Genomic DNA, 72,089 nt, shown 5'->3' on the forward strand with positions numbered 1-72,089 from the left:
TTCAGGTAATGCATTTCAGATTGAAAAAACTCACTGGGTGAAATTCTTTTTCCTAACCTCCCCTCTGTTTCTTTTGACAACTAACTTTAATCAGTGTCCTCGGGTTACTGACCCACATGCCAGTGGAAACAGTTTTTCCCGGTTCAACCTATCAAATCCTCTCATGATCTTGAAAACCTCTATTAAATCCCCCTTGATCTTCTCTGCTTCAGGGAGAATAATCCTAGTTTTGCTAACATCTCCTCATAACTAAGGTCCTTCATTCCTGGTGCCATCCTGGTAAACCTCCTTTGCACCCTCTCCAATGCTCTTAACATCTTTCCTAAAGTGCAGTGCCCAGAACTGAATGCAGTACTCCAACTGAGGCCTAACCAGCATTTTATAAATATTTAACATAACCTCCTGACTTTTGAATTCTATGCCCCTATTTATAAAACCTAGTATCCCGTATGCTTTTTTAACAGCTTTATCTACCTGTCCTGCCACCTTCAGAGATTTGGTTATGTGGATCCCCAGGTCTCTCTGTTCATTTGCCCCCTTTAAGGTTGTACCATCTAGCTTATACTGTCTCTCCTCATTCTTCCTATCAAAGTGCAACACTTTGCATTTCTCCACATTAAACCTCATCTGCCATGTTTCTGCCCATTTTACCAATCTGTCTAAGTCCTCTTGGAATCTGATACTATCCTACTCACCCCAACCAACCTCTGTGACCTCCTAACCCCCTACCAACCCGCCCGTTCCCTCCGCTCAGCCAGCTAGTCTTCTGTTGACTGTCCTTTATTAAACCATATTTTTCTAAGTGAGAATTTATATTGTCCCGGATTATTGTCTTCAGAAGTTTCCCTACTACTGATGTTAGGCTGATTGGCCTGTAGTTCTCAGGTTTATCCTTCTGCCCCTTTTTGTACAGAGGAGTAACATTTGCAACCTACCAGTCCTCTGGCACCACTCCAGTGTCCAAAGAGGATTGAAAGATGGTGGCCAGAGCCTCTGCTATTTCCACCCTTGCTTCCCTCAGTAACCTAGGATGCATCCCGTCCAGACCAGGTAACTTATCTATGTTGAGCACCGACAGCCTTTTTAGTACCTCCTCTCTGTTGATTTTTATCATATCCAATTTCTGTTCACATGCCTGTAATATTGTGGCATTGGTTGCATCGTCTTCTTTTGTGAAGACAGTTGCAAAGTACTTATTTAGTACATCAGCCATGCCCTCTGCCTCAACAAGAAGATTTCCACTTGTTCGTAATACATCAGAAAAAAATGAATTCACAATCATAGTATCATAGAAGGAGGCCATTCGGCCCATTGTGTCTGTGCTGGGGGGCACAGCTGTCTCTCTCTGATATAACTGTTGACAGATGTCGCATAACTATCAAATAACATATTTGGGTCCCCCGATCACTTAGAGGGTAAAAAGACCCTCTGGTTCAACATGAAGCCACAAAGACTAGGTCAAAGTTGAATGTTGGTTTGTGATGAGTTGCAATTGCTAAATAATCAAGTCAATTTTTACATTATATATATATATACAAATAAGCTGTACTACATAACACATAATTCCTGCAATCATGATAATTCCCTTTAAATTATAATACAATAAAATACTTGCATTTGATATAGCTTCTCAACACGTCGCTGAGGCATCTCAAAGAGCTTCACAGGATATTTCTGTGTAGTGACTATGCATTAGTAGATGAACGTGGCAGCCAATTTCCACACAGTGTTGACCCACAAATAGCCATGAAGAGAATGACCAACTTTATTTGGGGATTTCCTGGCCTGAGCAGAATTTAGTCTTATTATAGAAATTAATTTCCTAATTGTTCACATCTCTCCTGCATGCAATATGATCCACCTTAAGAGGTTCTGCTTCTTACGGCCCAGTTAGTGAACCTTTCCGTGTCACTGCATACCAGCTTCTAAGATGGCAATTACACATTAACATGGCCACGTGATACCAGTGCCATGGCAATGCATTTCACTCATTCCTCTCTCAAGACTAAAGTTCAAACAAGGGTTGATGACTTGGCTGTGGAAACTGGACTTTCCCAGAATAAAGCAGCAGATTAAACAGATTAAATAGATTTTGAACAGATTAAAAAGAACCCCCCCTATAAAAAGGATATCCACCCTAACAAAAAGCAACATAAATGAACCACCATTGGAACTGCAACTTATTTCATTACAGTAGTAAAAGGGGGCAAATGTGTGTAATACAATTTAGCATCTTATATTCCTCTCTAAGGTAAAACATCTTTGAGCCTCAGCTAACAATTCTTTAGGAATCTCAATCCAAATGAATTAAATAATATTAATAATAATTATTGATAATCGTACCTTCCATTTTGGGAGGCTATCTCATATGCTTCACAGGATTTTAAAGTAAAGTGTAGTGACTGCGCATTTAACAGGCAAGCGCGGCAGCCAATTTGCACACAGCAATGTCCCGCAAACATTCATGAAATGAATGATCAATTTTTTTCAGGGGTTTCTTGGCTAGGACACTGGAAGAAACTCCTTGTACCTTAAATTGCTTGACTCCAGCAGATAGAGGTTGATCTACTAGTTTTTTGAATCACTGTGCTTTTATTTTGCACACTGATCATTTATAGCAAGTAATGGAAAATTTTCAGCTTACTGTTAACAAACTTACTGGCTGAATATAGGTGGTCACTGGGTGGATTCAGAAACATTCCAGGAAAGTCACACTCCCTTGTAATGCACAGACTTTACGTCACAGACAGGTTTTACAGGGCTCAAACAAGACACTCTTTGTGGACAGAATGTGATCTGTACCAAAACTATCAGTATGAAACATCCTAACAATAAGTCGCAAATCATCACAAAAACAGTAATAGCTAAAAACATTTTATGCAAATATTACTATTTTAAAAAATACATGGGTCAAAAATGTTTGTATTCCTAATGGCACTCTATGAATTAAATAAGGAACAACATTAATTAATAATAATAAATGTGTTTTGATATTTTCCACCCCAACCTATTAATAATGGTAACATCTAAATCTACCTGGATTTACACTTAGTGTGGCCACAGTCTTTAAATCAGGAATAATCTTTCAGGCTACAGGATATTGATCTTTGTAGCTCAGATGCAAAAGCAGGTTTACATTTTTTCCGGTTTTGTCTCTTTCACTGTGGTTTGATTATGCATGTGTCACTGTCTCACACCTATAGAGTCCGAGTGGTCAAGCATCACAATGCTGTCACCTATTGTAAACACATTGTTTGGTTCTCGAGAAACATCATTCTTATCCAAAAAGCACACGGCTATAGTTTCTGTCAGGGTCACTGGCTGATTTTAATTTCTCCTTCCCAAACCCAAAGCACCAAGGGCTCTACTATCCCCAACTGATCAGCCAGGTCAGCACAGATGAGGAATCAATCATAAGATGCCCCTACACTGTATGACTGTGTACTAAACCATGTGGTGCATTTACATACTGAGTGAATGTCCCTTCATGCCCTTGCACCTCCTACCTGTCCAACCTGCTTACCCCACATTCCACCACCCACTGCCTCCTGTTTGTCCCTCGTGCCCTCCGTTCCACCATTGGTGGCCGTGTGTTCAGCCACTATATCCTAAAACTCTGGAACTCTCTCCCTCAGTCCCTCTGCCTTGACCCCTCCCTCTCCATGTTCAAATACCGTCTAAGACCTCCCTTTTTGATCGTGCTTACATTCACCTCCCCCTCCCTCTAGCTTGGGGTCACACTCCGCCACTGTAAAGCGCTCCAGGACACTATCCAGCAAAAAGGGCACCATATAAATGCAAGTTGTTGTTGAATATGTGAGCACCCAAAATAGCTATGTAGTAATATTGTACCATTAATTATCAGCACCTTTTGTAACCACAGAGCAATGTACACAGCAAGCTATGGAGACCAGCAATGAACTCTCATTTCTATCCCATTGTATAAAGTGCGACTGAAAATAAAATCTCACCCAGTCAACAACTCTAATATATCCAACCACTCATCTTTAAAATCCTGCAAGGAACAGCAAACACACAGATTGTTGCATTAGAAACAAAGTAAGAGAATCATTTATTAAATAATATAACAATTTCATACTCCAAAAACACACACCCAAAATGAAACATATACCTGACTCTTCTCAACTAATCTGACTGGAAAGACAGTTAAAGGCCAAATGGGTATTAAAGTGGCCGCACTACTATAGCCGACTTTGATACTCAAATTTGCTTTGTTTCACCCTATAGTCAGTCAGTTTATCGTCAAGTAGCATATTCAGCCTTATTGATTTTAAACAAGTACCATTGTTTGCAAACTAAGTTTACTTCAAGAAACGTGTCAAATGAAAACAGCGCTTTCTGAGCCATTTGACTATAAGTGTGTTATATATTCAGTAGGAGACCATGTGCAGCAAGTTAAATTCCTCAGGTATAAAGGTGCACCCAAAGCAGCATTTTCAAGCTGGGCTCTTGAAGCAAAGTATGCTTTGGCTTTCACTCTTGTTGAAAACAGATCTAATGAGCACTGTCCACTGCCTAAAGATCGTCATTCTTGGAAAGGCATCCAGATGTGGCAATAGGAAGTCCAGGACTGCTGACGTGCAGTCCATTCAAATCACCAGTTTATGTAGTGAAATCCTTTTCTACTTCAAAACACACTGTTTTACAGTCCTTACAGTGAGCAGTATTTCATGAGTCAACATCGGTGAAGTACAAATAGCATAAGTTTTAGCAACCGTTAAGATTCCTTTAAAACTTAATAAGTTTATTTGTATTTTTTTAAGAGAAATTGATGTAAATCTTATTAAATGTAATATACCGTGTTTAAGGTCATCTTCTGGGACATCTCCACACACCCATATGGTTACAGGGTCTGATAGCAACCCTGACCTGCCAATAGCTCCACCGGTCTTGTGTGCAGGGGCCTGGGATTTCTCAGGCATGTGCATTTGAGACTCAGTTAAACAGTGGGAAATGGCAGCCAATGTAGTATCCAATGCATGGTTCCTGATGCCATCTAGCTCACACTATTCCAGGTAGGAAAATGTGAGGCTTTGTTTACATTCTGGAACTCATAATTTAAAGCCACTTCTAGCGCCCAGGCAAACTCCAGATCCCTGATTCCATGCAAACTCTGAACTAACATAATTGTGTTTTGGGGGTAGTGGGGTGGTGGGAGAATGGGGTCTATTAAAATCTAGGTATGGTGTCAACCATATTTCACAGGCCCCAAGGAGCTCAGTCTGGGCAGCAAACTCTTCGGTTTACAGGGCTTCTGGAGGGTTGCAGGTATCTCGGAGAAAGTCCTGTGAGGAACAAAGGACAAATGGAACGTAAGATGATGAGAAGTGGCTGTGTTCCTAGAACTCTTAGGGAAACTCTAGCCATTTTATCACAAGGTAAAATAATACAGCAAGATGTCACTCGCATCAATGCTCCACCAGAATAAATCAAAATGTGAACGAGAATCCATGATTCCGTGTTTTCATACACATATTTTAAAAGCACTTGTGGCTGAGGAAAACATTTTTCATCCTGTCCTCTCAGTTCAGATACATGGGCCGTAAGGCTTTAAGGTGTAAATCAATGATCAAATCTGGATAATGACCAATTATTGACTGTCCTCCTGGATTGGTTGTGGCTGGGGGTTGGGGGGGGATGGAATCAGGATCTCCTTTGGAACTGAACTGGCTCCAAGGTTCTGAGCTCGGCAATGCAATGTCAGAATCGAGTCAACAACAACAACAACAACAAGATTGCATTTATAGAGAGGACCTTCCACGTCGGGAGGACGTCCCAAGGCGCTGTACAGTTGGGTCGGGACCTGAGCAGAGGGGAAATGGTCAGGGTGAGGGGAGGGAAGGGAGGGAGCGAGGAGGGGGTAGAGAGTCGAGAGGGGAGCTGAAGGCACGGTCGAAGAGAAAGGTCTTGAGACCGGCCTTGAAGGAGGAAAGGGAGGAGGCGGCGAAGGTACTGGGGCATAGAGTTCCAGAGTCTGGGGCTGAGAGGCTGAAGGCCCGACCACCGATGGTAGGGCGGTTGGGGCGGGGGATGTGGAGCAGACTGGAGCCAGAGGAACGGAGGGTACGGGCGGGTAGGTAGGGGGATAGTAGGTCGGAGAGGTAGGAGGGAGCAAGGCCGTGAATGGCCTTGTAGGTGAGGATGAGGATCTTGAATTCGATCCTCTGGGGGATGGGGAGCCAGTGGAGGCGAGCGAGGGTGGGAGTGATGTGGTCGCGAAGCCTGGTGCGGGACAGTACACGAGCTGCAGAGTTCTGAATGACCTGCAGTGTGGAGGGAGGTGCCGGGAAGGCCGGCGAGGAGAGAGTTCCCGTAGTCCAGCCTTGAGGTGATAAAGGCGTGGACCAGAGTTTCAGCAGCGTGAGGGGTGAGGTAGTGCCGTAGTCTGGCGATATTCCGGAGGTGATGGAAGGCGGTGCCAGTTGTGGTGCGGATATGAGGGAGAAAGGACAGCTCAGGGTCGAACAGAACCCGAGGTTCCTGATGGCTTTGAGAGGTGGAGAGTGCAGCCTTGGATGCTGATGCTGTCAGTGCCTGAGGTGCGGAGGCGCTGACGTGAGCCAATCAGGAGGGCCTCAGTTTTACGCACGTTGAGCTGAAGAAAGTTGTCTCTCGTCCAGGACTCGATGTCGGACAGGCAGCTGTCAGGACATCGGTGGTCGTGGAGTTGAGAGTAGAGGAGGAAAGGTAGAGTTGCGTGTCATCCGCATACATGTGGAAGTTAACTTAAATTAAATTAAATTGGTCATTTTCAATCTACGACTGTTTGTGGGACATTGCTGTGCGCAATTGGCTGCCGCGTTCGCCCACAAATATACAGTCAATTCACTTTACAGTGTGTTCTGTGAAGCGCTTTGGGATGTCCTCCCGACGTGAAAAGCACTATATCAAATGCAAGGATTATTATTATTATTATTATTAACCCCATGTCTGCGGATGATGTCACCATGGGGGAGCATATAGAGGGTGAAGAGAAGGGGACCGAGGATAGAGCCCTGAGGGGCACCGCACGAGACAGTGCGGGGGCTGGAGGAAAAGCCGTTCGTGGAAACAAAATGAAGACGGTGGGAGAGGTACGACCTAAACCACTCAAGGACAGGGCCTTGAAGGTTGAGGTGGGAGGACAAGTGGTGGAGGAGGATAGCATGGTCGACCGTATCGAATGCTGCCGAGTGGGACAGGTTGACGATGTCTGTGATATGTGGGGCAAGGAGGTGGAGCTGGGAGATAAGGAGTGGAGTGGGGATGGGGTCAAGGGAGCAGGTGGTGGGTTTCAGGGATAGGATGAGTTTGGTGACAGAGGGTGGGGAAACGGGTACGAAAGTGTGTAGGGGAGGATGGGTAGGAGTCGGAGTGTGGGAGGGAGGGGGTGGGGGGTGGGTGGATGTTGGAGGGGAAGTGACCGCGGAGCGAATTCCCTTGATTTTGGATTCAAGGAAATCCAGCATCTCCTCGCAGTGAAGGTTGGAGGAGATGACCTGTGCGGGGTGGCGGGGGGGACGGAGGAGTCGGGATGTGGTAGAAAACAGTAGCCTGGGGTTGTTCTTCGCCTCCAGGATTATCCTGGAGTAGAAGGACGACTTGGCCGAGGCTAGAGTGGAGCGGGAGATTTTGAGGAGGTCCAGCCAGATTTGTCGGTGGACCGTTAGGCCAGATTTGACTCAGGTGCGTTCAGCGGCCCGCACCTGGCTCTTCAGTGAGTGGAGGTGGGTGGTGAACCAAGGGGAGGAGCAAGAGTAGGAGACAGTGCGGGAGGTGATGGGGGCAAGAGTGTCGAGTGTGGAGGAGAGCGTTTTGTGGAGGAGGGTGAGAGGAGAAGAGGGGTCAGTGAGGGTTGAAGGCCAGAGGGAGAGGAGTTCAGAGGACTCCAAGGCAGCGGTTAGGGATTTTGGGGGTAACTTCTTCCAGGGGCGGTAGAAGATGGTGGTGGGTCTGGTGGAGGTGGGGAGGGGGGTGGAGGTGGTGAAGGAGATGAAGTGGTGGTCGGAGACGGCCTTGTCGGTGATAGTGACATCCGAGACACTGAGGCCCCGGGTGATCACCAAGTCGAGTGGGTGGCCGTGACTGTGAGTGGGGGAGTTGATGTGGAGGGAAAGGTTGAGCGAGGAGAGCAGGGAAGAGATGTCTGAAGAAATGGAGCAGGAGGGGGTGAAGTGCAGGTTGAAGTCGCCCAGGATGATGAGGCGATCAGAGCAGAGGCAGAGAGATGTAAGAAGTGTCGAAATATCAGAGATGAAGGTGGGAGAGGTTTTAGGGGGCCGGTAGAGGAGGAGGATTTTGAGTGAGAGGAAGGAGGGGTGGGAGAGGGTGAGGTGCTCGAAAGAGGGGAAAGAGCCAGAGGAGTAGGGGGATAGGGCAAGTGGTGTCCTTGAGATAAGGGCTACACCAACGCCATGACGGTTGGGGCGAGGGATGTGGTGGAGGGTGTAGCCGGGTGGTGTAGCCTCCGTGAGGGGGAAGGTGTCGCCTGGGGTGAGCCAGGTTTCCGTTAAGGCCATGATGTCAACGCTCTCATCAAGGATGAGATCGTTGATGACCAGGGCCTTGTTACAGAGGGAGCGGACGTTTTGTAGTCCGATGTGGAGGGAGCGGTTGACAGAAGGGTGTGTGGGGGGGGAGGGGGTTCCAGGTTGTGAGGCAGGGGTGGGGGAAATGGGGATGAGGGAGGAGAGGTTGGCTCCCCGGGTCTGTGTCCGGGGTGGCTGGCGAGTGTGGTGGGGAATGGGGCAGTCGGTGTGGCTGCTGCTGGACAGCCAACGCCGAGTGCCACGGTGAGCCCGGCGGAGGATTCCCAGGCTGGAACAGAGGGAGGTTGTGGGACGGTCAAGTGGGGATAGAAGGCGAGAGGGATGGAGAGAGAGGAGGACAGAGCGGGAGAGATGCAGAAGGGGAGGGTTTGGGCGTAGAGAGGAGGGAGGAGGGAGGGAGGGGGTGGGGGGGCTCGGGTCAAAGCGGCAGCCATAGTGCGCACGGGGGGACCGGGAGCGAGCGGTCAGGTGGATGGCATTATCCCATAGGCTGGGGCAGCCAACCCAACAGGACCATGGTGGGCCCTGATGTGAACCCTGGTGGGGAGGGGCGCAGAGGGTTGTTTTTTTTCGAAAGGGAAGATCAACTGCAAACTCTTCCCACTCAGCTCCTGTTAACCTTACAAGCCAAAGCCCCAAAGGTGGTCCTAGCTGGACAAGCAGCATGGAAACTTGCCAGACAGTGCTTTCAATAGCAAGCTATGCGATTTTAGCTGGTTAGACTCCAGCACACACTGTGAGGTGTCCCAAGCCTTGACTCTTGCCAACCTGCAGCTGTTTTTTGCTGGACTTAGGTAAACAAGGTGCATCCCTCCAGGGAGAGAGTGTGTATTCCATAGGGGTTTCAGGATGCACGTGCACCATCACAGATGTGAAATAAAATTAGTAAATTTAAAAATGTAACTTTGGGGGTGAAAATTGCTTTTTTACCAATTGATTTTCACTCAAAACTGAAAATTGGGTTAAAAACTATTTTAATTGTGCAAACCATGACTAATGAAGGGGCATCTCATATTTATAAATGATATTCCAAATTAGCATTCCATGATAATCAAATCAGAACAAAGCTGTTAGATTTGTTTTTAAGCATAAGGGAAAATTGGATCAGTATCTAGTCTGACCAAGCTAGACTGAAATTGTTACTGGTCTGGTAGCTTTCTCTTCAGCCGAGACATGCTCCATACACCCTGTTAATATCAGACGAGGCTGTGAGCACCTGTCTCTAGGTACCTCATCTTCTCTAACAATGGTAAAATATATCTGATCAGGAGTTCAGAACGCCACACACACGCAATATAATTTACAGTTTTATAGAGCCTTTATCTTTGAAAGGATGTCTCAAAGGGCTTTCACCGTATTCAGTACTACACACCCACACACACATAAGCATTCCTCTTTTATTCAGAACTGGCCTACTTCACGTGTCCCACTTCACCCGCTCCACCACTGGTGGTCAGACTTTCAGAATATCTTCCCCCACTCTCTGGAACACCAACCCGGAGTCCGTTCACCTTGCCCCTTCACTCCTTCAAGGTGACTCAAGACTTTCCTCTTTGACTGGCTGGTCTCCACACCTCCCTCCCCGCCCTCTGGCCTCCAGCTTCTGCTCAGGTGCAAACCTGGGACTATTGGGATATCTTCCCGATGTGAAATGTGCTATATGAATGGAGTCACCCACAAATATACAGTCAATTCACTTTACAGTGTATTCTGTGAAGCGCTTTGAGACGTCTAGAAGGCTTGAAAAGTGCTAGATCAAGTGTATGGATTATTATTATTATATTATAAGTGTGTCTTGTATTAAATGCTTCATAAGTTAGAATTTTACATTTACCCAAGCACTGCAATTGCATTCCCAGAGTGTAAAATGGCATTATCCAATTAGTGGTACTCACTCAAGCACAACCAGTCACTGAAGTCTCCACATTTCTACTTGGTGTTTCATCTTGAGGCCCGCTGTTCAAAGTCTCCACTTCCTCTCGCTTATTCCTTTCTTTGCGTTTCCTGTGAGACCGACTAAGAAGAAGAAAGAGAATCAATCAAGCAATCAATCAGTCGCCCGTAAAAAGTATATTTTCTGAGTGGCAAGTTATTTTATATCAGATATTCCAGATTACAGTACAAACATCTCTAACGATAATCATACCCCCCTGATTTACAAGACTTTTCATCGCTTTTTGAAAATAGCTAGGTTATGATTGCTAATGAGAAGATACGAAAGTACGGATGATACTTAACTGTACACAAATAAATATGATTACTATCAGGATGATGAATATCGCCAGTGCCAAAATCAGGCCGATGATAATGTGATTACGGTCTTCTTTCTGAAATAAGATATCCACCAGCTCACATCTGGAACCAACGAAACCAGATTTGCACCTGGCACAAATAAAAATAAAAATAAATGTGTTATTAAAGATATTGTTAAAGTTGAGGTCAGCTGTACTATGTTGCACACTAAAGATTTGTTTTTATAATCTAGCAATCTGAGCAAAATTTGTATTTGTTATATTTTTCACTTCATGTAGACTTGTTCAAACTTAAAGGACAAGAAGCAATTATATCTAAGAAAATACTATACAATAAAACAGGGCAATCTGTAAGAAATTTTCACTGGTGAGGATTTAAAGGGGTAATTTTATCCCACAGCCAGAAACATTAAAAACAGATTTCTACAGTTTCATGTATTCATGTTTCATGTATTTGTTTCAAACCTTAGGTTAATTGAAATAATACGAACGCAGGGATCTAATAAATAATAATAATAATCCTTGCATTTGATATAGCGCCTTTACGTCTTCTCAACGTCTCAAAGAGCTTCACAGAATAGACTGTAAAGCGACTTGATTGTATATTTGTGGGCAAAACGCGGCAGCCAATTGCACACAGCAGCGTCCCACAAACAGTCGTGGATTGAAGTGACCAATTTATTATTATTGTTTTGTTTTTGAGGGATTATTATTAGGCGTGTGGAGTAAGTAAACTTGCCCAAGGTTTCGCCCTGCCTGGAATTGAACCCAGGTGTCTCGCTTGCAAGACGAGTGCTCTAACCACTGAGCTACAGGACTCCAGTAATACTACAAAGTCTTTGATTATTAAATAATATTCTGTATAATTTGCTGAAAATTCTGTATAAACTGCCTAAACAGTGACCTCTTGGTGACTGCTGATGAAATCAAAATTACCTTTATTAATTTACTGGTGGGAAATTTTGAAATTACTGCTGGGGAATTCCTCGGGGCTAATGGGGATTTTCCCCAACATTTTATATGTTAAAAAATGCCCTGCAGCACAGGAAAACATCAATCTTTTGCTGGTACCTGCTCCTCCAATGGAACTAGATACCCTAAACCGAATTTCTTTCTCCATATTCCTTTAAGACTCACTATTTGTTGTTAACCCATCAGTAAAGCTTTCAGGAACTTTTCTTAGATTAAATAGACAAAATTCACCTTTCTATTAAAATAAATCTGGTCCCAGATATGACATAAGATATCATTTTTGAATGAAATGGTGTCAGTGTGTCTTGGTTATAACATTCAAACCAATTATTGCATTTGGTATAATATCTAGAAATGAGTAGACTTGGGCCATTATCAACAAGTCAATGTACAGTGTTATCATTTTGACATCAATCTTCTTTTGGAATAATTTTATGAACTGGAACTATGGTTCTATGGTAAGAAGACGTTCAAAATTGTGTACTGGGGATAATTTAAACAAGCCTTTGAACCAGTAAAGGACAGTAATTAATGTATCAAAATGTAAGGATAATATTATTAACCCAACATTCCTCTTCAGATGCTGTTTGACCAAAGGAGGATTTTGTGTTTTATTTCAGATTTCCAGCACCCAGAGTTCTTCTTTTCACCTAGAACCATAGAAATTTACAGCACCGAAAGAGGCCATTGGCCCATCATGACTGTGCGGGCTCCACTCCTTGAAATATTTTACCAACCAACATATACTTGCTCTTCTATTTTTCCTTCCAAAATGTATAACCTCATGTTTGTCAGCCTTAAGTTTTGTTTGCCATTTCTCTGCCCAATCAACTAATTGGTCTGTGCCCCAAAATTCCTTACACTCTTTTTCACTGTTAGCTACACTCCCAATTTTTGTGTCATCTGCAAACTTAGATATCGATTCCTGATCATTTGTATGAATGCAGAAAAGCAGTGGTCCTAACACAACCCACTGGGGAACAACACTATTTGCATCACTCCATGGCAAATAATAACCCCACCCTCTGTTTTCTATACTTTACTAACTTTTGATCCAACCTCTGCAAATTCTGTCTGAATTTGGGACCAGAACAAATGTTTATGTGATTGCTGAAAGAATTCAGCTTCAACATCCTTGGAGCCAGTCTAATCTATCAGCAACTAAGATTATGTTGAGACCTTGTACTGAGAATGATATACAAGAATGAAATGCACTGCAAACATGTTTCACGTGAGTAAGCAAAGGGAAAGATCCAAGACATTCGATATATAATTAAACGCTGCTTTTGGCCAGAGACCAAGGAAGAGTCAACTGAGACCATAACAACTGAAGACCTCACACTGACCTCTGGTCTAAGATGTTGTTGGTGACTTGTTGCAAGATAAAAACTTCGTTCAAACTTGTATTTTGAAAATAATACAATCTTTAAAGAACATCTTTGCAGCACTAAAAGATTAGATGAATGACTATGAATTCATGCAAAGCCCATAAACTACAATGTGAACTTTCCCTGATGTGAATGATATCAGGGAGATCCTATTGCCCACAGTGGAAGAAGGGCTCGTGAACAGGCAATGGTAATAATAATAGTAATATTAATAATCCTTGCATTTGAGATAACACCTTATCATGTAATTGAGATGTCTCGAAACACTTCACAGAATATTTTTGTACAGTAGAACTGTATTTTGTGGAAGAAATGCAGCAGCCAACTGCGTACAACAGTGTCTCACATACAGTCATAAATTGAACGACCTAATTTTTTTGGCGGGGTTTAGGAGGAATTAAAACCCCCGGAAAGTGATCCACTAACCTATTCACAACCAGATTCCTATTAACTGCTAGGTAAACAGAGGTGTGTGGAGTAAGGAAACTTACCTAAGATTTTGCCACGCCTGGGAATCCAACTCAAGTCCTCCCTGTTTGCGAAGCAAGCGCACTAACCACTACCCTACAGGACTCCGTACTAATACAATGTGTTCTTAGAGACTGATTCAGGAAGAAAGTGTTGGACATTTCCAAACTTCTCTATCATCCATTTCTATTCAATTAGAGGCCATTTGTAACATTATTTCAAGGTCACAGTTGAAGTTATGTGGAAATTGGTCATTAAGATGTTGTTTTAGATCATTGATTTATTGATTTATTGTGCCCAAACCTTCCATCACAATTCGTCATTTTTTAAACCAATCTTCACTGATACATACAATACCACTTTTTTGTGAAAGTCGAGCAGTAAAACACTATAAAGAAAAACAATACAGCTTTAGTAGGGAAAACCTAGCCTTCTTTGCCAAAGTCCTGAAACGCAATGTTGCAAGCCACCTTCAGTCACACCTCTACCTCCACTCCCTCCTCGAGCCCCTACAGTCTGGTTTTCACCCTGCCCAGCACTTGTCAAAGTCACAAAGGACATTCTCTCTATCTGTGACCAGGGCTTCCTCTACCTCCTCGACCTCCTGGATCTTTCTGCCACGTTCAACACAGTCGACCACGCCATCCTCCTCTATCGGCTCTCCTCCCTCATCCACCTTAGTGGGACCGCACTCACATGGTTCGAGTCCTACTTAACCAACCGCCTCCATTTTATCTCAGCAAATGGTTTCTCCTCCCACCCCCACCCAGTCACCAGCGGGGTACCTCAGGGCTCCATCCTTAGCCCTCTTCTTTTCCTTATCTACCCCCTACCTACCTGCCCGTACCCTCCGTTCCTCTGGCTCTGGTCTGCTCCACGTCCCCCGCCCCAACCGCCCTACCATCGGTGGTCGGGCCTTCAGCCTCTCAGCCCCCAAGCTCTGGAACTCCATCCCCCAGTGCCTTCGCCTTGCTTCCTCCCTTTCCTCCTTCAAGGCCGGTCTCAAAACCTTTCTCTTTGACCGTGCCTTCAGCTCCCCTCTCGACTCTCTTCCCCCTCCTCGCTCCCTCCCTTCCCTCCCCTCACCCTGACCATTTCCCCCTCCTTGCTCCCTCCCTTCCCTCACCCTGACCATTTCCCCCCTCCTCGCTCCCTCCCTTCCCTCCCCTCACCCTGACCATTTCCCCCCTGCTCGGGTCATGACCCAACTGTGCAGCGCCTTGGGACGTCCTCCTGACGTGAAGGGCGCTTTATAAATGGAATCTTGTTGTTGTTGTTGTTGTTATCTACACGCTCCCTCTGGGAGATGTCATCCACAGACACGGGGTCAACTTCCACATGTTTGTGGATGACACACAAATCTACTTTGTTTCCTCCAGTACCAACTCCAGGTCCGCCACACTCCATTTACTCCCTGACACCTCCCTATCTCTCCAACCTCCTCACTCCACAATCCACCGCCCAGCGCCTATGCTCAACTGGCACTGGCCTCTTGCTCATCCCTCGCACCCCCCACCCCACCATCAGAGGTCGTGCTTTCAGCCACTATGCCCAAAACTCTGGAACACTCTTCCTTAATCCCTCCGCCTTGCCCATCTCTCCCCTCTTTCAAGTATCGTCTGAAAACTTCCCTCTTCGATCGTGCTTATGGCCACCTCCCCCTCCCCCTTTCCCCCAGCTCGGAGTTAGGCTCTGCCACTGTTAAGCACTCTAGGACGCTACCTTGTGGAGGGCGCTATATAAGTGCAAGTTGTTTTTCGTTTTGAAAAGATCCTGCCTGACTAACGTCATAAACTTTGGAGGAAGTGACTTCCAAAATTAATATTCTGAATCCAAATGACAATATAATTAGACCTCACAAAATGTAACACACAATGAAATTCCTTTATAAGCAACTGGGGCCTATCATGAGAAATGTGTAAAGAATGTGAACACATAGGTATTGTGAGCCACGTGTAAACCATGTGTAAACAAAAACATGTGCGCAGAATTATTGCTGACTTTGATTGGGCAATTAACCACCAATCCAAAGCATCACAGGTAATTCTGTTTGCACAACTCATTTGATACACACAGGTTTACAGCTCATATAACAGATATCATATGGCAGTCCCTTTAATCGGTTACTGATTCATATACTCAGCTTACCCATACAAAGTAAAATGAGGATATGAATCAGTAACCGATTAAAATGCCCAAAAGCGAGAGTAGTTGTAAGGAGAGCTAGATATAATAGAGGAGAATGATGAAAAAATGTATTCAGCTGAATGTCTTGGGGATCAGTGCAAGAACTCCCTCCTATTCCTTGTGTACATTAACATCCTGAAATCACAGACTCAATTGTAAGACTCAAGGTCACCAACCTAAGGGGGACTGTGGAATCAATGGGGGCAGACAAGATCTTACAATGAACAGCTAACTGAATTCAGAACACCAAAGTCACACTCAAGATTCACTGGTCAGGCACCAATGGGAGTTTTATATGCAATTTATGGCTATAGCACTTTGGGACACCCTCCTGACTTGAAAGACACTATTACTCTCCAACAAAGTATTCCAGTGCAGTTCTATTAACTCCCTCCTCATCCTCTCAATATCTCTGCGCAATCACAGCCTGACGAGGAAGGGTGAAATGACGCTAGGCACTCCAGTATACTTACACACATGAAGGTTGCTGCTCACTCACAAAGAAACGACAGCTTCCTTCAACACAGTAGTTTGTGTATTTTTCTTCACATTTGGTGAAGTGTTCTGACTGGGTCGCTTCTGCAATAAAAAGACCAAAACTTTAAATTTTGGAAGATTGGATTTAGAATGAAAAGGTCAAAGTGAAATAAAGGGGTATTTCACATAATTATAGATTGCCAGTGTAGTCTGAAAAAATAACTGAGCACAGCAATAAATATCAGCCTTTTTATATATACCTTGTATTACTAGCAATATAAGGCAATTACAAAAACAACTTTATTTATAAAGCACCCCTCATAGGATGTAGCGTCTCAAAGGCTGGACTCTACACTAACACCCCAGAGCAGTATCAAGGGTGAGTCTGCTGCATTCTGGAGAAGGCGGGTGGAAGTAAGCAGGTATCTGTTGGTATGGGTGAAGAGATAGATTTAAGAGGATTTTAAAGGCACAGAGAATGAGGTGGAGTAATTTAAGGAGGGAGTTCGAGATGATGGAGGCAGTGTGGCTAAAGATTTGCCTGCTAATGACATGGAGGGAATGAGGAACGGGCAACATGCACAGGTTCAGAGTGGTGAGGGCAAACAGGAATGTGAGGTTGGAGAAGCTCTCAGAGTAGGGAGAGATGAGGCAGTGTGAAGATTTGTAGGTGAGAGTGAGGATTGTGAAATTATCAACTAGGAGACATGAGATGGTGGAGTCTGGTGAGCATGAGATTTTTTGGGGTATGGGAAACTTAAGTGGGATTAGGATGAGCCATCTCAAAACACTGTATTGAAAAATCGAGTGGGAGCCCAAGGTGATAGGGAAATTGAAGGGGGNAAAAAGAGGGGTAGGTTGCCAAAGCCAATCAAAGATATACGATTTTAAAGAATGAGACAGAGAGAGCTTGCACTGTAAGTTTTTGGTTAACACTATAGTCAATTTATATTTTGTTTAATGACTCATTATCAGCACTGCTTCCATATCCACAATGGGGCCTGTCCCAATTAATACAAATATTGGACTCAGCATCATTTTCATCTGCCCCATTTATTTCCCACAGAACATTTTGTTAAATACTTTCACAAATAACAAGCTTAAAGGCGATTTATATTGAATAGAAAGAAAGCAGGCAGTGAATTTTTTCAACCTCAGAGTACTGCTGACATTTAGGAATTGTTTGAGGTCAATTCCTAGGATTTATATCATCACTAGAACTGTTACATATAGCCATGCTCTGACTTAGCAATTATGCTTTATTGTGTTTGTTTCAAAGAACTGAGGCTGAGGTTGATTGATTCTAAAAACTAAAGGGATTGAGGGATATGGGGATAGGGCAGGTAAATGGAATTAGGTTAGAAGATCAGCCATGATCTTATTAAATGGCAGGGCAGGCTCGAGGAACCGAATGGCCTACTTCTGCTCCTACTTCTTGTAGTCTTATGCAACATTGCTATCAATGGATTATTTTGCTTCTATCCAGTCTGGCACTCATTAAAGGCATAGCAATGTAATGAGAACACCGAATGAGATCACTGCTTCCTGTTGATGAACAGGCATCAGGAAAACACTGATAATACATCAAGTCACTACATAAAGAACTAGAGGAATAATGACATCGTTGAATTTGATATAGTGCCTCATCATGTCATCAACACATGTCAAACTGCTTCATGGAAATTGCTGTAAAGTATATTTGTAGGCAAACACAGCAACCAATTTGCACACAGCAATGTCCATGTCCCACAGACGCCATGGAACAAATTACCTTTTTTATTTGCAGGATTGTTGGCTAAGACATCGGGAGAAATTCCCTTCTCTTTTTGAATAGTGTCATGGGATCTTTAACTTCTATCTAAACAGGCAGACAGGATCTCCATTTAACTTCTTATCCAAAGGATTATCATGAGAGAGAAGGGAATGGAGGGGTGAGGGAAGGGGAATTAGGATGGATGGAGGTTCATATATCTATACTAATAAAATGACAATATCTATGTGCGCGTGTGTGTATCAGCCAGGATCTCAATAACCGATTGACGTAGAGACATGATTTATACATCATTGGAAAGGTCTTGCATCTAGAAGTGTCATGGGCATATTTGTTTTGGGGGATCTCCTACTGTTGACGAGCTAAGACCTAGACCAGCTCATCAAATATGTATGGCAATTTTGCGTTTGCACTGCAGTTACACCTAGTGGCTGTGCCGAATCACAGTGGCGCTGTGACATCGTGCATCACAGAGCATGTACGTACGTATGCACGCCCGCAGTACGCACTCAGATGAAGCCAAGCGGCAGAAACAAGATAACCAATAACAACAACGGGAACAAGATAAACAACGACGACAAAGAAATTTAATTTATAAAGCGCCTTTCACTGTGGGAGGACGTCCCAGTGATCATAAATTATAAATTTATATTTATCATTATAAAGATGCCTAAGCGAAGATCAAGCCTTTCAAGGGTAAATAAAAATGCTAGTCAAAAGAGAGAAGGCCGATTAAATGAAACTGAAGAACAAAGAACAGCATGGCTGGACTTCAATGCAGAAAGGCATATGATAAACAACGGTGATGCCAGCAACGTAGGTCAACTGGTCATCTTGCCATCCAGTTGCACTGGGGAGCCATGGTTTATGCACAAAAAAAACTGAATATATTGTGCAATGTGCGAGCATACAGTTGACCTGACCTCACATTCACTTGCAACCATAATTGGGAGGAGATCCAGCAGGAACTGTTGCCTGAACAGAAGCCACAGGACCACCATGAACTCATAACCAGGGTTCTCCACCTCATAAACTGATGGAGCTTATCACCAAAAATCATGTCTTTGGCAAAGTCCGTTGTTACCTTTACACCAGTGAGTAGTAAAAGTGTGATCTTTCCCATGCACATGTTCTGCTGTGGCTCATCAAAAAGGTACGGTCTAACCAAATCGACAATGACATCTCTGCAGAACTGCCAAACCCAGAGTCTTGTGTATATTTGCCCACAAATATACAGTCAATTCACTTTACAGCATATCTCTGTGAAGCGCTTTGGGTCGTCTAGAAGACGTGAAAAGCGCTATATCAAATGCCAGGATTATTATTATTATTATTGTGCTCTTTGAAATCATAAAGAAACACATGGTTCTTGACCCATGTGGACAATTCAACAGAAAATCTCCCTGCATGAAAGATGGCTCCTGCTCAAAGCATATCCGAGGAACTTCCTGCAGGAGACCTGAACAGCTCATGATGGATTCCATGCAGTACTGACAAACAACAAACAACAGGTGGAAGAAGACAACTGTGGGTTTCTCCCATACAATCCATATCTCTCTCAGCTCTTCAACTCTCATATCAATGTCGAGTTTTGCATCTCTGTTAAGAGCATTAAATATGTGTGCAAATATGTAAACAAGGGATGCAATATGGCTGTGATTGGACTTGAGAGAGAGGAAGTCCGAAGAGACGAGGCAACATACAGATGGGCCAATATGTGAGCACCAAAGAAGCAATCTGTAGAACTTTGGGCTTCTACATACATGATCAATATCTCGTGGTCCAACACCTTCAGGTTCACCTTGAAAATGAGCAAAGGGTGTTTTTTTACAGAAGTAAATGTTCGGTACTTCTATTGAAGTCTAGCCCTGTGTCAAGTCCAGTGATGCGCTCAGCAGGGTGTACACAGTGATCCAATCTGGAACGCATTGCCTGAAAGGGTGGTGGAGACCGATTCGATAACTACTTTTAAAAACGCTGTGGACGGGTATTTAAGGAGGATGGGTTTGCAGGGCTATGGGAAGGGCTGGGGAGTGGGATTGACATTACATTGCTCTTCTCAAAGAGTTGGCACAGACTCGATGGGCCGAATGGCCTCTTTTCGTGCTGTACGATTCTATGATTCTATGATATAGCAGAGCACAGAAACAAAGTTTTCCCAAACATTAGCCATAACTATGCAAATCATAAGTGGTTGTGTCCACGAGCAATCCTTGCTCCAAAAAATGAGTCTGCCAACAAGATCAATTCCCAGCTCCTCAATGACATCCCTGGTCAAGAAACTGTGTACAAGTCCATCGATACTGTTCCTGACATTGAAAATGCTGTCAACTACCCAACTGAGCTTTTAAACTCTTTGCAACTATCTGGTATAACTCCACACAAATTCATACTAAAGCATGGATGCATAATCATGCTGCTGAGGAATCTAGATGTACTGAAGCTATGCAATAGCACAAGGTTGGTAGTAAAGCAGTTGATGCCACATGTTATAGAAGCAACTATTCTGACTGGTCAGTTCAAAGGGGAAGTTGTATTCATTCTTTGCATCCCACTGCTCCCAAGTGACTACCTTTTTGAGTTCAAAAAGCTCCAATTCCCTGTTCAAATGTGCTTTGCCATGTCAATTAACAAGGCAGAGGGACAGAGCTTAAAAGTTGCTATCCTTTTCTTGAATGTACCCTGTTTTTCCCATGGACAATTCTATGTTGGATGCTCACGTGTGGGTTCATCTCAAAATCTGTACATCATGGCCGAAGGAGGAAAAACTGCAAATGTTGCCGACACGGAAACCTTGCAATAACTCGAGGACCTGTCGGATCATACAGTAAACCCTTTGGTTAGTGGAGCTTTGATAAGATCTTCTATCGTTCATGAGCTATGACCTAAACAAGCTCATCACACATGTATGCAGTTTTGCTTAAGGTGTACACACAGTGTTTTTGGCATGTTAAATGGTTTGTGAGTAGTATCATTGAAACCTACATTCCATATTGAATCCTTTGGTTGCAAGCATAGCTGCAACGGGTACAGGTAGTATTATATAAAGTACTAGCTGTACCCATTGCAGCTACACTTGCTACCAATGGATCCAATATGGAATGTGGATTGACACGCGGACAGACACACAGACAGACATTTCATCCTTATCGATACTCAACTGCGAGGACTCCTGTGGGAGGACTCATTTTGGCTGTGCTGTTCTTTGAGTGGGCATCTAATTTTTGCATGCTGTTGCAGTCCTTTCAGCATTGAAGTGCAGCCACGCTGTTCTTTCTTCTTCAGTTTCATTTAATGGGCCTTCTCTCTTTTGTATAGGATTTTTACTTATCCTTGAAAGATTTGATTTTTGCTTAGGCATCTTTATAATGATAAATATAAACGTATAATTTATAACACTGGGATGACTTCCCGACGTGAAAGCGCTTTAAAAATGTAATTTTGTTGTGGTTGCCATAACTTAGCTTAATCTGTGTTTTTTATTTTGTTCCAGCTGCCACTTGGCATTGTGTGTATTTTGTGATGAAAGATGCCACAGCACCACAGTCAGCCGGCGCAGTCACCAGGTGTAACTGCAGTGTGTACATGCGTAGGTGCTCTGTGACGCACGATGCCATAGAGCCACTTTGACTTGGCGACCACCGGGTGTAGCTGGTGAAAAATGCAAAACTGAAATACATTTTAGGACATAACTCATGAATGATAGGAGATATGCCCATGTCACTCCCAGTTTCAAGACCTTTCCGATGAGGTATAAATGATTTTTCTACGTCATTGGTTATTGAGATCCTTTTTGAAGCACATGCAGGCAGACAGCATTGTCATTTTATTAGATAGAAGAAGATAATCACTGGCACAGACTATTTGTCCTTTACAGTGTGGTATTGTTTATGTAATTTTATCATCCAGCCAGGATAGAAACGCAGGAAAAACAAACCCATCACTTCTCTACCTCTGTACCCAACCTCCAAAAAGCAATATTACTTAGATAACCATGTTTCTTTCCTTGTGAAGGCTTTCAATTATTTTTTCCTTTCTACTCCCTCCTGTACCTTGTACAGTGGCTATTCACATTAGAGCTCAGTGATTGCCAGCAAACTACGGAAATGGCGAGAGTGGGGGAGGGGGGGGGGGGGGGGGGAGGGACAGTTGACATTCACAATGTGAATCTTCACATTATTATGATACAATATACACATTCTACATCTACACTTTGGATAACCTCAGTCCGTCCAACTGCAATGAACCTCAGAAACTTTATTGTACATGGGCACATTTTTAAGATGGAGGTGATAATTTGTTTGGAATACTGAAAAACTGAAACAGCACCAAAGATTGTCAAAGATTACTACTGGCCCCTCCTACAAAAATAATACAAAATATCCAGACCGTTGATTGGTCTGCAGGGGCACTTCCAGCATTTTCTGGTTTTACTGTTCGTCTCTAAAGATGTGTCAGTGTGGTTTTGATTCTATTATGTAGACTAAAGTTTTGCTGTATAAATCATCAATGAATAAGGAAAGGGATAAGGAACAATCCAAGGTGAAGATACCCAACTGGAAGAGGGCTATTTTCAAAGAGTTGAAAAGGGAGCTGGCCCATGTGGATTGGAAACAAAGATTGGCAGGAAAACAGTAAATGAACAATGAGGCCTTCAAGGAGGAGATAGTTCGGGTACAGACTAAACACATTCCAATAAAGGGAAAAGGTAGGGTATTCAAAGCTAATGCTCTCTGGATAACTAAAGAAATTGAGATTAAAATGAAACAGAAAAAGGAAGCTTATGATGAATGACAGATTCATAACATAGTAGAGAATAAAGTAGAATATGGAAAGTGCAGCAGAGAACTGGAAAAGGGAATAAGAGAGACAAAAAGAGAGCATGAGAAAAGATTAGCGGGTAACATAAAGAGGAACACCAAAGTATTTTATAAACATATTAACAACAACAAGATTACATTTGTATAGTGCCTTTCACGTCGGGAGGACATCCCAAGGCGCTAGACAGTGTACAGCATTTCAGACCCGAACTGGAGTCAGGGGGGAGAGGGGAGGGGAAGGGGCTTGACCAATGGCATGGTCGAAGAGGAGGGTTTTGAGGCGGGACTTGAAGGAGGCTAAGGAGGGGGTGAGGAAGAGTAATTGGGGGATGGAGTTCCAGAGGTTAGGGGCAGAGTGGCTGAAGGCTCTCCCGCCAATGGTGGGGTGGGTGGGTCAGGGGACGTGGAGCAGGCCGGAGCTGGCTGAGTGCAGGGAGTGGGCGGGTTGGTAGGAGGTTAGGAGGTCACAGAGATAGGGTGGGGCGAGAGCATTGAGGTAATTACATATTAAGAGTAGAAGGATGGTCAAAGGAAGGTTGGGGCCAATTAGGGACCAAAAAAGAAAGCTTCTTGTGGAGGCAGAGGGCATGACTGAGGTATTGAATGAGTACTTTGCATCTGTCTTCATAAAAGAAGAGGATGCTGTTAATGTCACAGTAAAGGAGGAGGCAGTAGAGAAATTGGATAAGATGAAATTGATAGAGGAGGTATTGAAAAGATTGGCAATGCTCAAAATAAAAGTGACCTGAATGGAAGTGGTCTTTTGTCAATTATCTTAAATGTGGTCTGAATGGAAGGCATCCTAGGTTGCTGAGGGACGTCTGGGTGGAAATAACAGAGGCTCTGGCCCCAATCTTTCAATCTTCCTTGGATATAGGAGTGGTGCCAGAGGGTTGCTAATGTTACACCTCTGTTCAAAAAAGGGGAGAGGGATAAACCTGGTAACTACAGGCCAGTCAGCCTAATGTCGATAATAGGGAAACTTCCAGAGACGGTTTCTTCTGGTGGATGGGTTGGTTACCAAAGGACACAGATTTAAGATAATTAGCAAAAGAACCAGAGGGGAAAGTAGGAGATTTTTTTTTACCCAGAGAGTTGTACAGTCTGGAATGCACTGCCTGATAGGGTGGTGGAAGTAGGTTCGATAATAGCTTTCAAAAGGGAATTGGAAAGGGACTTAAAAAGGAAGAATTTGCAGGGCTATGGGGTAAGAGCGGGAGAGTGGAACAAGTTGGTAGCTCTTTCAAAGAGCCAGCACAGGCATGATGGGTTGAATGGCCTCCTTCTGTACTATAAGATTGTATGCTATGGAAAGCTCCAAATCAGACTTGAGTAGTTGAGAAATGGAGATGAATATTCTGGTGTGGTTTTGGTCAACAGAAAGTGCAATGTAGTAAATTTGATTAGGTCCTGACCCCTGACTGTCCAGCGCCTTGGGACATCCTCCCGACGTGAAAGACACTCTATAAATGTAATTTTGTTATTGTTGTTGTTGCATGTTGGCAAATGTGACAACCAATAATAATACTTGCACTTAATGTTGTTTCTTTCATATCGGGAAGACGTCCAAAGTGCTTCACAAGATTTACTTTGAAATGGAGTTACTGCATATTTGTGGGCTAACACAACACAACAATTGCATGCAGCAATGTCCCACAAACAGACATTAAAATAGTGACCTATTTTACTTATCTGTTTGTTTATTGACCAATCTATGAAATGTCCCTGAAACGGTGAGATAAAAGAGACAATTAATCTGAATTTTTGGGGTGAGTTTGGGCAAGGGAGAAATATTGGCCAGGATACATAACATGAATGTTAAAATACATGGGGAGGAAACAAGTTCAAGAATCAGAGGAAGCAAAAAAGATTAATTAGAAAATATACAAGTGGGAAAAGGGATGAAAATCACAAAATTTCAACAGTACCAATCATAAGAGGTACAGTATGAAGATTAATGCACCGTATCAGGTACATTTCTAAAGAATGTTCATGACGCTCTTCTTTGAACAGCAAACACATTGATAATAGGAGAAACTTTATTCCTAGTGCCAATCTTTTTTTCTTCTCTAATTGTTAAGCAAATCAAGATTCTTGGCTTTATAAATACCACACCCACAGTGTTAAGGCAAACTTAAGGTTGCAGGGTTTCATGAAAAAAGTTCTCTTTTCTCCCCTACCCCCAACAAATAACAAATCAAACAAAGGATTTTGACCTTTACGAAAATTGCTGGCAAGCACCACATTCTTTTATGTGTATAACACAGGGCAGTACTCAAAAATATCTCAAAAGCAGAGCCTAACTTGCTGGCTGCAATTTTTCAGCCAGAAACTAGAGAAGGTATATGTTGGAGAATGGGACATTGGTTGTATGTAGTAGCAGCTGGGGATTATTCCCCTTGTGAGTACAGTGGAAAATGGCATAATGTGCAAAACCAAAGATAGCAAATCAACTTTGTAGTACAAAGACCAAAGTCCCCTAACTGCTCAACTATAGAGGCAGATGGGTCGAGCTTGGATGGACAACAGGATCCTCACAGGGCCAACACAGGCCAACACCATCTACTTGGATGGGAGTTGAAAGGAATTGTAGATGCTGATGTGTAAACAATTTGCATTTATACAGCGCATTTCAGATGCACAGAATGTCTCAACGTGCTTTAATAGAAGCCCAAGTTGAGAAGGAGGTACGGAGTGTCGATACAGATGACAAAAAATACAGTCAAACAGCTAGTTTTTAAATACAGAATGTGGGGTGAGGTGAAGAAATGTTGGAGGCAAGGTTAAGAGATGTTGGAAGCGAGTTCTGGAGATTGGAGGTAACGTGGCTTGAAAGCTCGTTCTGTCCTCCATCGTCACGCAAGTGGGGAGGCATGAAACAGGACATAGTTTGGAAGAATGGAGGGTAGTGGCTGTGTGAAAATTAGTCTTAGAATTAGAAAAAGGCCATTTAAGAGTGAAATCAGGAAGCATTTTTTTTCACTCAAAGGGTGGTAGAAATCTGGAATCCTTCTGAATAAAGAAGAAAACTGCCTGATATCTGTCCCAAAATTGTTCTTTACGACTCTAAAGTCCTCATGCATCCTAAAGTATTGAACAATATGATACAAATTGACATTTCACATCGGTAGGGCGTCTCAAGGTGCCTGACAGTCCTGGCTTGGCACTTGAGCTCAGGTGGAAACTGAGGAAAAGCACGGACAAAGATGTAGGTCTTCAAATAGATCTTGAACGAAATGAAAGAGAGAGAGAGAGAGAGAGTCGGTGGGACTGTGAAATGGAGTTCTAGAGAATAGGGGCAGATAAGTTGAAAGCCTGATTGCTGATAGTGAGGCGAGTAGGGCAGGAGACATGAAGCAGGTCTGTACCCACTAAGGAAAGGGAGCAATTGAGTTCATAGAATCATACAGCACAGAAAGAGGCCATTCGGCCCATCGCGTCTGCGCCGGCTCCTAAAAGAGCAATCCAACTCAAATCCACTGGCCCACTTTCTCTCCATAGCCCTGCAATCCTGTTCTCCCCAAATACCCATCTACTTCTCTCTTAAAAGTTATTATTGAATCTGCTTCCACTACCCTTTCAGGCAATGCATTCCAGTTGGTAGGGGTTGAGGAGATCACAAGAGATATGGTCAGGCAATACCATAGTAGGATTTTAAGTGATGACAAGGATCTTGATTTTGATCCATTGGGGTTAGGGAACCAATGGAGGATGGGGGCGATAGGCTCATGGAGCCTGGTGTGAGAAAGCACATGATGTCTCTTGCTCTGACAGCACAAACCTTTGTTCTATTAAACCCAAAGGTAGACAAGGTTTCTAATCTGAATAGTTTTAGAAATACGAGACCATTTCTCACAATACTACACCAATGTTTTTGTTATCCCGCTTAGGTTGAACAACAGCCTGGTATTTGGCGTGTGGTGCCCTGTAACCAGTGCATTTCACAACCAGACAGCGGAGTTTAACTCCACTATTTGATACAGTGGAGCTAAAAATTTAACGATAAGCATGAAACTTCAGATAGATGTGAGGTTTCTTAGCCCTAAATATGCTTTCTTTGCCTTTTTAGGCACAATATTTGCAAAAGTATCGGAACAATATTACTTTCTAACAGAAATATATTTCATTGGTTAAATTAGCACTTATCAGTGCTTCAGTAAATGCCCAAAGCTAACCAATTTACATCTTAAAATTAAAAAAAATTAACAAAGTTTTTTGGGGTGCTTTAAAGCATTATCACAAGTGTCTATTGAAACTGAGTCAATTACATCATTTAAAATGCAATCAGAGAAATACTTCAAAAATAAAGATTTTAGCTGCGGTGGGGGAGTAAGCCTCAGCACAGACACGATGGTCTCTTTCTGTGCTGATGTGTTTATGATTCTGCAAATTGTTTTTTCCATTCCAGATAGGTTTGGTTGGATGGAACTGTTCAACCTCATAAACTTGATGTTTTTAGTTAGTGAGTCAGGCATAAGAGAGAGAGATAATCTGTTGTATGATGCACTGAAATGTGCTCAATCATGAACTTCATGATTGCACAAGAATAGTTTAATGTACAACTGTTAACACAGATAGAAACATAGCAGCAGAGCTAAAGGGGTGAGATGCCATAATACAACAGATTATACATCTGTTAGCCTGGTTCAGTTGGTAGCATTCTCACCTCCGATTCCAAAAGTTCACTTACAAATTCTACAGTCACTCCACATTACAGTAAATCCAGCAAAATACTTTGAAATGACCTCCCAACTTGTGAGGTGTGATATCAAATGCAAGGATTATTATTACTACATCAGGAAAGGAAATAACGTACTTTTTTACATTGCTTATCTTACAAAATTATAAGCTTGTAAATTCTTAAGAGTGAAATGAGAAACTGTACCATTGAATTTGAAAAGACAATATTTCTCAGTTACGTTTTCTCTGCTATTCCTGTTTCCAGTACTGTTTTTGCATTTTTGGTCCATTCCAAAAAATTTTTTTGTCACTCAATGCACAACTGTTTGTGGGACACTGCTAAGTGCAATTAGCTGCTGTGTTTCACCCCCATAATACACAGTCTATCCATTTTACAATACATTCTGTGAAGGGCTTTAAAACGTCTCAACAATGTGATAAGGTGCTATATCAAATGCAAGGATTATTATATTTACTTTGGAATATTTTATTCATAGAATCTTTGAATGAAAAATTAATACTGGATCAATGATTCACTATTGAATGAAGTTGCATTGGGCTGGAACATTTTTGATATCTCTGAGTCTGCTGGTCTCTGCTTTTCTTGAATCAACCATGGTCAAGACACGATTGTGAAATTATTTTCTCCCATAGCAGGACAACGCTGTGGGTGGCTGGAATTCCTAGGTGCAGTCCACTCAGCTCACTTTGAGAAACATGGACCTCATGCAATTCTCAGAACTATTATCTGTCTGTACGTTAGTTTTAGAAATTAATGGGCAGTACCTAGCGATAAGTCAATAGAGATTGATTGTTTAGTTCAGATGTGATAAAACCGTCAACTAAAACAGAAGTTATTATTACAAAAAATACAAAATAACATTTATATAGCACCTTTCACATCGGGAGGATGTCCCAAGGCGCTGGATAGTCAGCGATTTATACCCGAGCAGGGGGTTGGGATCAGGGAGGGTAGGGAGGGTGGTCGAAGGCACGGTTGAGAAGAGGGTCTTGTGATGTGCCTTGAAGAAGGCAAGGGTGGAAGTGAGGTAAAGGGAGTGTGGGATGGAGTTCCAAAGGGTGGGGGCAGAGAGGCTTAAGACCTGACTGCCGATGGTGGGGGATGTGAGACCATACTTAGAGTACTGTGTACAGTTCTAATCGCCGCAGTACAAAAAGGATATTGGAGAAATCGAGATGATATAGAGGAGGGCAGCCAAAATGATTGAGGGAATGGAAGGACTGACTATGAGGAGCAACTAAATAAATTGGGCTAAGTTCACGCAGGAAAAGAGAAGATTGAGAGGCAACATGATTGCTGTCTTTAAGGGGCCAGACAATATAGATCATGAGAGGCTGTTTCATCTTGTTCAGAATAGTAGAACCAGAGGACACTGCCTGCGATTGAAGGGCGGTAAATTCAGAACGAATAATAATAATAATCCTTGCATTTGATATAGCGCTTTTCACGTCGGGAGGACATCCCAAAGCGCTTCACAGAACACACTGTAAAGTGAATTGACTGTATATTTGTGGGCGAACGCGGCAACCAATTGCGCACAGCATTGTCCCACAAACAGTCGTAGATTGAAAATGACCAATTTATTATTGTTTTTGTTTTTTGGAGGGATTATTATTAGGCGTGTGGAGTAAGGAAACTTGCCCAAGGTTTCGCCCTGACTGGAATTGAACTCAGGTCTTTCGCTTGCAATGCGAGTGCTCTAACCACTGAGCTACAGGACTCCACGAATCTACGGAAACACTATTTCAGTGAGCGAATAGTGAAGCTGTGGAACAGGCTCCTTAGGGAGACGGTTGAAGCAGAAAGTGTCGATTTTTTCAAACACAGATTAGATAGTTTCCTTTTAGGAAATAACATTATGGGATACAATACATAGGTAGTTTGGGACATATATCCATGCGACCGCCAGGAAGGTAGAAGGCGAACTAGATGGACCTTAATCTTTTACATCTAGCATTTCCTATGTTCTTATGTTCTTACTTATTAAGATCAAAGCTACATTCCATCAAGCACCTTTTAAATGTCTTACCTGTGCAGTTCTTTTCCCCTTTTTGATGGCACAAGTTTTCATGCACTTCCATTGTGCGGGTGGAATTTACATCAGCAGCTGCACAGTTACACCAGGTAAAGCCTAAGCACATGAAAAAAGTACATAAGTTACTTTCAAACATGAATCCAGCTACACTTCAGATATAAATACAGTTGCTGCACTTTACAGTATATCCTGTGAAGCACTTTGAGATGCTCTCTGATGTAAAAAGCACTATATCAAATGCAAAGATTATTATTATCTTTTACATTTCTAATAAAATGTTTGCATTTAAAATACACAGTCACTTCACTTACAATGAAATCCTGTGAAGAAATCCTGCAGACATGAAAGCCATTATATCAAATATAAAGAATAGTAGAATTTGATTCTTTAGCTATATTTGATCTGAGAGAAAACACTGCCATTATCTTTTGTTGTACGAGAAAGGCTATTCACGGTTATGCAGCTGTTTCAAGAATCAATTTTTTGTTACATCTTTGATTGAAACACAAAGTTAAGAACTCAGAAAAGTTGGTGATAGTGCAGATCCAATACGTTTGAAATTGAAAGCGAACGTTGAAACTCCTGATATTTTCTCAGTCTTCTTATTTCAATGCGATACATCATATTTCAATTGGGCAATTTTATTTTCCAAAGTGCTCTGAGATCTTTACCTGTCAGGAAAAAAATTTAGTGGAGAACATTGAAACTATAGAGCTGTGAAGAATGATTGGAGCTCAAGGTTATTTTTTTTTACATTTGGTACAGTGCCTTTTATGTCAGGGGGAGTGTCCCAAAACACTTCACAGGATGTACTGTAATGCAGTGACTGATTTGTGGGCGAATGTGGCAGCCAGTTTGCGCACAGCAATGTCCCCCAAATGATCAATTTTATTTGGTTCATATTGTTTATACTGCGCTTTTCACTGAAATTCTGAGTAAATTATGCTGGAGTCTTACTGATGGAATCCAACCCGGAGAGGTGATTTTGGCAGCACGTTAATTTGACGAATTTAATGTCACGTGAATACAATTGGGTTCTGTTCAGCAACAGTCTAATGAAGTATAAGAAACTTTTTGAATGTTAATAAACCACAAGAACTTGAATTGATATAGCACTCTTCAGGTAACATCTTGGAGCATTTTACAGGGAATGGGGTTGAATGTTGAGCAAAGGAAAGGGGAAAGGGGAAGGTGGCCATAGACATCTTCAAAGAGGTAGAATTTGAGGTAGAACTCATACACAAAAAGAGGTTACAAACACAGGAATTCAAGGCTCAGCCATTAATGGTGGCACAGAAAGGGCAAGAACCTGCAACAAGTCCAAGTTAGCTGACTGGAGTAGGATAGGAGAAGATCAAAGAGATAAGGAAGTACCATGGAGTGGATGGATTTGTAGGTGAGGGTAAGGATCCTGAAATTGATCTGCTGGGAGCCAGTGGTGACTGGCAAGGGAGTGGAGACCGGTGATGGGAGTGCAGAGTTTAGTGAGGATGCGGGCAGCAGAGTTTTGAATGAGTTGCAGATTGTGTATGGTGGAGCAGGGAGCCCAGCATTGGAAAAGTTTAAGAGGGATGTGACGAATGCGTGAATAAGCATTTCAAGAGCACTGGATAGGACATAGGAGTGAAGGCGGGCAATGTGGCAGAGGTGAAGGAAGATGGCCCAGGTGAGGGAACCAGATGTAAGGAAGAACAGATAGCTAGGGATTGAAGCAGGTCATGTGAACAGTCCTTTGATGACGTTATGAAATGATGTGCTTGGAGCTCTGTAGCATATTGGTTAGAGCACTCGCCTCACATGCGAGAGGACCTGGGTTCGATTCCCAGCAGGGTGAACCATTTGGCAAGTTACCTTACTCCACCCGCCCCTGTTTACCTAGCAGTAAGTAGGAACCCAATTGTTTGTCAATTGGCAGATCACTTTTCCGGGGTAATATTCCCTTAAAAAGTTTTTTAAAAACTGTTTGTAGGACACTGCAGTTTGCAATTGGCTGCCGCATTTTGCCCACAAAATATATGGTCAATTCACTTTACAGTATATTCTGTGATAAGGTGCCACGTCAAATGCAAGGATTATTATTATTACTATTAAGGCCTTGGGACATCCTCCTGATGTGAAAGGCACTATACAAATGTAATTTGTTGTTGTTGCTATGCTTGAAGAGCCGCCAGAGAGAGTGGTCAGCAGCGGGAAGCATAAATCCAATTTCTTGCTTGGCATTGATTACTCTACTCCTAGAAGCACATCAAAAATATAAACCAGGCATCAAGTGCTTATAACACTCTACATGCTCCCCATTGGTGACATCATCCGCAGACATGGGGGAAATTTCCACATGTTTGCAGATGATACCCAACTCTACCTCTCTGCCTCCACCCTGAGCTCCACGACTACTGGCGTTCTGACATCAAATCCTGGATGAGAGCCAACTTTCTCCAACTCAACGTCAGCAAGACCGAGGCCCTCCTGATTGGTTAGCGCCAGCGCCTCCACACCTCGGGCGCTGGCAGCATCAGCCTCCACGGCTGCACAGTCAACCTCACTAAGCCAGTCAGGAACCTGGGTATCTTGTTTGACCCTGAACTGTCGTTTCACCCCCACATCTGCACCATGACCGGCACTGCCTACCACCACCTCCGCAACATTGCCAGACTCCGCCAATGCCTCACCCCTCAGGCTGCCGAAACCCTCACCCACGCATTCGTCACCTCAAGGCTCGATTATGGAAATTCTCTCCTCATTGGCTTTCCCAACTCTTCCCTTCACAAGCTGCAGATCATCCAAAATCCTGCAGCTCATGTACTCTCACGCACCAGGTTCCGTGACCCCATCATTCATACCCTCCCCCTCTTCCAATGGCAGCTGTCTTCAAGTCAGAAAACAACTGACAACATCATTTTTATGAGCTTTCTATCAGGGCTCATTTAGGCATCTTTAAATTTGATCAAAGGGTCCTAAAAACAAAAACTATTTCTTTCTAGCTGAATCCACTATCAGATGGCTGGCTATAAAATAACTGCACAATTGTTAGATGTCATTTTCAAGAGTCATAAATTACTCTGACTGGAAGCTTTTATTTAACAATACTTTATTGCTTTGAACTGCAATCAAATATTTTAAAAGGCATCTTTTGGAATTTCTACTCTTATCTGCAGTTTATAGGTAAGTTGGAGACTTCAACAGATTCAGGGCACAGACACAGGAATGAAAATAACTCCTACAAACTTACTGATATATAATCTGCATGGGCAACAACAATGTTCAAACAATAATTTAAAACAATTTGCACTTGTAGGTGCTTGTCATAGAGTGAGTGAGAACTCGAGATGAGAGAGAGAGCTGTGTGGGAGGATAGGGGAGAAGTTTGCTGAACATGAGGTCAAATAAATTTTTAGATAGGTTTTGAAAGCTGAGATGGTGGGTGCGAGTTGGAGGAAATTGGGAAGAAAGCTCCAGAAAGTGTGGGCAAAGTGATGAAGGTTTGTCTGATTACGGCGGGCATAAAGCAGGCCAGTGGTGGTGGATTAGAGGTAGTGGATTCCAGGAGATTGCTGAAGTAGGGTGGAGTAAGAATAAGGAAGCATTTGAAAGTAAGCACAAGGATTTCTGAAGTTGATCTGCTGGAGGATAAGAAGCCAGAGGAGGATACTTTCAGGTTTTGTGTGTATCCTTACAACGTCAACATTTTTGCTGTCTTCATTACAAGTATGGGATAATAAATCTTTGATTAGATTAATTACTTCCAAGCAAATATTCACAAGAGGCATTTAAGAAAAGACTTCCATGGAAGTCTAAGAAATCTAAGCCAGGGAAAGATCATAACCAACCAAAAGCTCACAATTGTATCCACCGAATAATAGAAAAATCATGAAAAACAAACCTTTGCAGTATATACAGCCTTCATGTACCATCATCAACAAGTTGCAGTTCATCAAAACAGCCTGCTCATACCCTTACCCACACAAAGCTTTGCATCTCCATCACCCCATTGTTGCCAGGCTCCACCATCTCCCCATTTTCCTGTAGGTCAACTTCAAGATCCTCACTCATGTCTACACATCCCTTCACTCCCTCACCCTTCTCATTCTTCAATGATCTTCTCCAGCCTCACTCTACTGCTCATTCCCCTGCTCGGCTAACTCCGACTGCTTCATATCTCCTCAACCCTGTCTAAAGTCACCTGCGGCTTGGTGTTTGGTACCATCTCTGTGAAGTTCTCTGAGATTTTACTCTAATTTAAAAGTACTACATAAATATGATTGTTTTATGTAAGTGTTCTCAAACTTGAGCAACATTCAAAAGACCAAGGGAAAAAAAGAACTGAATAAATTCAGCTCAATAAGAACAAAAAAAACTTTGATCGTAGAATTATTATATCCTTTTTCATTTTATTAGACGATAACAAACCTTCATTTTTATAATAATCCTTGCATTACATATGTTGCCTTATCACTTCGCCAAAACATTTCAAAGCACTTCACAAGATTTTTCTGTAAAATGCAATGACTGCATTTGTAGGCAAACATATGGCCCTTGCTGGCTGACTGCAATATTTTAAAGCTGCTTTATAGAGTATGACACATCTAAATAATTCACGATGTCCGCACCTAGGATTAATATTTCAATCGTCCTTTCATTTTCAGCTGTATTTCATCCCATTATACTTTTCTTTCTATACAGAATCTAACCTCCCAATACTCACTGACTCACATGAATAATAGCACATGGGTGAGGTCGCAAAGGGCAGCCGACTCCCTTGGAAAATTCCCAAACAGAAAGAAAGTGTCAAAATGCCTTCAGGAAAGGAGGAGGAGGAAATTGGAAGAAAAAAATATATATAGGAAATAACATTTTGTTTTAATTGAACAATTCAATTTTCTATAAGGACAACATAAAAAGAAAATTTGATAGCATACTACTGGCATGGCTAGGTTCCTATCTCAAATGGACAATTAATTTATTTTCAAAAATTAAGTGGGAGCAGTCATGCACTGTTCATTTGTGCAAAAATTGAAAAAAAGTGCACCCAACACTATTAAAGGGACTTGTAATTGTTGACAGAGTTTGGCATGCTCAAGGGCTGTAACATTTCATATCGATTACACATTTTGCAAGAAGTGAGAGAAGTTTAGCTAAAACCAGAAGGGAGGCCTTGGAATAGGGTGCAAAGGAGATTTACCAGAATAATACTAGGGATGAGGGGCTTCAGTTATGTGGGGATTGGAAAAACTGGGATTGTTCTTCTTGGAGCAGATAAGGTTTGGGGTAGATTTAATATAATTGTTCAAAATTATGAGTGCTTTTGATAAGAGTAAATAAATAAATAAAGAGTTACGATTTCTTGTGGCAGGTGGGTCCGTGACCAGAGGGGAAATGAATTTTTTTTTAAAATAATTTGCAAGGCTAAGAGAAAAGGGCAGGGGAGTGGGACTAATTGGATAGCTCTTTCAAAGAACCGGCACAGGCACAATGGGCTGAAAGGCTTGAATTAAGGCAGAAACTGGCTGATCCTTTAAGCTTGAATATTTGGTGCCACAATCATTGACCGATTGAAAACTTTCTATGTTATCACAAGGCTCATCAGCAGAAATGTAACTTTATTATTATTTGCCTTTTCTTTGGTTCGTCACAAGTGGAAACACATCACCATGCTTACGAATAAACAAACCAAACTGGAAGCTCCATGCATGCCAACTACACCATCCGTGGTCTATAATGGAAAGTGCACTCTCTCCCTGAAGGGACGCATCTTGCTTACTTGATTCCAGAAGGTATTAGGCTCAGGTTGGCAAGAGCCAAGGTTTGGGGACTTAGGGTGTGTGTCAGGGTACTGCTGGAGCCTAACCCGCTAAAACGCATAGCTTGCCATTGAAAGTACTGTCTGGCAATCTTCCTGTTGCTTGCCAAGCCAGCACCAATCTACCCATTAGGGCTTTGGCTTGTAGGGTTAACAAAAGCTGAGTGGGATGCCTCCAATGTCCAGTCTGCTTCCAATTCCTGCCTCTAATGACCAGTCTGCCCTTCCACGTCCTACCGATGAGCTCGGCTGGTTGGCTGTCATCAGCAGTGCCCCGGAATACTGAAGATCTGCTTAGCTCAGGAACTTGTCTATCAGGATCACCACAGAGCTCAGTTCTGGCATTCCATTGCAAAACAAGTCTCGTTGGAGACAGCTGAGCACCAATGAGATCCTGCTTACTTCTCCTCAAGAAGTATAGTCTCTAGCTGGCCACTTGTTTACTTTAAAAGAAGAGAAACTAATCTGGAAATTCTTCTTTTAAAGAAACACTTACAATTTAAGTGGATTATAATTTTCTGTAATGAAAGGTTTAGTTCAAATACAGAAAATAGGTTGATGACCCATAGGAGCAAGCAACAGACTAAAAGAGGCAATCCAAACCGGTCTAAGTCGGTTGTATTCAGACAAGTTCAAATAAATATACGATTATAAACACCGAAGAAACACACTGTGTCACTCTGCTCTGACATGATGTATTTCCAGAATGGTGTTCCCTACAGCATCAGAAGCTGCATGTCCAGGATTTGTCAGTATTTTAAACCTCTTTGTATACAAGTGCATAACAGCAAGTTACATTTTAATATTTGTGTCAAGGATGTCGTCAGCAGTTGGTAGAAGGGCCTAATGCAGTGATAGGTGACATTCTTCCCTCTCTGGTGTGAATGTATTAGTATTCCACAATGACAACAATTTGCACATATATATCCCCCTTCACATAGAAGAACATCACAAAACGCTTCACAGGTGCTGCGTGGATACCCAAACTGGGGTGGGAGATGGGGAGAGGGTAGGAGGGAGGTGGCTGGAAGTGAGTTGTAGAGGTTAACTTTTAGAAGGGTTTTGAAAATAGACAGGGAGAGTATAAGGCAGTGGGATTTGGGGTGATATCGCCAAAGAGAAGAGCAAATGGGTGAAAGCAATGGTGGAACAATGATACATAATGCTTTCCCCCCCACCCCCTGCAATGTGCCTGCATCAGTACTTTCACAACCAGTTTAGTTTTTGGATTTTTTTTAACAATAGAACACAATGTGATCCAAATGTCAGACTCCAACCAGAAGGGGAGCTGCCATGTCAGTACATGGCATTCCATGGGACCTTGGTAAGTAACATTTTTTCACAAAAAGTGCAGAAGTAAATGTTATTTAAGAATTTGTTACAGACATGGTATAAGATTAAAGAAAGATATCAGACACTCTACTATTTTGGGATTACTTATTTATCCAATGATAGGTGGCATTTCCTGTGGACTGTGGAGTCCTGTAGCACATTGCTTAAAGAACTCGCCTAGCAAGCAAGAGCATCTGGGTTCGATTCCTGGGCAGTGCGAAAACTTAGGCAAGTTTCCTTACTCCACAGATCTTTGTTTAACTAGCAATGAGTAGGAATCTGGTTATTAGTCGATTGGTGGATCACTTTCCAGGGGTAATAATCTCTTTGAAAAAAAAAGTTTTGTTCACTCAATCCACAGCTGTTTGTGGAACACTCCTGTATGCAATTGGCTGCTGCGTTTTGTCCACAAAATATACAATCACTACACTTTTAGGATATTCCGTGAGGCGCTTAGATGTCTCAACGACGTGAAAAGGTGCTATATTAAATGCAAACATTATTATTATCCCTTTTGGATAACATTAACCGATCCCCAACCCCTTTTTTTTAAATCCAGCATGTACATACCCAATTTCTGAAGCCTCTTCTTTTAACTCAGATACCTTCTCCAAAGCCATTGTAAACATGAAGGATCAAGTGGTGGCTGTTCACAGACTCTCCGAAGCACACACTGCACTGACAGGGAGCTCCAGGCAAGAGGGCACTTTGCCCTTTCATTCTCCCCACCCTCACTGATAATCGCCAAAAAAAAGTTCCACTGAAGAACCACACCTTTCCATTTATCAACCGCTCCACAGTTCACGTGTCACACTGACTATTTGAAGAATGCGAGAGGTAGAAATTCTACTTTGATCTAGACTTTAGACTTTTTTTTAGCATTGTAGAGCAAGCGCACACACTTTAGACGTATAATTCATTCTTAAGGTTTTGAAAGCCGTTTTTCATTGTGGGGGGAAAAAAGGGCAGAAAAAAAGACGGTTTCCAAATTAAGGCTAAATTCAAGGATTGTCCAAAAGTTACCTGTGCTGAAATGTTATGTTAATAATAAACCTGGCATTTGCTACATTGCCTTATCATGTGGTCAGGACATCTCATAGCACATCACACACAGTGTAGTGACTGTGTATTTGTAGGTGAACTCAGGAGCCAATCTACACATGACAATGTCCCACAAACAACCACGAAGTGAGTAAACATAGGCTGTATCAGTTGGGACCGTGCAATTTAATATGACTTCCGCAAAGTGTGAGTTATGTCAAATCCGGATTAGAAGATAAACGTGTGAACAGGCCTCGGGCAGGTGCATCCCACAAAACACATACGGTTGATTCACTTTACCCTATATTCTGGTGCAGCGTTTTGAGACATCTCGGAGACGAGATAAGGGGCTTTATCAAATGCAAAGATGATGATGATGATGATTATAATAACACTAATACAGATCACACTGATGCGAGTTTTACGGTGTAATTCCACAGTCGGGTCGAATCTCTGACCGCCACAACAAGTTCAGAGGATAACCCACGGAGTTCCTCCTTACCTGCAGCTATGAGCAGCGCCAGACTGCAGCCCCCCATCCCGCGGCTGCCTCACCGCTTGAAGGAAGGGCTGTTGGCAGTCAGTGCCCTCCTCTCTCAGCAGCTGCAGCCGCTCGGGCTGCGCCACAGCGAGAACACGGCTTCTTCCACAGAGAGAGAGAGAGAGAGAGAGCGAGCGAGGGGCCGGGCCGGGAGGGCAGGCAGGGCTGGCAGGGCAGGGCAGGGCTGGCAGGGCTGGCAGGGCAGGGCAGGGACCTCTCTGAGGACAGTTGGCCGAAGCCGTTAATGATTTCTCACAAAGTCCACACCACTCGCTTTCGCTCCGCGGTGCAGCCTCCGGGGGGTGAAAGGACACCTCGCGCCGCCTCTCCGTCTCCCTCTCCGGGGCCGCTGTCACAGTGACTGGCAGCAGCTTCCCCGCCCTGCCCTTGGCCTTGCCCTGCCCTGCCCCTGCCCTTGCCCCTGCCCTTGCCCTGCCCCTGCCCCTGCCCCTGCCCTTGCCCCTGCCCTGCCCTGCCCTGCCCCTGCCTTGCCCCCCTGCCCCTGCCTTCCCCCCCTTGCCCTTGCCCCTGTCCCTGTCCCTGTCCCTGCCCTTGCCCTTGCCCTTGCCCCTGCCCTGCCCTGCCCTGCCCCTGCCCTGCCCTGCCCCCCCCTGCCCTGCCCCCCCCCCTGCCCTGCCCTGCCCTGCCCCGCCCCTGCCCCCCCTGCCCCTGCCCCTGCCCCTGCCCCTGCCCTGCCCTGCCCCTGCCCCTGCCCTGCCCCTGCCCCTGCCCTGCCTCCCTGCCCTGCCCTGCCTGCCTTGCCCTGCCCTTGCCCTGCCCTTGCCCCTGTCCCTGTCCCTGCCCTTGCCCTTGCCCCTGCCCTTGCCCCTGCCCTTGCCCCTGCCCTGCCCTGCCGCCCTGCCCTGCCCTTGCCCTGCCTTTGCCCTACCCTTGCCCTGCCCCTGCCCCTGCCCTTGCCCTGCCCTTGCCCTGCCCCTGCCCCTGCCCTATGTGCGCCGACCACTTGCTGCTTCAGTCCTTGTTGGAACAGGTCATCTGGGCACCTGTTGTGTCAGGAATCAGAGCCTTTTTTGGGGGGCATCATGCACCCATCTCTCTCTCTCTCTCCCTCTCTCTCTGTCTCTCCCTCTGGTTGCTGGGCAGTCTGGCAATTAATTACATTGCAATACAATCAAACCCTTGTCTGGTGTCAGTTTGGCACACTCCTGTCTGGGTCAGAAGGTTCAGCACTCAAGACTTCGAGCTCACAGTCTACACAGGGTGTCCACAAAGTCCTCTTATGCCCATGTTACAAAACAGCTATACGAGAGACTACGGAGGAGCTGAGATAAGATGCCAGAGAAACATTTCACCTCCTCGGGCCATCGTGTTACGGAAGATGTCGCGCTGAACATGGAGACAGATCATTATGTGCCATGAAAATGATGGCGCTGGCACCAATCCTCTGGACGCATAAATACAGTTAAACGCTTCTACTGAATACAATTAAGTACTTCTAAAAAATACCATTACATTTTTGGCAAATGTAGTTGCTGAAAGATGTACAAAGATAATTATTAGATGTTAGATAGCAATTGCGTGGATATATATATATATATAAAATATTTAGTAATGTCTTCCCCATAAGAAAGCACACTAATTTGAAAGATTATTAATTTGAAAGGTTACATTGTTGTCTAATTAAAAATATAGTAAATAATGCCATTAATACTGTTGTACCCCAATATTGATGTCATTGACAAATCATAGACAAGTCTGTACGTGTTAAATAAAGACACAGATATATAAAAAATACCTAAAAATGACCACAAACAGATAACGAATGAACCTGCGATGGAAGGATATGGGTATTCTGGAAGGATGAGATCAAATGGGCCAAAAAGCCTCCTTCATCCAGTCTAATCTTTTAATTTTGTGAACCTTATGACAACTCTCTGATGCCAACCATAAATAACATAAATATTAATCGACTGTGAATCTGTAGCCATTCCATTTATTATCTTCATTTGAAATAACTGTGGGATGATCTTTTTTAGTTTCTGCACATTTCCAACACAGTCAAAAAGTTATGTCCATGTTTCTCTTGTTTCTCAAGTGTGAAATCTGTGAACTGTGAAAGAGCTTGTAAATCAAGTTGAAGAGATGGTAGCGACGAGCAGGACAGTCATTTAAACTAATCTATCTGCGTTTAGGTTCATTTTTGCATCTTACACTTTAATAAGATGGAGAGAGGAAATTTCTGACCAATGTCAAAAATATTCCATAGTCTCTTATCAAAAATTCAGTGATATACACCACAGCCTCATCCCCTGCAGCCTGTTGATCCCCTGAATCTTGGTGAAAAGCTGCCCATTTAGAATGCCATTGTTGAAAATGACCATCGGCCCATTTTTTTTGGAGGAAGAGCCTTTGCTTTTCAGAGACCTGTATTAACTGCTGAATATTGGTTTGGTTCACAAGTTGCAACAGGTCAACCTACCTTGTTGTAAGCAAGAAACTGGAGCAACAACAACTACTTGCATTTATACAGCACCCTTCACGGGGTGTAGCATTTCGGAACAACAGTGAATAGTCCATCAAACTAGTGTTCCTGATTGTACAGCGTTCATGTCATTATTACCCATATCAGTTGGCTCCTGTATGTGTGAACTTGGCATGCACGTGTCATTCAACAGAGCTGTCGACATCAGGAAATTGTTTAGAGATAAGTGGAGACATTTGGGATAAGTAGTTGTTATTCAGATTACAAACTTATTTAAACTGCACAACTGTATTTATCTATTCTTAGGACATCAAAAATATACCAAGTCTACAGACCAAAATGTGCAATTGTCTATCATAAAAATGACATACAGAGTGTGGGAGAATATATCAATATTTGAGAGGGGCACTGCCTCATTCACAATAAAAAAGCGCAGACCAGCTGGCAGTATGACATCAAAAGTATTATTTAGAGGGCAATCCTTATTATGGAGTAAAAGCTGTGGTTTCTTAGCCAATTTTGCTTTGGCGGCTGGCCATTATAAACAGCCGAAATACACCCAGTATAACTATCTCAACTTTTACTGTGGTCTGGCGGTAGAGGCCAGACTGCCGCCAGGAAGAGTCTTATCCTTTATGGGTGGAGGACAGATAGAGAGGGCTGAGGAGGATGTCTAACAGATATAACATTGCCTAATTTGCTCAGTACAATATTTTCCATGAACCTTCACAAACCTTTTTTGAGGTTCAATTACCATATAATTGTGTATGAGGCCTTAACAGGTATCAAATTAAGACCACTCATGAAGTGCATGTTTGAATTATCGTGGCCATGAGCATAATTATCAAAGATATCTGTGCACACTAAATATAGAAATGAGGTTAATTAATAACATTTAGCAAACAAAATTGTTTAACTGGACCCTGAGCCATATTGGGTGGTTTGGTGAAACCCTTTGTTGATCAGAAACTGTCTGCACTAAACATTACATGACATGATAAACTTATACAATATTCAAACACACTCCTCATTATCCTGTGTATTATGTACAAGACATCAGAAGGATATGCTGACGTATTAACAGTTAATTGTTGTAATAATAGAACTTGTGGAATTACGCAAGATGTCAGTCACGACTGAAGAATAAAGGTAGCTTAATGTTTCAAGCAGATGTAATAATAAACCTTACATTAAATGTAGTGCCTTTCATGTCAGGAGGTTGCCTGAGTGTGTCACAGGATTTACTGTAAATTGGAGTGATTATGCATCTCTTTGGAAACCAGGTAGTTCATTTGTATGCAGTAACATACACAAACAACAATGAAGTAAATTACCAATTATTTTTATTTGAGAGGATTGTTGGCCAGGATTCTGGGAGAAACTTCTTTCTTTGTTTGAGCACCACCATGGGATCTGAACAACAGATGGGACCTTCTGTCATCCAAAGAATGACACCTTCAACAATACAGTGCACCCACAGCACTGCATCAGTGTATCAACCTAGACTATATGAGTTCAGTCTGACATGTGGCTTGAAACCACAACATACAACTGAGCCAGATTGACACCCTAGTCCTTCATGAGAGCATCCCAGCAGAATTAAGTTCTGAATGGTCAGGGGAGAACTGACATTGTTGCTGGATTTACCCAGTAGTTAACTGATTTCTAATTCAGAATGTGTCAGTAAATACCTCCTTGACTCTGCCTTCCATTGCTAGACTGCATGGAATGGTGAACTAGGCTTGAAATACTGTTTAGAATTTATTTATTTATTATGAAGTAAAAGCTGTGGTTTCTGAATCATCAAATTGATGCATTGGAGTAATTCATTGATGGAAAATGAGGCGAAAGAACTCAGTTACTATATTTTACTTAGCGATTTGTTTACTTTTGGAGAGGAGTGAGTGGCATGTGCAACACTAGTTACTTATCAACCGTTTTATTTGACTGTTTACTATCATGTGGTTATTAACATAGTTGTGGCAGATAAGTATTAGATGTAGTTATATAAGCCTTGAGTTAACAAAGGAGGTTAGACAAATACAAGCCCCAGTGGATCAGTCAGATTAGATATAATTCAAGGTACTAGCCACACATCTGCTTTAGGGATTCTGTGAGTTCTATCTCACAGAGGACAGATAGCCTCTGTTTTAGAGTGTGGATGTTGGCATGGTGTGGTCCATATTAAATCCTCATTACTTTGAAATATGTCTTGTAGCTAGAGGCTTTTTTGTAAACAGCTATTGCTGATTTTCATCACTGTTAAGAGATACAATACATTGTAGCCTCAATTACCCATGGTGATATAGGTCCCCTCTTTCCTGGTAACTGGTAAATAATAAAAGTTACACTGTAAGTGACAAGAATAACAGAGGTGGTTAGAAGGCAGGAACTGAGCTGTTGAAAGCAGGAGCTGAGTTGGAAAGATTGAATAGATGCAGCACAAGTTAAGTGGTTATCCATCTCCCCACCACTGACAGTCTTTACAAACACTGATGTTGCAGAGAAAACACAAAGCGTTTTTATTTCTTTGTCAGCAATTTAACATCAAACCTTGATAGAGAAATAGGAATTCAGAATGCTTTGGTGATTGGTGAGATATGGTCTTGCCGGGAATGAAGTGAGGTCCAGATCTTTTTTGACTGGTGGATGGACTTGCAGTTCCACATATTGGTTGAGATTTTTCCAGTTGATCAGTGAATTAACCAAACGTTATAGGACCCCCAGCTTGGGTCCAAAACTCTATCTGTCAGCGCCTTGTGATGTCCTCCCGATGTGAAAGGTGCTATACGAATGTCATTTTGTTGTTGTTGTTGTTGTTGTTGTTGTAATGTCTCAGCTGAAGGCCAGCACCTCTAACAATGCAGCACTCCCCTCAGCATCAGCCTGGAGTTTCTGCCAGATTGACCCCCTCACTGGTGTAATGCAACAAAACTATACCACAATGTCATGAGCTTTAACAAACTGGCAGAAAAAAATCTAATATTGTGTGGATTTTAATGTGTAAGATATGAACTTTTAATACCATATTTCTAACTTGTTTCAAAATAACCTACACCTAGTACTCTTAACTAAGGTCTGTGGAATGATTCAGTTAATATCTAGTATGATGTATTCTGATGACATAGAAATTACAAGTTTATCCATTTCATAGCAGAAAAGGCTATGACTGCCAAGCTCACTGTAAGAAAACTAAATCAAGCAGGGAATTTAATCAAGAAATGAGACGCCAAGTAATGTTGCAATGAATGTAACCTAAACAGTCTAACCTGAATGTGTATTTCCATCCCACATTTGGAATACAAATTGTGAATGATTGGATCTTCAGAAACATAAAGGCGCTTTTTCTGAGTATACTGCTATAAATAGACAGATCACTCCAGAAGTTATTAATATGCTTCTGCATTTATCTGCCATCAATCACATAATGTGCATGAGTGTTTGTGTGAGGTGTCATCCATGGTTTTGCAAGGTCAGGAGAATTTCTGAGAAGGTTTCCAGTAAATAGCTACAGTTATATACTTCACTCAAAATATTTAAGTTAAGACAAACATATCTCTACCACCTATCTTGTACTAAACACAAACACAGAATTATGCTTACTGGACTCTGAATGCTGGTAAATGATCTAGAGTTATAAGAAGAGCTGACAGGACAATCTATAATTAGAAAGTGGAATGAAAGTGAGCTGCAGATTTATTGTATGCTGTGTTTACAGTGTACCATTTCCATCCCATTAAAACCTCTGCAAAATCAGTTCAATCACACATTCGTTTTTAATAAGGATGAATATACAACAGCAACAGCCAAGGCTAGGGAATCCCAGAGTATGGGTTGGGGTACTGCTGTAGTCCAATCAGCTAAAACCACATTGTTTGCTATTGATATTGCTGTCTGGTGAGCGTTCCTGCTGCTTTTCCAGCTTGGACCACCCTATCCATCAGCACTTTGGCTTATAGGGTTAACAGGGGCTGAGTAGGATGACTTCCTGCCCCCAGTGACTGGTCTGCCCTTCCAGGTCCTGCCAATGAGCCAGGCTGGCTGTGCTGTCATCAGCTGTGCCCTGAAACACTGCAGACTTGGCTGGTTCAGGAGCTGGACTACTGAGACCACCAGAGAGGGCTGACTTGATTCTGGCATTCCGTTGCCAAGCAAGTCATCTTGGAGCCAGTTCAACTCCAAGGAGACCCAGCTTTCCTCTCGCCCAAGGACGATAGTCACTGATTAGTTGTTTGACATCCGACAAGTGCTGGTTTGAGCCCTCACTAGGTGGATGGAACTCTCTGTGAGCTTCTCAGTGAGCAACACAGCTCAGCATGAAATGTGTGGGAGCATTGCCACCATCTTTCTGTCCGCAGCTCGGGCACGCGACCTTGAGCGAGAGGTATAAATATTAATAATCCTTGTATTGATATAGCACCTTATCATGTTACTGAATGACATACCACCTCACAGGATTTATTTTAAAGTGTAGCGACTATGTAGAGTTGTGTGCTGTTATGTGGAGTTACACAGAGTGATATGACATGGAAACATGTCATTTGGCCCAACTTGTCTGGGACCAGTGTTTGTCCTCCACATGAGCCTCCACCCATCCAATTCCTCCTCTCTCCAATACATTTATTTGTAGCTGAACAAGGTTATGAAGTCATTGTTATTATTGGTTGTGCCTGCAAATTTGAAAACAAAAGTGTTACCGTATTCAGAAAAGGGGATAAGCTAAATCTTCTAACACATTAACTGGGTCTCATTAATTGGAACTTGATGCAATCAATCATTCCAAGAAAAAATGGAAGATTACATCAACAACTTGCACTTATATAGCGCTCTCCATACTCATACTGTACTCATGCAGGGTAGCAGCTCAGAGCGCCTAACAGTGGTGGAGCCTGACTCCGAGCTGGGTGGGGGGGAGGTGGCTGTAAGCACAGTCAAAGAGAAAGGATTTCAGGCAGGACTTGAAAAAGGGGAGAGAGGGGCAAGGTGGAGGGATTGAGGGAGAGTGTTCCAGAGTTTTGGGACATAGTGGCTGAAAGTGCGACCTCCGATGGTGGGGTTGAGAGTGCAAGGAATGACCAGGAGGCTGGTGCCTGTTGAGCAGAGGCACCAGGTGGTGGATTGCGGAGTGCGGAGGTCGGAGAGGTAGTGAGGTGCCAGAGAGTGAAGGGATTTGATCATGATTGTGAGGATCTTGAAATCGATCTGTTTGGTAATGGGGAGCCAGTGGAGTCTGACCAGAACTGGTGAGATCTGAGTTCAGAGTTTAGTCTGGGTCAGTATGGGGGTGGCAGAGTTCTGAATGAGCTGGATCTTTTGAATAGTAGAGCAGGAGAGAGTGGGGAGTGATGCATTTGTGTAATCCAGGTGGGAGGTGACAAACGCATGCAAGAGGGTTTCGACTGCATTTGGTGTAAGGTATGGTCGGGGGCGGGCAATGTGGCGGAAGTGGAAGAAGATGGTCCTGGTCAGGAACCGGTGTGGGAGGAAGAACAGCTGGGGGTTGAACCGAACGCCTAGATTACGCACTGGTTCGTTGAGTGTGAGGGAAAGCCCAGGGCGGTTGAGGAGTTCAGATCCGCAGGAGTGAAGATGTTGATGGGAGCCAAGGAGTATGTCTTCCGTCTTGTCCACATTCAGCTGCAGGCATTTATCCAGGCCCTGATGTCTGCCAGACAAGCTGATAGAACATCAGTGGACCTGGAGTTGGTACTGGAGGAGGCAAAGTGGATATGTGTGTCATGCGCGTACATGTAGAAGTTTACCCCGTGTCTGTGGATGACATCACCCAGAGGGTATATTCCTTATATAGATAAGGAAAAGAAGAGGGCCAAGGATAGAGCCTTGGGGTACCCCACAGGTGACCGGGTGGAGGGTGCGAGGCATGAGCAGGAGGTCGGTGACAGTCGAGCGGAGGCGCCGGGTGGTGGATTGAGGAGTTTGGAGAGGAGGTGCTAGAGAGTGAAGGTATTTGAACACGAGTGTGAGGATCTTGAAGTCGATCCATTCGGTGATGGGGAGCCAGTGGGTATAGAGGTTGGTCCGGGTGTGTAGAACTTGAAGCATGCGAATGCAGTCACACTATGGTGGATGAGGGAGGAGAGGCATTGGAGGAGGATGGCTTGATTGACTGTATCGAACGTGGCAGAGAGATCCAGAAGGATGAGGAGGCAGAGGGAGCCCTGGTCACAGATAGAGAGAACATCGTTTGTGACTTTGACGAGTGCTGCCTCTGTGCTGTGGGCAGCGCAAAAAACAGACTGCAGAGGCTCATGGAGGGAGAGGTGTGACTGAAGTTGAACTGCAACAATGCGTACCAAGACTTTGGCAAGGAAAGGTAGGTTGGAAATGGGATAGTAGTGTGAAAGATTAGAGGGATTGAGGGTGAGGTTTTCGAGGAGGGGTGTGGTAACATTGCCTAATTTAGAAAAATTAAAAATGCAAGGTTACCCTTTGTAAATAATTGGCCAGTCTGCCTGAGACTGACCACAGGCAATTGACTCCCCCAAAATGTATGACTGTCATTGCTTCACAAATCTGCACTGTCCTTTTGGAGGGATGCATCCAGCTTTTCTAATTAGGCACAGGTTGGCAAGAGTCAAGGCTTGGGGACCCCAGATTGTGCTTTAAAGGGGCTTCTAGGGTTTAACCAGCTGAAATTACATAGATTGCCATTGAAAGTGCTGTCTGGCAAGGTTTCCCACTGAATGTCCCGCTCGGATCATCCTACCTGTTAAGGCTTTGGGTTTCAGAATTAGGAGAAGCAGACTGGATTGGTACTGGTCTGGTAAATTTTTGTGTTCATTTTGTTTGGTCTGCCACATCACCATGCTTAAGAATAACTGAGATTTCCATGCATCCCACCTACACACAATTCCAGAGGCAGATTGTTGGAATGGAATGCTCACTCTTTCCCTGGAGGGATTCATGTGTTCATCTAGTCTTAACAGAAGTGATAAATGCAAATAGGGCAATGACACCCTCTGATGTCAAAATATAAGAATAATGCATTTGATATGGTGCCTTATTACATCTTTGAGATGTCGCAAAGCGCTTCACAGAATATACTGTCCTCCCGACGTGAAAGGCGCTATATAAATTTAATCTTGTTGTTGTTGTAAAGTGAATTGGCTGTATATTTTGTGAGCAAAACATGGCAGCCATTTGTGCACAGCAGTGTTCCACAAACAGTCATGGATTGAGTGGCCAAATTATTTTTTTTTTGAAGGATTATTATTATCCCTGTAAAACGATCCACCAAACGATTAACAACCAGGTTCCTACTTACTGCTAGGTAAACAGAGGCGTGTTGAGTAAGAAAACTTGCCCAACATTGCACCCTGTTTGGAAATCAAAGCCAGATCCTCTTGCTTGCGAGGCGAGTGCTCTTGGTTACTATCATTTGCACACAAATATTGGTCCCTGAACACAATTTTCCAAAGAGGAGAAGAAGGCACCTCTTACAAGTCAGTTCCTATCCCTCTTTGTCCGAATCTCAAGGTAAAGCTCATACCTTTACAAGTCGTTTGGGACTTGTTGGGATCCATAATCTTGGTATAACACATTACAAAGGTTCACATTATTTGATCAGAGATCTAAGATGTCACCAAAGCTGCGAGGAAATCTCCTGTAGAGATTTGCCAGTCTGTCTCCCTTGTTGTTGCCATTCACGACCTCTTGTTTTAATGAACAAACAGCTTCACTTGACATTTGTCCACAATGAAAAATCTACAATTATCTTGCAAGGACCAGAGAAAAAGGGACTTGTGAGTGAAGTTGCATAAGTTCTTGAAACCTGCAGCACAAGTGAAATGGGCTGGAAAAAAAAACCTAATAGTAGTAATAATCCTTGCATGTGAAATCAAATCATCGCAACATCTCAAAGTGCTTCACAAAATATTCTGTAAAGGCATGACTTTGTGTTACATAGAGCTCATGATTCAGGACGCTCTTTATAAAAGCAAGTTGTTGTATTTTGTAGATGAAATGCAGCACGCAGACAGGTAAGCAGATGCTGCTCAAGCTCCATATCTCCAACTTGTCTTCAACAGGGAGAAAAGAAAAAACCCTTTCAGGTAGAGTGGTCGTAGCTGGACAACCAGAGGGAAAGCTTGCCAGACAATTCTTTCAACGACAAGCTACTCAGTGTTAGTTGGTTAGACTTCAAAAGTACCCCAGTGCAAACTTTGGGTTCCCCAAGCCTTGACTCTTGCCAACATGAGTCTTATGCTCTATGGATTTAGCTAGGCAGGATGCGTACTTCCAAGGAGAGAGTGCGCATTCCATTCCAATACATGGTAATAAAGTTTAGTTTGAATACTCTTAAATAGAGGAGAGGAAAGCTCCAGCACTGCAATGTCATAGTCTAATTCATATAGAACACTGTGATACAGATGAGTGATAATTCTTCTAATGGTTCTTGATATACCACCACCTAAAGTAGTTGACCCCATATAAGCTTTCCACAATGATGAGTTTGCCCCTCGACTTTAAATAAACAGAAACAAATATAAAATGTCAAATATAATGACCTGGACATGTTTAACCATATTTATCATTGAACTATATTTATCGTCAAACAATCTGCCTCAGAAAAGGTTCCAATATGATGTAATAATTTACAAGAATTTCATTTTGCTTAATGTTCACAAGTAATTTTAATGGACCATAAAAATCTAACAGTGCAACAAAAATATTGTATTCCTGTCTACTGCAGTTAATAATAATAAAAATTCCTGTATTTGATATAATAACAATAATCCTTGCATTTTTATCATGCCTTATCACGTCTTTGAGACATCTCAAATCGCTTCACAGGATTATTCTGTAAAGTGTAATGATATAGTGCCTTTCATGTCAGGAAGGCAAGTGCTTCACATGATTTACTGTATAATTGTGTAGAGATTGAGTATTTTAAAGGCAAAATCCTACAACCGATTTGCACACAGTATCATGGGATGTTTAATGTCCACCTGATCAGGTATAGATAAGATCTCAGTTGAACATGCAAACAGGGACAACTTTGCAAGAGGTTCCTTTTACGATATAGGTTGTCTTTCCTTATTCCCCAATTACGCAGAGTCCAGGAAGCATGCTGGTTGGAGCACTCACCTTGCAAGTGAGAGGACCTTGGTTCAAAAACCGGAAAGGGCGAAACGTTAGGCAAGTTCTTACTCCACACGCCTCCATTTAACTAGCAGTATGTACGAATTCAGATCTTAATCAATTGATGGATTGCTTTCCCGGGGTTCATGGTCCCTTCAAAAAATAATATTAATAATAATAATTTGCTCACATAATCCTTGAATGTTTGTGAGAGACTACTGTGTGCAATTGGCTGCTGCATTTTGCCCATAAAATACAATAAATTAATTTTACAGTATATTTTGTGAAGCACTTTGAGTCATCTCGCAGACGTGATAAGATGTTATATCAAATGCAATGATTATTATTATTACGTCTTGGTACATTACATCTGAAATATTCTATACTCCCTGTCGGCCCAGATCTCTAATAAGACAGTAAATGAGAGCCACAGGGACAGATTATGAAACAGATGAGGTAGGAGCTCTAACACAAACTTCTGGCTATTGTTCAAAATATAACATTAAGAAAACATAATTTAGATTCTATTTCCAAAATAAAGTGAAAGGAATACACAAAAGGAAAGAGGAATATTTACCCCTGGAAACAGTGAGCTGCAGAGAGGAGCCACCTGTCAGCGATGACAGAAGCCCCACACATGTGTGACCTCCTGACCTGAAGGCTCACTTGCCAGGGCCATTCACCCTGCACCGCATTTGTTCCTCCAACAATCCTACTGATTATTTCAGGCCGAGTGCCACAAGCTGTGGATAAACCAAAAACAAATCACATGTAGGACTCTCGCTTCTGAGTCAAAAGGTTGTGGTTTCAAGCCCAATGTCAGGATGTGGAACTCATATCATCTATGATGATACTGCAATGCAGTATTGAGATGTGCTGGATGTTGGAAGTGCCAACCTTTGGGTGAGATGCAATCCCCCAAATAAAATTGGTCATTCACTTCATGGCTTTTGTGGTATTGGCTAATTGGCTGCTGTGTTCGTCCACAGGAAAGCAATTCCTTTGGCCCTCTGTTGGCTGGGATTGGTACAGGCAGCACCACCGATCTGAGGAGTTTGATTCGCCTTCACAAAGAGGAACACACAAACTGGAATACAGATCTGCTCTGAGCCCTTGATCACGAGGTTCGGGCCAGGTTTGCCCAGGCATAAGAGGCGATCAGATCACTTGATCTGCTCAGGTGGTCATGTGGAAAGGAATCAAGGCCATGTAGTTCTTTGATGTTTTGAGATCTAGATTGAGGGGAAAAGGGTTATCTGAGAGACAGCCTTCATTCCTTTTGGAGGAATACAATTTGGTTTCGACAAAATTTGGCAAAATAAAATCAAAATTTCTGTAATGCGCTTTGAGATGTCTCGATGACATGACAAGATGCTATATCAGATGCAAAGCTTACTATTATTCTATCAAACGCAAGTCCAATGGAAATTGGTAGTCTAGAGTTGGTGTTGGAGGATCGGATGCCATATGATGAGGAATATCTATAAATTCCATAAGATGTTTGCCAAATTACCAAATGATAGGCTGATGTTATAAGTATCAATATTAATAGATGGATATGGATTCAAAGTGAGCAGAAGGGAACGAATCAGGAATCCTATTTGCTATCCATACTCCGTGTGAAGAGTTTTGAATTGCCAAATTAAATGGGGACCTAGGAAGGCTTAGCTTACCTGGGCTTGGTTCAATTGTAAATCCAGGAGTTGTGGATACACCTACAGTTGTTGTTGAAATAACATCTGGAAGAGAGAAGTATAATGTGTTATTAAAGCTGGATTGAAAACACAGTGCAAAAAGAAAGAATGTTGATCAAGCCAACTTCAATTTAATTTTTTATGCTGAAATGAATTAAACTGAGTAGTGAAGTTTAACCTTTGCCAACTCTCCTTCAGGATCCTTCTCATCTATTTCCCTCCCAACCCTCCCAGTGCCTTCCTTCCTGAAATTTCCTTTCTTTTCCCCTTGCTCATCTGTTCTGAGTGCTTCATCATCAGGCTGTCAAACATCGCAAAGCACTTCAGAGGATTTCTTGTAAAGTGTAGTGACTGTGTATTTATAGTAAAAGCAGTAGCCACACTGCTCAAGGCAATGTTCCACACACAGTCATTATTTGATCAATTTTATCTGGAGGATTGTTGGCAAGTAAGGTCACCCAGAGAAATTTTTTCAAATATTGCCTTGGGATTTTTAATGCCCACTCGAACAAGCAGGTGAGATTATGATTTAGTGTCTCATCTGAAGGTCAGCACCCCTGTCAATGCAACACACCCCAACAATGCACTGGTGTGTCAGCCCAGACAGTACGAGACATTATGTGGTGTCCCAATGTGCAGCTTGAACCTGCCCTCACCGCCAACCACTGTTATGTTTGGCACAGAGGACATTTCAGTTTGTAAACAAGAAGTCAATAACATCCACGAGAAGGTAATGAAACAGGCTTGTACCTTGGAGGAAAAGATCTTGCACTTCTGTGACTTGCACTTCTGCAACTGGCGAAGCTAAGTTTACAAACCTGCAGACTGAGAGGTATTGTTTGCAGTGTGGGTGATATTCACATCGGCACTGTGGCTGGGTCTCCCCTAAACTTTACAATAATATAATAGTAATCCTTGCATTTAATATAGCACCTTATCACGTCTTCGAGACGTCTCAAAGCGCTTCATAGAGTATACTGTAAAGTGTAGTGACTGTATATTCTGTGTGCAAAATGAGGCAGCCAATTGCGCATAGCAGTGTCCCATAAATATAAAATAGGCCCATTTCCTCCAGTCTCAACACACAGCAATCAAGCAGCATCAACGGAGAGAGGAATGCAAGTTAATGTTTCAGGTCTATGACCTTTCATCAGAACTTCTGTGTTTATATCAGATATCCAGCATCTACAGTACTTTGCCTTCTACTTAAAGGAGTCCTGTAGCTCAGTGGTTAGAGCACTCGCTTTGCAAGCGAGAGACCTGAGTTCATTTCCAGGCAGGGCGAAATCTTGGGCAAGTTTCCTTACTCCACGTGCCTAATAATAATCCCTACAAAACCAAAAGCAATAATAAATTGGTCATTTTCAATTTACGACTGTTTGTGGGACATTGCTGTGCGCAATTGGCTGCCGCGTTCACCCACAAATATACAGTCAATTCACTTTACAGTGTGTTCTGTGAAGCGCTTTGGGATGTCCTCCTGACATGAAAAGCGCTATATCAAATGCAAGGATTATTATTATTATTATTATTATTAAAGGGAACCTGGTATGTTTCCATCTTGCAAAGTTACTCCTCAGATAACTCCTTGATAACTAGGTTTTATCATATCACAATTATTTTACTGATCTCTATATGATATGTATGTATGCAATTTTCAGTTTGACTTTCCATTTTCATTCGCCTACAAATACACATTCAAAACACTTTTCAGTAAATCCAGTTCTATTTAAAATAGCGATTTTAGCATTTAGAGATTGAAAGGAGTCTTAAAGTACATATGAAATGTAATATATTTGACGTACCAATGAACTGAATTGAATTCAGGTCTATGTTGAAACTATCGAGCAAAGCGATTTGGTTGATGTTAGTCATATTGCTTTGTTTCAAGCTTTGGCGGTATGTATCTTCCACTATTTCTTTTGTTATAGAGAAGTCTCCATTCGTGCTGAACATTAACAAGCTGTTCACTTTGATACTACCTGGACTGTAGAAGAGCAAGTCAAGAAAACAATTAATTTCAGTGCAGTAATCACATACCAGTTATAAGCGAACCAGGAAATCATTAACAATACATTTTACTACTGGCAAACAGTGACAGCAGGAAATTCCTGATTGCTGGATACCCAGCATAGTGCCATCATGGACTGTATGGGTTCCAAGTCCTGATGTGGGGCTTGAATCCACGATGTTCAGTCTCAGAGGCAAGAGTGGAGGTTTCGAGAAGTCTTCAACTCTGCAAGTTAAATCCTTAGCAAGGATCCAGTCCTGGCTGGGTCAGTACAACAACAACAAGATTCCATTTATAGACCACCTTTCACGTCAGGAGGACGGCCCAAGGCACTGTACAGTTGGGTCAGGACCCGAGCAGGGGGGAAATGGTCAGGGTGAGGGGAGGGAAGGGAGGGAGCGAGGAGGGGGAAATGGTCAGGGTGAGGGAAGGGAAGGGAGGGAGCGAGGAGGGGGTAGAGAGTCGAGAGGGGAGCTGAAGGTACGGTCAAAGAGAAAGGTCTTGAGACCGGCCTTGAAGGAGGAAAGGGAGGAAGCGGCGAAGGCACTGGGGGATAGAGTTCCAGAGCCTCGGGGCTGAGAGGCTGAAGGCCCGGCCACCGATGGTAGGGTAGTTGGGGCGGGGGATGTGGAGCAGACCGGAGCCAGAGGAACGGAGGGTACGGGCAGGTAAGTAGGGGGATAGTAGGTCAGAGAGGTAGGAGGGAGCAAGGCCGTGAATGGCCTTGTAGGTGAGGGTGAGGATCTTGAAATCGATCCTCTGGGGATGGGGAGCCAGTGGAGGCGAGCGAGGGTGGGAGTGATGTGGTCGCGAAGCCTGGTGCGGGACAGTACACGAGCTGCAGAGTTCTGAATGACCTGCAGCTTGTGGAGGGAGGTGTCGGGAAGGCCGGCGAGGAGAGAGTTCCCATAGTCCAGCCTTGCGGTGATAAAGGCGTGGACCAGAGTTTCAGCCGCGTGAGGGGTGAGGTAATGCCGTAGTCTGGCGATATTCCGGAGGTGATGGAAGGCGGTGCCAGTTGTGGTGCGGATATGAGGGAGAAAGGACAGCTCAGGCTCGAACAGAACCCCGAGGTTCCTGATGGCTTTGAGAGGTGGAGAGTGCAGCCTTGGATGCTGATGCTGTCAGCGCCTGAGGTGCGGAGGCGCTAACGTGAGCCAATCAGGAGAGCCTCAGTTTTGCGCCCGTTGAGCTGAAGAAGGTTGGCTCTCGTCCAGGACTCGATGTCGGACAGGCAGCTGTCAGGACATCGGGGGTCGTGGAGTTGAGGGTAGAGGAAGAAAGGTAGAGTTGGGTGTCATCCGCATACATCATGCTGTAAACATTATAAACTGTTATAACAATGTCTTATATGTTTAGATGTATCTTATCAAATATGCTTTCAGTTAACTTTCTTTTTTCCCCATCTCTGAGGAGAAAGTAAACAATTGGGTGGCCAGTCACTGTGTGAAGCCTATGTACGACACAGTCCTCACATGAAAGGCATTCCAGAGTGTAAATTGCTGTCATTGTCTAAGAAGCCTAACACCATAGGTTATTACAAATAGTTACAGTATTGTATCACTGAAAGGAACAAGAGGCTTTGGTTTCATCCCTGAGCCAAAGTGACATTTTAAATAATTCTTTCATCTTTCCAGTTCCAAACAATACATTCCTGCTGGGCCATTGATAATTGTTGTTGTTCCTTTAACTTTCTGTAAATAGCTGATCACAAAATACACACAGTAACGTCACTTTACAGGATATCCTGTGAAGTCGTCTTGATGATGTGATAAGGGGCAATATCAAAGGCAAGGGTAATTATTATCTTTTATTTGGGGGTGAAATTAGTAAAATTTTACAAAACATTGGATGTGATGATTATTAAATCAAATCTTTTATTAAGCTATGCTAATTAACTCCCAGTATTAGAAAGTGAATTTCAGGTAATTGAACCCCCAATTCTATAAGTGTATTTACATATTTTACAGTGCTACCAACTGAGCCAGACTCAGTAACTGGATTTAGCAAGTCACAGAGGTAGCACCTTGGGATGTCCTCCCGACATGAAAGGTGCTATACAAATGTAATTTTGCATTGTGAGGTAGGGAGGAGCAAGGATTGGAGGGCTTTGAAGGGAGGACAAAGATTTTGAACTCAATCCTCTGAGGGATGGGGAGCTATTGGAGCCAGGCGAGGGTGGGGGAGATAGGGTCATGCAGCCTGATGCGGGAGACATAAGCTGCAGAGTTCTAAATGATTTGCAGCTTGTGGCGGGAACAAATTGTCAGATACATACTTGAATGATATAACTTCTGTTCCATCGAAATATTAAGACAAGATGGAGTTCATGTACACTATCTCCAACTGTAAGTGACAAAAAGAATGGTTTATTTCCTCCAAAGAAAAAAATGTTGTTCATTTTACACCACCAATTTTCTTCTCCATTCAACCTGAAAATCCCGATACAGCTACCTTCTGATACAAGTCCATTTTACAGTACACAGCAAGCATCACAGCCAAACCTTTCTGCCCTCACCCACCATCCAACACCTGCACTTTCTAGCAGAGGCCATCGAACAGTGAGTAGGGAGTGACAAACTTAAACTGGTTTCTCTCTCCTTGAGGCTTGATTAATGTATCTCATGGACACTCCAACTAAGATCAGCTGACACAACAGAGACCAAGGAATGGCAGCTATGGAATGTCAGCCAAGAATACAAGATCAAGTCCCAATATTGGGTTTGAACCGCAACCTTCTGATGCAGAAGCGAGAGTCCTACGGTCAGGCTAACATCTTTCGTCCCATGAATAAAATTATCCTGCTAACGTCACTCTCAATAGTTCATGTAACATCTTACAGAGCTACTACAACTATAACTTGCATTTACATAGCGCCCCTCACACAGCGTAGCATCCCAGAGGGCTTGACAGTAACGGAGCACGAAGCCGAGCCAGGGGATGGGGGAGGTGACCGTAGGTGTGATCGAAGAGGAGGGTGCGACATGAAGATGAGGAATGAGGGAGCAAGGCGGAGGGATTGTTCCAGAGTTTCGGGGCATAGTGGCTGAAAACACAGTCACCAATGGTGAATGGAAGACACGAGGGACAAGCAGAAGGCCTGAGTCAGTCAAGTGGAGGCAGCGGGTAGTTAGTTGGGGAGAAAACAGATCGGTGAGGTAGGGAAGTGCTTGAACATGAAGGGATTTGAAGACAAGTGGGAGGATTTTGAAATCGATCTGCTCAGTGATAGGGAGCAAGTGGTTATAACTGGTGTGATGGGGTACGGAGTTTAGTGCAGGTGAGCATTTGGACAGTCGAGTTTTGGATTAACTGGATTTTGGGCATATTGCAGCTGGGGAGACCGGCGAGGAGGGAATTTGAATAATCGAGGAGTGAAGTGCTTTTGAGCAGCACTGATGGAGACCTAGGAGCAGCCCAATGGCAGGCTGACGTGGCTGTGCAGGGTGAAAAGCATAGGCAGAGTGAGACAGGGGAAAATGAAGTAGTCAAGGTTCAATTTGAAGACTGGTTCCTTAAAGTTTTAAGAACTTTGAGATATCCTCCCAAATTGAAAGACGCTATGTAAATTGTATTGTATCTGCATCTCATTTGCCAATTTAAGTGGAAGAGGAGAGAGGAGAGAGCTAGAAAAAAAAAAGAGAAAATAATTGTGTAACCGAGCTGGAAGGCATCAGGGAAAGTCTTACCAATGTGATAATTTCTTGCGATAATGTGGTAAACTCGACTGACCGTCTTATGGACAATTTTTTGTCATAGGTAAGGTTCAGTATGCGGAAATCCCCCCTGAAGTAAACAGAACTGGAATTGTCAGGTACAGGTTCAGGTCCTATGAAAGAGAAACAGAAAGAAGAACTGTTTTTACAATAAATAATAATTGCAATAAATTCATTAATAAGAGTCAACCGGAAATTATCTCCACATCCAGTGACTTTTCCGCTCCTCCAGATGCACTAAGAAGACTATTTCAGTGTCATGGAGACTGGGAACCTATCTGGATCAGCAATTGGTTTACCAATTCAGAGATGTATGACGTGTGTATTAACCAGTAGACTTCCTCTTACCTCTAGGTGGCAGAAACATCAACAGTAAGACAATCATTGTGATTCCAAGGATCAGACCAGCGAAAATAATCAGCAATATTATCCAAGAAGATTTCATTTTGATTATTTGTAGGTTTCAGTACTATAAGCTTCGGCTTGCCTGTGAAGAAACATAATTGTTTGTTCATCTTTAAAACTTAGGTAATGCTTGAGATCATTGAAGAGTGGAATTAGGAACGAGTGGGGAGAAATTCCACCTGGGTCTAGATTTACCCTATTTATGTAGTATTTCAGAGCATCCAGAATTTGGCAAATTCTTAAATACTGTCTTAATTTTGAAGTCAGTTTCCTATAAGAACTATAGTAAACTAATTTCAAAGTTAAGACTGAAGTCAACTATTTGTCAAACTCTGGATGCCTTAAAATGTTACAAAGATAGAGTAAATAATAATACTTGCATTTCATATAATGCTTTCTCATGTTGTTGAGATGTGTCAAAGTGTTTCACACGATTTACTGTAAGATGCTGTGACCGTGTACTTTATGGGTGAATCTAGATCACAATGGAATTTCTCCCTGAAGCAGAGAGTAATAATTGGCACTTGAACTGTGGAGAAGCAATGTAATGCTTCCCCTAAAATGCACTATCCATGAAATGCTTCTTTAAAGGGAGAATGTTGTAAAGGTTCATGCTACAAAACAGAGCAATGAGAAAATCACTGACAGCTGAAGGAAAGTTTTCTCACAGCCTGTATCTGATCCTTTCTTGTGTTTTCAATGCTCTTTTCTTTTCTGTTTTGTTTGTCTGTCTATGTGAAATCTTTTACAAATAAAACATTTTCTCATCCATTTTCCTCAGGTTGAACACACAGATAATGAGCTGTGTAGGTCAGTTAGAGAAGCTGCAGGAATCACAATGTGATAACCAGTGAGAATCACCGGGAATCAAAAAGTTGAAGTGAAAATACAACAACAACAAAATGACACTTGTATAGAGCCCTTCACGTTGGGAGGATGTCACAAGGCGCTGGATACTCAGTGTTTTGGACTCGAGTTGGTGGTCGGGATCAGGGAGGGTGGAGGGCAGTGGTGGGGAAAGAGAGTGACCAAAGGCACGGTTGAAGAGGAGGCTCTTGAGACGGATCTTGAAGGAGAAAAGGGAGTGGATGAGGCGGCTTGGCTGCGGGATTGAGTTTCAGAGGTTGGGGGCAGAGTGGCAGAATGCCCACCCGCCAATGGTGGAGCAGGCATGGCAGGGTATTTTAAGCGTGCTGGAGCCCGCTGAGCAGAGGGAGCAGGCAGGTTGGTAGGGGATTAGGAGGTCACAGAGGTAGGGGGTAGCAAGGCCATGGAGGGCTTGGAAGGTAAGGACCAGGATCTTGAACTGTATATCCTCTCTGATAAGAAACCATTGGAATCAGGTGAGGACAACAACAACTTGTAGTTGTACTCGCCCACAAATATACAGTCAATTTACTTTACAGTGTGTTCTGTGAAGCGATTTGGGACGTCCTCCCGACGTGAAAAGCGCTATATCAAATGCAAGGATTATTATTATTATTGTATAGTGCCCTCCATACAGGGTAGCATCTCAAAATGCTTATAACAGGGGTGATAGGGAATCCCGGAAAAAAAATGGGCTGCAGAGTTCTGGATGATCTGCAGCCTATGGAGGGAGGAGTTGGGGGCGCCAACAAGAGTGAGTTTGCATAGTTAAGCCTGGATGTTATGAATGTTTATGATGGTCTCGGCAGCTTGTGGTGTGAGTCAATGGAGGAGCCGGGTGATGTTGAGGAGGTGGAGGAAGGCAGAGCGGATCATGACACAGATGTGGTGTATGAAGGATAGTTGAGGGTCATCCAGGACTTGATGCCTGACAATCTGTCAGGACAGCAGTGGTCCTGGAGTCAAGCGTGGAGGTAGAGAGAAAGAATTGGATGTCATCTACACACATGTGGAAATCGACCCTGTGTCTGTAATTTAGGGCAAAAATAATAATTTGTAAGTGAATGATTTTGGAAGAAAATAAATCTTACAACATTTTGCCAGTAATCACATTGTCCATCCATCTGAAGCAGGATGTACTGTGAAGTGCCAGTGTATTCCCTCTGGCTTGGCATTGTGCTCCACCACTGTCAAGCATTCTCAGATATTACCCTGCATGAGTGGTGCTATATAAATGCAAGTTGTTGTTATTCAATAGGCCAGAAGTGGTCTGCTGGGCTGTTAAAACCGCATAGCTTGCCATTGACATTGCGGCCTGGCAAGGTCTCCCAGGTCCTGCTGATGAGCTAGGCTGGCTGTGCTGTCATCAGCAGTGCCCTGGCTCAGGAACAGGCCTACCGAGACCACCAGAGAGGGATGGCTTGATGTTGGCATTATGTTGCCAGGCATGTCACCCTGAAGCCAGTTGCATTTGTTATGGTGCCTGAAGATGTTGTTGGGACATCTCAAAGTGCTTTACAGGATATACTGTAGAATGGATTGACTGTGTATTTTGTGGGCAAAACTCAGCTGCCAATTGTGCACAGCAATGTCCCACAAACAGCTCCGGAATGAGTGGACAATTTCATTTGGGGGGATTGTTGGCCAGGACACCAGGAGAATCCCCCTTCTTTATTCGAATAATGCCATGAGATCTTCAATATCCACCTGAACAGACAGATGGGACCTTGGTTTGACATCTCATCCGATGGATGGCACCTCTGACATTGCAGCTCAATCCCAACACTGCATTACAGTGTCAGCTTAATCTATGCCAAGTGTCGATGTGGGGCTTGAACCCATAATCTTCTGACTCAAAGGCAAGAGTGCTAACACTGCACAAGAGGACACACAAACTATTATCCACGAAAAGCAATCTCCAATTGACTAACAATTGAGTTCTTACTTTCTGCTTGGTGAACAGAGGGATTTTGGAGCAAGGCACCTTGCCTAAGGTTTCGCCCCATCTGGGAATTAAATCGGATCCTCTCACTTGTTAGCGAGTGCTCTAATCACTATGTTACTGCACTCCATACGAGAAAATCTCAGTAGTTTAGTTTGAATACGCTTATGTGATGGGTTTCTGTAACCTTGAAAATGAAAAGATTTTTTTTTATCTGTGATCAAGTTTTCTTAATTTAAGGAGACAGAAAGAAAACTGTCTGGTATGAATGAACAAGAAAAACCTGTTCACTTAAGACAGTGTGAGTTCCGAGCATGCCTAATCAGATATTCCATCAGGTTAGATTGACTGCTTTTAAAGAGCAACTTCATTGGTCCATAGATGAGACGGTAATTGAAGTTCTTTCTACCTATTCAGCTGTTAAAGATCTGATGTCACGATTAAAAAAAAGTGAGTTTCTCACGGTGTCCTGGCTGACAATTGTTTCAAATAAAATTGGTCATTCCCTGCATGGCTGTTTGTGGGACATTATTGTGTGCAAATTGGCTGCCATGTTTACCCATAAAACATGCACCGTCAATCCTGTGATGCACTTTGAAATGTCCTACCGCTGCACCAGGCTGACACAGGCTTTCTGCACATTCTTACACCCTTCTCTGCAACATTACTGGCCAAACCTTCAGTTATCATGCCTTAACGCGGCGGCCAATTGCACACAGGAATCCAGTTGTTAGTCAATGGTGGATCGTTTTGCAGGGGTAATAACCCTTTCAAAAGAAACCAATATCTTTGGTCATTCAATCCACGATTGTCTGTGGGACACTGTTGTTTGCAATTGGTTGCCGCGTTTTTGCCCACAAAATATAGAGTCAATTCACTTGACAATATATTCTGTGAAGCTCTTTGAGACATCTGAAGACGTGTTAAGGCACTATATGAAATGCAAGAATTATTATTGTTATTATGATTATTACAGGGCAGCTTCATCTGTCTATGGATGAGACGGTAACTGAGGTCTTGTCTGGATCAGGAACTGGACTGCAACAACAACTATTTGCATTTATATAGCCTCCTCCACGCTGGGCAGCCTCCCAGAATGCCCCAGGGACTACTGAGACCACCACAGAGGGCTGGCTTGATTCCAACTTTCCATTGCCAGGCATGTCATCTTGGAGCCAATTGAGCTCCAAGGAGACCTCACTTACCTCCTCCCCAAGGAGGACAGTCATTCAGCACTCTGCCTGCGAAATAGAACACAGCAAATCTTGATAGGGATCTGACGGCTCTGCCCCTGGTTCCCCAGAATAGTACAAAGAACACACCTGAACCGGATTCCGATACAGTTTTCCCCTGCAGCTGGTAACACAAGTCTTAGCCTGTGATGCCATTTGGTCTTAAAAATCAAGATTGCACAAATTCTGGAAATGTTTTAAATTTTCATAAATTTAGTTAATTTAGAAGTAAATTCTTTCTTAGAACTATGAAAAAATTGCTTCCAAATAAATACTTCATTCCCACAACAATATTGGCCTCTAAACCCAATCTTCCAAAGAGGAGTCCTGTAGCTCAGTGGTTAGAGCACTCGCTTTGCAAGCGAGAGACCTGAGTTCAATTCCAGGCAGGGCGAAACCTTGGGCAAGTTTCCTTACTCCACACGCCTAATAATAATCCCTCCAAAAACCAAAACAATAATAAATTGGTCATTTTCAATCTACGACTGTTTATGGCACATTGCTGTGCGCAATTGGCTGCCGCGTTCGCCCACAAATATACAGTCAATTCACTTTACAGTGTGTTCTGTGAAGCGTTTTGGGACATCCTCCCGACGTGAAAAGCGCTATATCAAATCCAAGGATTATTATTATTATTATCTCTTACATGCCAGTTCTCATCCTTATTTTTCCCAATCTCAAGGCTAAACTCATTCCTTTACAATTCTTTTCTTGTTTCCCTGGGGACACGTAATCTGCAATGTTTTCCAAATCACAAATCATTGATTTTAGAGTGCAGTAATTAAAATACACTAATGTGTGAGTGTGTGTTTGTGTGTGAGAGTGGGGGGGAGGGGGCATGCGGCATGTGATGTGATCAATTCAATCTAGATCTGTTTAGTTGGGATCCTTCATCTGGGTATGAAACATTATAAGGTTCACATTATTGGATCAGAGATCTACGATGTCACCAAAGCTACGAGGAAATCTCCCTGTAGAGATTCGCCAGTCTAGTCTGTCTCCCTTGTTGTTGCATTCACAACCTCTCGTTTTAATGGACAACCAGCTCCACTTGACATCTGTCCACAATGGAAAATCCAGACTTATCTTGCAAGCCTAGAAGGAAAGGGACTTGACCATAATGGGCAAAGGTTCAGGGTTGTGATGTACATCAAAGTACATCATAGTGTATTATCGAGGTGGCTGGCATGTCACAAGCTGCCTGTAGAGGTCCTCCCACCACTCTGAAGGCAAATGTCCACCAGACAGCTGGTGAGGAAACTCTGAGGCTTGGAGTGACAGATGCTGGAGGGCGTTACCTGGAGTCTGAGTTGGCGAATATACCCAGTGCCTGGAATCCACCTTGATTGCCTTGCAGAGAGGCAAGTAACGCCTCCTTAATCTCCGCACCTCACTACAAGTAATGAGCCAGAAATAGTTAGCAATCTGGTGGTGAGAGAGAATCTTGGGAAGTGGTGAACTCAACACTGTATGAAAGAGAAATTGTTCACAATCAGTACAATGTGCTCATATCTAATTGTGAGAGTAATCCAGTACGTAGACATAGCAAACGTTAAACACTGAAATTTTATTGAGAGCATATGAAGTTACAGAAAATCCTCACATATTGCACGATCGTGTTCAAATATAACAAAGGCACTTCAGCAGCTGTTTAAACATAGATCACAGGAGTTTTTAGGAAACACAACATTAGCAGTTTATAAACATTACAGAGAATGATACAAGTAATAATAATAATAATCCTTGCATTTGATATAGTGCTTTTCACGTCGGGAGGACGTCCTAAAGCGCTTCACAGAACACACTGTAAAGTGAATTGACTGTATATTTGTGGGCGAACGCGGCAGCCAATTGCGCACAGCAATGTCCACAAACAGTCGTAGATTGAAAATGACCAATTTATTATTGGTTTTTTTTTTGGAGGGATTATTATTAGGCGTGTGGAGTAAGGAAACTTGCCCAAGGTTTCGCCCTGACCTGCCTGGAATTGAACTCGGGTCTCTCGCTTGCAAAGAGAATGCTCTAACCACTGAGCTGCAGGACTCCAAGTAGAACAACAACTTGCATTTATTGCATTTATGTTTTCATAAGTCCCATTCCACTTGAACCCTGAACCTGGCCCCGTTCATTGAGAACTGCCGGCGTGACATCAGGCATGTCAGTTTCTCCACTTCCCTCTTCCACTCAAATCTTTCTCCTTCTGAACATGCAGCACTCTCTCAGGACCAATTCTGACATCATTGTGAAACCCGTCGACAAGGGAGGTGCTGTCCTCGTCTGGCGAAAGCACCTCTACCTGGCGGAGGCTGAACGCCAACTCTCTGATGACTCCTCCTACCTACCCCTGGAACATGACCCCACACCTGATCACCAAGCCATCATTACCGAGATAGTCAATCTCCTCTGGGGAGCTTCCTGCCACAGCCTACAACCTCATACCCTTCCAGCCACACACAGCCCGCCTCTACCTCCTCCCCAAGATCCCTTCCCTTCTGACACCCACCGCCATTTCAATAATTTTAAGTTCCCTGGCCCTGACCGTCTTCTATTTACAATGGACGTTCAGTCCCTCTACACCTCTATTCCCCACAAGGACATCCTGCAGCCCTCTGCTTCCACCGCAAACAGCGGCCTAACCAGTCTCCATCCACCATCACCCTCCTCCACCTGGCTGAGCTTGTCCTGACATTGAACAACTTCACCTTCAACTCCAACCACTTCCTCCAAGTAAAAGGTGTCACAATGGGAACCCGCATGGGTCCCGGCTACACCTGCCTGTTTGTTGGCCACCTGGAACACTCTTTGTTCTGGACCTACTCAGGTCCACTCCCTGACCAGTTCCTCAGGTACATCAACGACTGTGTTTGGGCTGCTTCCTGCTCTCACAGTGAGCTGGAACAATTCATCAATTTTGCTTCCTCCTTCCACCTCTCCATAACATTCACATGGTCCATCTCTGACTCTTTCCTTTCTCAACTTCACCATTTCCATCTCAGGGCATAGATTATCAACAGATATCTTTTACAAACCCACCAACTCCCACAGCTACCTGGACTACATCTCCTCCCATCCCACTTACTGTAAAGACTCCATTCCCTTTTCCCAGCTCTTCCACCTCCACCACATCTGCTCTGACGATACCATCTCTCATACCAGAGCAGCTGAAATGTCTTCCCTTTTCCTCGACTGAGGATTCCCATCCACTCCAATAGGCAGAGCCATTGTTTGTGTCCACCCTATTTCCTGCACCTCTGCCCTCACCCCTCTTTCCAGAACCGTGAAAGGGTCCCCTTAGTGCCCATCTTCAACCCGCACTGGCCTCAACATACAATAAACAATTCTCTGCCATTTCCGGTACCTCCAGCGTGATACAACCACAAAGCATATCTTTCCCTCCCCTCCCAGCATTCCAAAGGGATCGTTCCCTCTGTAAGCCTCTGGTTCATTCCTCCATCACCACCAACAGTTGCTCTCCTCTCCCCAGCACCTTCCCATGCCAGCTCAGGAGATGCATTACCTGCCCTTTCACCTCCTCCCATATAATCATAATAATAATAATAATAATAATAATAATAATAATAATAATAATAATAATATCACTGTCCAGGGCCCCAAACACAGTTTTCAAGCGAGACAGTGATTTACGTGCATTACCACCAATATAAGTTACTGCATTCACTTCTCACTATGTGGTCCCCTCTACAATGGGGAGATGAAACGCAGATTGGGTGACTGATTTGCTGAACACCTTCGTTCTGTCCGCGAGGGCAACTCTGAGCTTCCGGTTTCTTGTCATTTCAACTCTCCCTCCCACTCGCACTCTGACCTCTCCTTCCGCAGCGTCTCCTACGCTTTTCCAATGAGCCATAGCGCAAACTCGAGGAAATGCACCTCATTTATCTGCTACAGACCTTACAGCCCTCTGGCCTCAATATTCATTTCAACAATTTCACACCATAACAGCTCCCCTTCCTCCCTCCCTCTTCTGTGACTATTACCACATCATCTGCGTCCCAGACACCTTTGCTCTCTCTGGTCTGCCTATTTTGTTGCAATTTCCCCCATTTGTTTTGCATTATTAACATCTCTATTCCCTCTTTTGTTGTAATTCCCCCTTTGTTTTGCATCATTTACAACTTTTTAACCCATCATCATCTGTCCTCTACCCATTTTCTCCTTTGTGTTCCTTGCCCTGCCTCCACTCTCTCTGTTAGCCCTTAAAAGCCTCTTCCTCCCAACATGCCCTAGTTCTCATGAAGTGTCGTGGACCCAAAACATTGACCCACTTTCCTTTCTCCATAGATGCTGCCTGACCTGCTGAGTGTTCCCAGCGACTTCTGTTTTTGTTTCAGATTTCCAGCATTTGCTGTATTTTGTGTTTTGTTTGTACTTGCAATTATATTTCACCGTTCATGCAAGACAGTGTCTTGGAACACTGATCAATAGCAGACCTACATTACAAAAGAACACCAAATAGCAAAGTAAAATTAAAACAAAGTGGCCCAACTATAGTGTTGTCCTTTACCATTCACAAAGTGCGAGCAATAGCTTCCAGTGTAAATGTACATCACCAACATGTTTGCACAAATAAAGGCAATGGCACATCTACTTGCATTATAAATAGAAGAGGTATTACATTAGTCTGTATCCTAATTTGTTAACATGGTTCTGCCACAAATTATTTCAGTTCTCTACACACCGGTCTCCTGCAGCACCCAATCTCTGAGGGATGTGACACGAGCGTAACCGTCAGGGATATGTGGTAAACCACAGCCTAATCCTGGAGCAAAGCTTGCAATTCCAGCCTGAAGCCACGACCCATCAGACTGTTGACAGACTAGTGGGCCTCCTGAATCACCCTGTGATAAATAAAAAGCACAGTCAAAGTTACATGGTAATTATTGATGTGAAATACCATCAGGAACTATGTTTATCAAGTAGTCTCGCTTAAAAGTGAAGCATGGCATTGGGTTGAATGACATATCCTTTATAGACCAGATCTGTAGAGACACACAGCAGGTTACCTGCAAGACTTGGTTCCATTTGTATTGGTTGCTATTGTCTGAATAAAAACTGCAAACCAACCTAACAGTGGGTAAAAGACAGGGGGCTGTATCTTAAATTTTTAAACCAAATTAGAGATCAAAAGGCCTGAATGAGAATACCTGAAGATTAATAGACATAATGTTAATAGACAAATATCACTAATAATATCCTGTTCCTCTTCACCTTAAGCCTAGTGTAAGAAAAGAGAATTAAGTAGCCGCTCTGTGTAACAGAGCGCCGATAACAGCAACATTGACACAGCCTTCTCATATTAAACTAACACAACAGAGTTTCACACTATCTTAAGATAGGAAATGAATGTCTACAACAAGACTAAATAGTGATATTAACTTGTTAAACAAATGTGAAGATTTCAATGATGTGAAATAAAAGTGTACCTGACAAGTGCCAATTTGTTTTCCCCAAACGCTTGCACACAACATTCTGCTGGTAACAGTAATGGTAAAGACTTTGCTACACATGGAGTTATTGATGATTTTGACACTGGCTTTTTGAAGTCTGGTTGGTACATTACCTACAAAAAACACTCAGCTGCAATTCAAGCTTCACTAGAGGGAGACTTCAAACACACAGTCATGATCATCTTGCACGTAGTTATCTTGATAGGACACTCAGCTTAAATTTGGTATTGGTGGTATTTGATGCCGAAGATTTGCTTAGGCCTCCTTTGCCATCGCTTCCTCCAGGACATCAGGTTAAGTTAGGCCCAGACTCCTAAATGAGTTCAGAAATAATGGTAGGGGTTGTGGGACCTCCTGACCAATAGTGGTCACAATATAATTGAGTTTTGTGAGGAATTTAGTAAATTGTTCACTGTGGCATTGACCAGGTTAACCACATGGTCTTTTCTGATTCTAAACATCCTTATGTTCGTACATTGCTTCATGATGAATCATAATCTGCCAATATACTAATTTTATATCACAAATTCAGTATCAAACAGTATGAAATAGCTATTTGTGTGGATTTCCTTCAGATTTTCAATGCTGATAAAATCACATTTGAATTATTCAGGTTTTAGGTATCACACATTCACTGTCCCTGGAACTAGAAACAGATGCCAAGCTGTTACTTCCCATTTGTACAGCTCAGTATAGAGGCTGTTCATAAACCTAACAATTGACACACTGACCTTGATATGAAAGACATCCTGTGGCTGTGCAGGTCTGAGCATTAGAGAAGACGTGGGATCTTGACGGAAGACAAATTGGCCATGTAAAGTCAGTGAACGTGAGAGGAGAGGAAATTTCCAGCACTGCAATGTCATAGTCTAATTCATATAGAAAGAACATTGTAATAAGGATGAGTGATAATCCTTCTAATGGTTCTTGATATACCACCATCTAAAGTAGTTGACCCCATATAAGCTTTCCACAACGATGGGTTTGCCCCTCGACTTTAAATAAACAGAAACAAATATAAAACGTCAAATATGATGACCTGGACATGTTGAACCATATTTATCATTGAACCATATTTATCGTCAAACAATCTGCCTCAGAAAAGGTTTGAATATGATGTAATAATTTACAAGAATTTCATTTTGCTTATTCACAAGTAATTTTAATGGACCGTAAAAATCTAACATTGCAACAAAAATATTGTATTCCTGTCGACTGCATTTAATAATAATAAAAATTCCTGTATTTGATATAATAATAATAATCCTTGCATTTTTATCATGCCTTATCACGTCTTTGAGACATCTCAAATCGCTTCACAGGATTATTCTGTAAAGTGTAGTGACATGGTTGGTGCCTTTCATGTCAGGAATGCAAGTGCTTCACATGATTTACTGTATAATGTAGTGATTGTGTATTTTAAAGTCAAAATCCTATAACCTATTTGCACACAGTATCATGGGATGTTTAATATCCACCTGATCAGATAAGATCTCAGTTGAACACGCAAACTGGGACAACTTTGCAAGAGGTTCCTTTTACGATATAGGTTGTCTTTCCTTATTCCCCAATTACGCAGAGTCCAGGAAGCATGCTGGTTGGAGCACTCACCTTGCAAGTGAGAGGACCTTGGTTCAAAAACCGGAAAGGGCGAAACGTTAGGCAAGTTTTTACTCCACACGCCTCCATTTAACTAGCAGTATGTAGGAATTCAGATGTTAATCAATTGACGCATTGCTTTCCCGGGGTTAATAATCCCTTCAAAAAATAATATTAATAATAATAATTTGCTCACATAATCCTTGACTGTTTTGAGAAAACTTTTCTTTACACATTGAACTGTGGTGTAAAAACACTACAGTACCTGTTGTGACACCTCATTTTGACTCTCTAGGTTTGTTTTTTTGGATCATAAACCAACTTTAATGAAAATTCAAGCTGCCACAGTCCGCAAGAGAGCAAAGAGACAATGTCACTGTGAAATACACGGAGGAAAGCCTCAATAAATGAAAAGTTGGTTGAGTTGTTTAACCAATGGAGCAGAAATTGTACCATTCAGGTTTGTATCTCAAATGTGTTTGTATAACACTTAAGAAGTAATAAAAACTTGAATGTTTTATAACTGTTGCAATCTGGGAAAGTTGTTTGAAAATGCACACATCTGAAGGATGTTTGTTTCAAAGTCTTTCAACAATGAAAGTCTATTATATTATCTTGCACTTTTCATCTCAGTCCATCTGAATTTGTAGCAGTGTCACATCTGGATCAGAAAGGTTAGGGTTCAAATCATTTGTAAGGACTTTGAGCTCAGTATACGCTGACACTCCAGTGCAGTGCTGGTGAATAAATGGATTTTGAGAATTGCCGTCCTTCAGATGAGATGTCAATCTGAAGTCCTTCCTGTCTGTTCAGGAGGACGTTAAAGATCATGTGATAATACTTGAAAAAAAAAGGCGATTTCTCCCAGCATCCTGACCAACAGTCCTTCAGATTATTTACTCATTGATTTAATGTCTTGGTGTGGGACCCTGCTGATAATTGGCAAATTGGCTTAGAGGTTTGTCCACAATAAGACTTGACTGTAATTAAATGTAAAACTCTGAGACATTTCAGTCATTGCAGATGTTTCATCAAATGCAAGAATTACTATTGCAATGGTGATGTGCTCGTCAACCTTATGACAATAAAGTAATAATAATTCTTATATTTGATATAGGACCTTGTCATGTCATCAAGACATCTGGAAAGCACTTCACAGGATATGCTGTAAACTGATGCAACTGTGTATTTTGAGTGAATGCAGCAGCCAATTTGTACCCAACAATGTCCCACAAACAGCCATGGAGATAGTGACCAATTATATTTGTGGGATTGTTGGCCAGGACATTGGGAGAAACTCACTTCTCTTTTCAAACAGTGCCTTGAAATATTTAACATCCACTGTACAGGCAGCCAGAATCTTAGTCTAATGTCTCATCCGAATAATGACAAATTTGGAGTGTCAGCTTAGACCATATGGGTTCCAGGGCCTGATGTATTTTCTGCTATTCATCCAATATTAGAGTCAGAATGTATCTGCCACGAGCACTTCCCTCTCCCTCTGTCATTTGAATTCACATCCTTACCCTTTTGAATGAGTCTCTTTGGGCTAGGCACTCTCCAGACAGAGAGTCTGCTACACTCTACACCCTGCAGTTAATTTTTAATTACCCATAGAATTGTTTGTGCTGTATTAACTCTAACAATAATAATATTAATAATAATTATTGCCTATGATGTGGCACCTTCCACGTTGGGAGAATGTCTCAAAGCACTTTACACAATATATTGTAAAGTTGCATGACTCTGTTTTTGTGTGCAAACTCTCATATTAAGTAATATTCATTAGAATTAGGTTAACTGTGTTATTTTCACAACCATCACTTCACACACAAATTACTGCGCACATTTATTTGGTAAATGCAGCTTCTTGGAACATAGCATTTACATTGCATTTGAACTTCCACTCCTGTGGTGCTTCCAGCATTGACTTTACTGAATTTGCAAACAATAATCAGAATAGAGTAAGAACGACAAGTGACATCAGTGTGATGTCATACTTAACCAGAAACGTAGAACTAACAAAAACACTAACGAAAAACTAATGAAAAAACTTTTAAAAAAGAAAAAAAAATTTTGTTAAAAAATCCCTAAAATCCAGAGAGAGAGAGAGAGAGCGAGAGGAGAGAATGGCATGGAAGCTGAGCTGGAATGTGAGGTGCAGACATGTGCACACAGTATAAGGCAAAGTGAGAGCTTCCTGGAAAGTTTCATCCTGGAGCCAGTCACTCCCCTGAGATTCAGGGAATGTATAGATTATGTTACTAGTCAGGGACAGGACAGGGTGACTGACAAGCAGGTAAGGGGACCCCAGAGAGAGTGGTGGAGAATCCCCAGGCTTTAACCTTGTCCAACAGATATGAGATACTTGCAACCTATGTGGACAGGGAAGCCTGTGAGGAGTTTGGGCAAACTGACTCCAACACCTTTATAAGGAGCCGTGTGGAGAGATAGACAGAATTTAATTGGAGGATGTCTCTTCATGGCTGGAGAAGAATTTGAGGCAGAAGGAGGAGGATCCAATTGTGGTAATCCATATAGGTACCAACGGTATAGGTAGTACTAGCAGGGACGACTTGAAGAGTGAGTTCAAGAAATTGGGAATGAAATTAAAAGGTAGGACTGCCAAAGAAATAATATCGGAATTACTGCCTGAGCCATGTGCAAATTTGTTTAAAGGCATAAACAAAATATAGAGTTAAATGCATGGCTAAAAGAGTGACGTGGAGGGCAGGGGTTTCATTTTATGGGCCACTGGCACCAGTATTGGGGGAAGTGGGAGCTATTCCATAGAGATGGGCTCCACCTAAACCGAGCTGGGACCAATGTCCTCGCAAAACAAATAAATAGGGAGGTAGGCAGAGCTTTAAACTACTAAGTGGGGGAGGTGGGGTGGAAGGCTACAACTACAGTTAGAAGTAAACCAATAAAACTAAGAATGTTGAAGGTGGTAGAGCAGATTAGCGAGGGAGATAAACAGAGTGTGTCAAGGAGGGACAAGAAGCTCAGAAAAGAAAATAGGGCATGAGCGAGTAGGGGAAATAGCAAGAAGTGGAAATTAAAGGTGCTATATCTGAATGTACAAATCATTCGTAATAAGATAGATAAATTAATGGCACAAATAAAAACAAATGGGTATGATCTAGTAGTCATTACTGAGACGTGGTTACAAGGGGATCAAGAGTGGGAGCTAAATATTCTGGGGTATTCAGCATATAGGAAAGATAGGCAACGTGGAAAACGAGGTGGGGGGCGGGTAGGCCTGCTAATATAGGATG

The 72,089-nt window shown here is 42.8% G+C and overlaps 1 protein-coding gene across 2 annotated transcripts; it reads right to left on the reverse strand.

The window, feature by feature from the left end:
- Positions 1 to 4,043: 4,043 nt before the first annotated feature.
- On the reverse strand, positions 4,044 to 38,447 carry LOC103177686 (probetacellulin). 2 transcript variants are annotated; one of them, XM_007891977.2, is made up of 6 exons: positions 38,294 to 38,447; positions 29,616 to 29,717; positions 16,290 to 16,395; positions 10,788 to 10,931; positions 10,445 to 10,565; positions 4,044 to 5,306 (listed from the first exon to the last, which is right to left on the reverse strand). In XM_007891977.2, the coding sequence occupies exons 1-5, from the start codon at positions 38,328 to 38,330 to the stop codon at positions 10,445 to 10,447; spliced, it is 510 nt and encodes a 169-aa protein (XP_007890168.2). In that variant the 5' UTR covers positions 38,331 to 38,447; the 3' UTR covers positions 4,044 to 5,306. The 2 variants fall into 2 exon arrangements, with proteins under 2 accessions (XP_007890168.2, XP_007890169.2); XM_007891978.2 differs by lacking the exon at positions 38,294 to 38,447 and adding an exon at positions 37,321 to 37,487.
- Positions 38,448 to 72,089: the final 33,642 nt, after the last annotated feature.

The sequence above is a fragment of the Callorhinchus milii genome, unplaced genomic scaffold (assembly GCF_018977255.1).
Source record: "Callorhinchus milii isolate IMCB2004 unplaced genomic scaffold, IMCB_Cmil_1.0 Scaffold1, whole genome shotgun sequence".
Taxonomy (NCBI): Eukaryota; Metazoa; Chordata; class Chondrichthyes; order Chimaeriformes; family Callorhinchidae; genus Callorhinchus; species Callorhinchus milii.

Bases quoted from the DNA above. Each gene is read 5' to 3' on its own strand.
- LOC103177686 (XM_007891977.2), bottom strand. From the start codon at position 38,330: ATGGGGGGCTGCAGTCTGGCGCTGCTCATAGCTGCAG. The intron at 10,932-16,289 runs GTAAGTATACTG...TATTTGTGCCAG, and splicing joins GAGCAGCAACCTTCATGTGT to GTGCAAATCTGGTTTCGTTG. The intron at 10,566-10,787 runs GTTAAGTATCAT...TCTTCTTCTTAG, and splicing joins ATCATATTTATTTGTGTACA to TCGGTCTCACAGGAAACGCA.